The 60948-nt window shown below is 34.4% G+C and overlaps 2 protein-coding genes across 2 annotated transcripts; one reads left to right on the top strand and one right to left on the bottom strand.

Moving 5' to 3' along the window:
- Nucleotides 1–8490: 8490 nt before the first annotated feature.
- LOC107821627 (uncharacterized) lies at nt 8491–11187 on the bottom strand. Its single transcript, XM_016648063.2, has 4 exons — nt 10931–11187; nt 10655–10834; nt 9585–9770; nt 8491–8883 (listed from the first exon to the last, which is right to left on the bottom strand). Exons 1-4 carry the CDS (start codon nt 10952–10954, stop codon nt 8722–8724), a joined length of 552 nt encoding a protein of 183 aa, XP_016503549.1. The 5' UTR covers nt 10955–11187; the 3' UTR covers nt 8491–8721.
- Nucleotides 11188–16839: 5652 nt separating this feature from the next.
- Nucleotides 16840–23886, top strand: LOC107821626 (uncharacterized). The gene is made up of 9 exons (XM_016648062.2): nt 16840–17404; nt 20183–20334; nt 20937–21032; nt 21121–21183; nt 21967–22035; nt 22129–22231; nt 22321–22392; nt 23296–23384; nt 23487–23886. The coding sequence occupies exons 1-9, from the start codon at nt 17086–17088 to the stop codon at nt 23637–23639; spliced, it is 1116 nt and encodes a 371-aa protein (XP_016503548.2). The 5' UTR covers nt 16840–17085; the 3' UTR covers nt 23640–23886.
- The last annotated feature ends 37062 nt before the right edge of the window (nt 23887–60948 follow it).

The raw sequence follows: 60948 nt of genomic DNA, 5'->3' as shown, positions 1-60948 counted from the left end.
ACATAGAGGTGGGTCTAGCTCTTCCAATCCCCAGCCTCTTATAAATCGCCAGGGGCATATGATTAATGCTAGCCCCTAGATCACAAAGTGCCTTAGCAAAAGCAAAATTATCAATAGTGCAGGGAATTGTAAAGCTCCCTAGGTCAGATAGCTTCTCCGCAATTGGTCTAGTCACCATTGCACTGCAAGTCTGAGTAAGAGTCACCATGGCCAAGTCTTGGAAATCGAATTTTCGGGACATTAAATCCTTCATCATTTTTGCATACCCAGACATCTCTTTCAAAGCATATATCAAGGGAATACTTACCTGGATTTGTTTCAGCATCTCCAAGAACTTTTTATATTGCTCCTCTTTTTGGTACTTAGCCAGCCTCTGAGGGAATGGTGTAGGAGGTCTCTTCTTCCCAATGATTTGGGATTGCTCTTTATTATCTTCCACTTCAACTACTGGTTCCTGGGTTGTCTCAGTTTTTTTCTCAGTCTCAATCTGAATATTATTTTCTTCCTAGGTAGGCTGGACTATCACCTCTGTCAGTTTTGTTGACTCATCTAGCTCAATGGGCGCTGGTATGAGTGTCTCAGCTTGTCTGGTTTCTCGAGCTCTCTTTTGCTCTACATCCAAATCTCTGCCATTACGTAGACTCACTGCCATCAGCTGCTTCGAGCCTTGATCTTTTGGATTTATCTGGGTGTCTGCAGGTAATGTCCCATGAGGGCGATTGTTCAGAGACATCGAAATTTGGCCCATCTGCACTTCAATATTCTTGATAGCTGAATCATGTGCATCTACTCTCTCACTAATTTTTGCATTAGACCCAATAACCTGCTGCATCATTGCCTCAAGTCTAGCAAACCCATCTTTCTGTCGTCCACTATTCTGCTACTAAGGAGGGTGATACCCCTGCTGCTGATTCTGATTGTTATATCCTTGTGGCCTTGGGTAAGGTGCCATATTGTTAGGATGTCCCATACCTCCCATGTTCCCATTGTTGAACTATGGCTGGATTGTCCTGTATGGCTGATTTTACTGGGCCCAATTCTGACCACCATGTCTCTGGCCTCCATAATTAGACACATAGTTCATATCTTCAGGGTAGTGATGATGATCATGTTCTGCATTCCATTGGTTACCAGTTGGCTGACTAATGCAAGATGTGCACAAGCCCCCATTTGTAGTATCTACGATGTGTACCTGCTGTTTTTGCCCTGACTCTTCCACCTTTTTAGTGAGTATACTCATCTGTGTCAATAAGGTGGCGATATTTTCAGCCATAGAGTTGGATGGATCTAAGGGCACTGAGTGAACCACTGGAGTGATAGGTGCATTCCTGGTTGTCCATCCCGAATTCTGCCCCATCTTATCAAGCAGACTTTGGCCTTCTCTCCATGTTTTGCTCAAAAATGCTCCACCAGCTGAAGCATCAACAATGTTCTTCACGCTATCTGACAATTCTATATAAAACCGCTACCCCAACATCAGATCTGGAATACCTTGATGCAGACATATAACCAGCATCCCTTTGAAATGTTCCCATGTTTCATGCAGTGTCTCCATTGGTCTCTGTTTAAAACTCAAAATTTCATCAATTTGTTGAGCAGTCTTGTTGGGTGGGTGGAACTTATTATGGAATTGCTTGAGTAACTCTTCCCAAGTTGTTATGGAATTTATGGGGAATGAGTTTGGCCAGGTTTGGGTAACTTCTATCACTGAGAATAGAAACAATAACAGCTTGATTGCTTCCGGAGTTACGTTGGGCTGCCTTTGGGTTTTGCAGATTGACAGAAAAATTTTCAAGTGCTGTTGAGGATCTTCGATTTGTGACCCCGAAATAGTCCCTTGTTTTGCAACAAGTGTAGCATGTTATTCGTGATTTGAAACGATTCAGCCTGTATCTGCAGGACTACAATCGTTGTGGCCAGATTTTCAGTTGTGAGTTGTGCCCATTCATAGAGAGCAGCCTCTGGCGCTATTGGTATAGCTAGGTCTACTTCGTGATCCCCCATGGCTGGTTCGAATTGTTCAGTTGTTTGTTTTTCCGGTTGGCCCGATTCAAGGCCTTGAAAACTCTCTCGGGATCTGATAATGCTTTAAATACTTCACCAGTTCTCGATGAGTTTCTAGGCATGCACCTGTACACCCAAGTCAACAAATATTAAAATTTCAATGTATAGATTGGGTGTAGAGAAAACTGACTACACTAAAAAAATTTGTATTTCTTTCAATTATAATTGATAATACTGTTAATTCCCCAGCAACAGCGCCAAAATTTGATCACGCCCAACTATGCCTTATAAAAAGGACACGCGGACGTTGCAAATATAATTTGAGTATTTAGCCCAGAGTCTAACCCACAAGGAATTAACCTATCAGTTACTTCTCGTTAGACTTACTATATTCTATGAAATCAACTTCCCAAACGTTGTAAATAACAATTGAGGGTATTTCTACTAACTACAAATGAATGTAACTAAGCAACTGAAAACTAACTATGATTGAGTTGTAAACAATTAAGAGAAGGTTCTAAGATTATAATTTCCCCCTATTGATGGAATCCCTTCCGGTTATGCTTCACATAGAATCACCAAATCATCTCTATCAATCATGAGCACTCCTATTACCGTAAATCTCTCCCGAGTAATCACGATAATTTACTAGATGCACTCTCCCGAGATACGCTAGCTGGCTTTGTTTATTACAGCTCACTTTAGATTGCACCTAAGGCTTTGTTATCCCTAATCCCGCCTTTAAACCCGCAGTTATTGATCCCTCATATACTTTGGGAGTGGTGTTGTTCAACAATTACCTAAATATGCACTCTCCCCTAAGTTATGCACACTAAATAGGCATAGCTAATTGAGGATCCTGTCAATTAACTACAACAAACACATAGTTGAACAAATAGAGATTAAATCAGGCAAACTATATTAACACAACAAGAAGTTCATCCTTCAATAGGTTCCATTAAAACATTAGACTAAATATTTAGCTACACATACTATGGTTCATCATAACAATATTCAAATTCATCACAAATCATAAAAACAAAAGGAGGAAAGGAAGAAGTCGATGTTGAATTATCCTCCTTGCCTCTTGCCTTTCCTTTTCTTGATCTAAGCTATGAAAACCTTTATAATGATCTCTTGGACGAGCTATACCTTCTATAGGTTAAGTGGATTTGCCCCGGAATGAACAATTTTACCCTTGAAAATTACTTTTCCGGAACTGGTCTAGCGCGGTCGCGCTAATGGACGCGCTAGTGACCGCGGATATGCCCTATCATTCTACCTCGACCATCTGGGCTAGCGCGGTCGCGCTAGTGGACGCGCTAGTCCAGGTCTTCATTTCATCACTTCTTTCTCTCGACTTCCCACGTACTCATCTCCAAGGGGCTTTTCTTGCTTCAATTTAGCTCCAATCATAGTTTTAAGTCCTTATACATGCTATGCACTCATGCAACGTGTGAAATTCACAGTTAGATCCAATTTAACATCATTTAACTATATTATAGCAGTGAAACATAATCAAGCTGGGGCATAAATAATCGCCAAATTACATAAATCTAGCCTATTATCATCTTCCATGTGAGAATGACTCTATTTGGTACGTGAGTTGTCAGTATGATTATGTGGTGTGATGAGGGCAAAGGATGCCAAGTGTTAGGGTTCAGGTATTGAGACCCGCATTGTATGACTATAAGATGAGGTGTCACAAGGTGACTTATATTCGAAGGTTATTTATTTGAGAAGATCATGCTCGAAAAGTATTTATTTTGAAAGAACTATTATTTTTGAAAAGAACATTTATTTGAACGAAGTATATTTCGAAATATTTTTATCACTTGAAGGATGTGTCACTACCCGGGTTTCCCACCCTCGGGAGTCGTGATGGCGCCTACTAGTAAAAGTTAGGCAAGCCAACTCTTTGAACAATTTACTTTTTTCCCATTTTTAATCCTTTAACAATTATGAACCAACAGTTTATAAACAACAGAATTTAAACAAGCGGAAGAAACAAATAAAATCGTATAAATATTTCTAATACAATTTCTTAAGCAAAGACTACCCAGAACTGGTATCACAACTTCACAGACGGTCTAGGAATACTTCAAATAAGATCCAAAAAATAAATACTACACTGTTTCTGAAATACATAAATGAAACATGATGAAAGGATAGAGGGAGACGCCAGGGCCTGCGGACGCCTGCAGGACTACCTTGGATCTCTGAATGGACTGAAGATAGCAACCCAAAGCTACGGTCTATATGCTCCAGTACCGAGATCTACACACAGTGTAGAGTGTAGTATCAACACAACCGACCCCATGTGCTGGTAAATGCCTAGTCTAACCTCGGCGAAGTAGTGACGAGGCTAGGACCAGACTACCAAATAACCTGTACAGTTAAATCATATACAGCGGAAAATAAAAGCATGAATGTATAGTTAAGAATGGGAGGGGGAAACATGCTGCGGGGAAACATCAAATGTTAACAGAAGGACAACAGGTAAATATAAGGAACACCATAGCTCAACTATCAACAAGAATCAGAAATCAAACAAGTGCACGGTATCACCCCTCGTGCTTTTACTCTCGTCCTCACCATATGAATCAATATAATCTGCACGGCATCACCTTTCGTGCTTTTACTCTCGTCCTCACCATAAAAATCAATATAATCGGCACAGAATTGTACATCATGCGGCACGACATCACCCTTCATGCTTTACACTCTTCCTCACAAAATCATACACGGCATCACCCTTCGTACTTTAACAATCTCTCACTAAAATAATACACGACATCACCCTTCGTGCTTTAACGCTCTTCCTTACCCAAACAACAATCACAAACAATAAGGGTAAGGAAGTAAATAAAGTCATAATAAAATCCCAACAATGGAAAAATAGTTCAACAATCAAATCCCGGCAAGGGAAAAATATCAAAAACATCAACATCCCAGCAAGGGAGATAGCATTAAAAGCAACAACATCCCGGCAAGGGAGACAATATAATAATCCTCTTCTCTTTTTCACATTTACTTCACAACTCATTTCACAACTTGAGCCAATGCTCTATAAGGTTCAATTGCCAATTATACTTCCATAATTCATTATACAACTTGAGCCAACGCTCTTCAACATTCAAATACCACTATTACTTCCACAAGCTTTACTCAACAATAGAAATTATAACATAAGGCATGAACAATACAAACGAAGACACATTAATCATGGTATAAGACTCACAGGCATGCTTGACACCAACGTATAGATACTCGTCACCATGCCTATACGTCGTACTCAACAACTAACACATAGCAAATAGGACACAACTCCTAATCCCTCAAGCTAAGGTTAGACCAAACACTTACCTCGATGCCACGAACACAATTCAAGTCTCAACTATCACTTTACCTCTTGATTCCACCACCAATTCGCTCATATCTAGCCACAAGTTACTTAACTATATCAATAAATGCTAAATGAATCAATTCCAATGTATGAAAATAGGTTTTCTAAAGTTTTTTTCCCAAAAAGTCAAAAATTGTCCCCGGTCCCACATGGTCAAAACCCGAGGTTCGAATCAAAACCCAATTACCCATTCCACCACAAACCCAAATATATAATTTGTTTTGAAATCGGACCTCAAATCGAGGTCCAAATCCTCAAGATTTGAAAAACTTAGGTTCTACCCAAAACACCCAATTTCCTCTATGAAAACCTTTGATTTTAAGTTGAATCACGAGAAAAGATGTTAAAGATTAATAAAAACGAGTTAGAAATGACTTACAATTGATTTGAAAGAGTACTTGTCCTTGAAAAATTGCCCAAGAGTGTTTAGATTTTGAAAGCGTTTGAAAAATGGTTGAAATGCGTCTAAGTTATGATTTTGTAGGTTGCAGATGTCGCAATTGCGACCAGGGTTCACAATTGAGAACCCCTCAGACTGCTAACTTCGCAAATGTGAAGCTTTTGTCGCATTTGTGACCCAGCTTATTTCTGGTCACCTTCGCATTTGCGAGGGAGCATTCGCAAATGTAATGTCGCGTTTGCGATAAAGAAGTCGCATTTGCGACCAAGGCAGCCCAGGTCAGATATCTCATTTGCGAGCTCGCATCCAGTCTTCGAAACCTGCAACATACCAGCTAAAAACCTGCAACTTCCTAAGTTCAATTCCACTCCGTGGCCTATCCAAAACTCACTCGAGCCCTCGGGGCTCCAAACCAAACATGTACACCAACCTAAAAATATCATACGGACTTGCTCGTGCAATCAAATTACCAAAATAACATCAATAACTATGAATTGAAACCAACCTAAAAATATCATACAGACTTGCTCGTACAATCAAATTACCAAAATAATAACAATAACTATGAATTGAACCCCAAACTCATGAAATCATCCAAGAACACCCAAAATTCCAATTTCTTAACTTTAAGTCCGTTTTATACCAAACCAATCCCGATCTTTACCAAATTTTACAGATTCAACCAAATTATTATTTCAAACTTGTACCGGGCTCCGGAACTAAAATACGGGCCCGATGCTATCAAATTCAAACATATTTCATTTTCAAAAACTCATATATATTCCAGAAAATAATTTTCTTTAAAAATTTATTTTTCGGGCTTGGGAACTCGGAATTCGATTCCGGGCATACGCCCAAATCCTATATTTTCCTACGGACCCCCCGGGATCGTCAAATCATGAGTCCGGGTCTGTTTACCCAAAATATTGACCGAAGTCAACTTAAAATTCATTTTAAAGGCAAAATTTATCATTTTCATAGATTTTCACATAATGGCTTTCCGGCTTTGCGCTCGGACTACGCATGCAAATCGAGGTGAGGCAGAAAGAGGTTTTTAAGGCCTCGGAACACAGAATTTATTTCTAAAATAAGTGATGACGATTTGACTAATCGATTGAAGTTTGCTAGCTAAAACCAAATGTGAAAAATTGTCGTAATTGCTAAGTTATGACTTGTTTTTGCTGTACTTGTGATTTCGGATTTGGGTTGTATTTTCGTTAACGTTTCTGTGTTCTTATCATAGTGTTTCACTGTTACTTGTTGTTTTTCCTTCCTTATTGCAATTATTGTGTTGTTAGCTATATCGAGTTGTCTTTATATAGATAATATGTTCTGTTGTTCCTATACTTATATTTGTTCTGCTTATTAGACCAGTAGGTGTCTTGACTGTTCCTTGTCAGTACTCCACCGAGGTTAGTCTTGATACTCACTGGGCATCGCTGTGATGTGCTCATACTACACTTATGCATATTTTTGCATGCAAATCCAGGTATTGATCGTTAGTAGCTGAGTGGATTCTTGCCGAGGAGACTCAAGGTAAACATGTTGTTGCATTCGCAGGTTTCGGAGTCACCTTCCTATTTTTATATTCACATTATTGTACTTATTTCCATACGGTTGTGTTTAGAAGTTGTAGCGAAACTTTGTAGAGCTTATGACTTGTACTACCAGGTTTTGGGAATTATAAATTTTGTAGAAATTTCTGCTTCAAAATTGTTAAATTTCATTTATTATTGTGGTATTTCAGTGTGAGTTAGGCTTACCTAGTCCCTAAGACTAGGTGTCATCACGATACTCAAACAGAGGAAAAGTTGGGTCGTGACATTAGCCTTAAGTTGAAGATGGGTACTATTATTTCTCTCCTTTGTCAATTAATATTTGTTGCATTAATTTGTGGATCGCGATCTCACACTAATCCTTACATGTTCCCGTAGTAGGCCGGCCAGCGGCCCTACCTAAACCAATTATCAAATATCAGTACCTAGGCCCCATTACAAGAAAGGTTCGACTTCCAAGCCGTACATGGAGCTTCTGCCTCATACAGCTCCTCTAGGGACAGAGATAAGTTCAGTCCAGACTTGTGCAGTTAATTTATTTTTTATTTTTCTCCTCTCTAGCCGTACTTTTTAGTACGCATTTGGACATATATTGGTAAATGTTTGGAAAAAAATATAATATTTAAATTGAAAATGAAAATGAGTATTTAAAAGTTGTAGTTGTGTTTGAACACAAAAATATAACTGAGTTTTGTGAGTGAAAACTTAAAAAGGTACAAGTTTGATATATGCAAATGTCTACAATGCATGATATACTTCCATTATCTAGTAGCATGTCATGTGTGTACGTTAGGAGCGAAGCTTTGCAACTCTCACTATCAATTGACCGATTTACCAGCTCATTTATTATTATTATTAATTATTATTATTATTATTATTACTATTATTGTCTATAATAATTTTATTATCTATTAACTTATTCATCGTTCTTTTTAAACACATCATAAGTGGGGTTTGGGGAATATAGTATGTACGCAAATCTTACCCCTACTCTAGGGGATAGAGACGTTGTTTCCGAAAGACCCTCGGCTCAAAATGACGAAAAGAAACATTATATATATTGTCTCTTATATATACTTGAAAAAGAATAACTAAAATGAAGCCAAATAAAAAATGCAGTAAAATCTTTGAAAACGATTAAAAGTTATAGTAAAAAAGATAAGAGAAATAAAAGGAGCAATTAGAAAAACACTAGGTGATTTTCATCTGTCCAAATCTTAACGAGTAGAAATACCTAATATTTATGCTAGTGGAACATAGTAAGTATCTGATGGAATTTAAGGTACGCACAAACTAATCCAAACAACACCGTTTTAAAGAAAAAAAAACAAAGAGCAGCTAGCAATATATAAGTATTAGCAACCTAAGATCCTCAAATGTGGCCAACTTGCTTTTAAGTTTTTCTTCCCATTTTTACTTGTTTTTCCATCCTTAGTACTTTTGCTTCTCTCAAAATGCAACTCCTTCTTCATGTTAGATGATTGCTCCAAATCTTGTGCCACCTTATGAGATTTGTTCTGCAAAAAAAAAAAAAAAAAAAAAGAATTAAAAAAAACAAAATTAAAATGAAAGGAAATAAAATAGTTCTTATTTTTTTAAAGCATATATTTATGGGTTAGATTTCTATACTGGCAGTGCAAATTTTTTTACCATATAACCGAAAAGATTCCTATAGGTAATCGTCCATTAAAAAAATGAGATTAGTAACATATACAGGTACACATGTACAACAAGTTAAAATAATGATAGCGTAGATTAATTAGAGGACGGATTATATTTTACAAGTGGATTTTAGATTATCATATTAAGTCGATCTATCATAGTCAATAAAATTATATAATAATTAGTTAAATTGCATTGGTAATATAAAAGTTTGTTTATAAGCTACAAACTTTATCGCCAATTTGTCGGTAAATCGCTCGTAGCTAATAGAATTTCTTGATAATTTTTTACTATTCTGAGCTAAATAGGATTAGCGACGAATTTTTCTATTTAGCTATAACATTTGCATCGCTATAAATTGGGGTTAATAGTTACAAATTTGATAAAACCTAATAGCTTTAGCTAAAACTTTATATTTATGTTAAAAATTCATTTAAATATATAAATAATCTATCCAAAATCTAGTAAGTGAAAATAATTGTGATCCAAAACGCATAAACTAAAAATCCCGACTGCGCCTCTGAACTAAATTAAAATGAATTTGACAAAACATTACCTGTGAGGATTCACACTCGTTGAGGGAGAGTTGAGATTGTGATTTGCAGGGAGGTTTTGGATAATCAAAAGTTGGATAAGAATTCCAATCTGTTTGTTTCTTGGTATCATTTCTGGAGCTTTCTGTAAATGGAGTCTGTATATTGGAAGAGCATGATGTTTTTGCAGCTTCAATTTCCAGGCATAGCTGCATTAATAAATGAATAATTAATTTAAATACTTGTTTATTCAATTATTCAAATTAAAAATGGTTAGTGGATATGTAATATACGTATAATCAATGTTGAATATGTATATAATCATTTATAATTTTGTTTGTAATCTGTGTATACCGGATACAACAACAACAACAATAATAACAAAAACAATATATTCCCACAAATAGGGAACACATCAAATCGTGAATCAGGCCGACAATTTGTTTAAAGATCCCTTAATAAATAGTCATCACATGAACATTTAATTTATATATACACTGTAAAAGATTTTTACATTATCGTTATATTTAACCTGTCGTAACATGTTACTTACCTTGTATTTTAGGTTACTAATACTACTAATTACCATAAATGGTAATTAACCTATAATTATCTCCAAGTGATTTTGAAGTCTAATTCTTTTAAACCGTCATAACATAGGCGCACCTATGTTATAGAATGAGAGGTTACCGACACCCGTAAAGTTCGCAAAAATTAAATTTTATGTATATATGTATATGTTTCTAAAAAATAGTGATATATTAATAGTGACACCATATATACAGAGCGAATTTTGGTTGAATGCAAATGTGCACCCGCTACTTCTAAATTCTAGGTCCGCCTCTGAATTCGTCAATATATCTATATACAATCTATATGAGTTTTCCCGGAATCAGCCTCTTTGCCCTTCCGGAATAGGGGTAAGGTCTGCATACATTCCACCATTTTCAGATCCCACTAGTGGAATTTTACTGGGTATATTATTGTTGTTGTTGTACAATCTATATGAGTTTTACGTTCTACGCATTGACAGAGAAAAAAAAAATATTACATAATTGTTACTCCTTTAAATAATTTGGAGAAAGAATTTAACCTGAAATAGCCGAGTCTCGAGAGAAGTTAGACGATCCAAGAGTGAATTTTTGGATGAAGTTTCTTGAATTTCCACTTTCATTGGCACAAATTGCCCCTTTCCTTTACAGCATATTGATACTGTTTTTTGTCTAATTATATTCTTCTTTTTCACCTTCTCTTTTTCTTCAATACGTTTCACCTTTTAATAACCAAAAATAAAAAAAACATTAGAATGGAAAAAATGGAACATAAATATATAACAAAATATCAGTTTCAAGAAATTAAATGAACTTACAACAATAGAATCTAAGGGATTCATTCTTTAGACAAGCTGAAAGCCTAGTATGATGAAATGGTTTTTCTTACTTATGTTTATTAATTGGTTGTGAACTGATTTATTGGGATATTAGTTAAGATCTAAAAATAAATCTAAATTATTGGTAGACTATTTCCAAAACTGTTAAGATCTAATTCCCATAAATCTCTCCTCTTTCTTGACCATGTTGAGCCTTAGATGGCCAATATGTGGAGGAGCACTTTATGGTCAATATTTACATCCAGTGTAAATATCGAGTGCGGGTAAATTTTTACCAGCTTAATCATACGTTATCTAGTAAGTAATATTTATATGCAGTGTAAACACAAAGTGCGAGTTAGTTTTTACCAGCATAATTATATCTTATTTAATAAGATTTGCATGCAATGTAATTACTGAGTACGGGTAAGTTTTTACCAGTATAATTATATGTTATCTAGTAATATTTACATGCAGTGTAAATATCGAGTGCGAGTAAATTTTTACCAGCATGATTATACGTTATCTAGTCGTTACGAGAATTCATCATGGATTGATTAGTTATATGTTGGTTGCCAACCTACAATAATCCTCTTCCTTTATTCAGTTTTGTGACCAGCAATATGAATAAGCTCACACAGGCAGAGTTAAATAACTAATCTCCAGTTAGAATCGGGGACCTTTAGTTTGTGAGATTACCGTGTTAATCAATTATAATACTAATTATTTTAATTTTGTATAATGTTAACCGGGACGAATATAAAGGGATAAACATGGTTAGTGCATGAGAGTCTATACAAATAAACTCAATTTGTTTGGGATTGAGGCGTGACTATCATTGTTTTATATTATTAATAATTATCTAGGCACATAAAAGGTAATTAAATATTACAGTTCTATTTATAATAACGACAGTTAGTAACCTGAAAAATAATACAAATAGCGTTTGTACACCATATTAATTTAATTGCACTTATTTTTTTTTAAATGCATTTCTTTTTTCTTAACTACAGCAAATAGCATGGAGGAACATAAGGGCCAAAAAGGAAAGAAAAAAAAAGTTGGCATCCACATCAATCTGACCAATGGTGTACTTTTGTGTAGGGCTGTTCATTCGGATTGGATATCCGAAATTCGAACTGATCCATTCAATTTCGGATTTTGGATTTAGGATTGGATCGGATCGGATTTCGGATTGTGTTTATTAAAATTTCGGATTTCGGATCGGATTCGGATTGGTATATTTTAATCCGATCAGATCCGAAATTCGAAATTATTAGGGCATATACAAATACTACACTTTAATTTCGGATACTCAGTACTTCCTTTACATCAACCTCCAAGTTATTACCTTTACAATTGCTAGATTTAGCTATATTGGCACCATAGTACGCTCATAATTGCATAAACATGAATTTTTCTTAATGTATTGCCTCTTTTACAAAGAAAATATACATATTAGTTTAACTTTGAGGCATAATAATACGATCCGAAATTCGATCCGATCCAAACTTTAAAATCCGATCCAATCCGATATAATTCGGATCGGATTCGGATTGCATTTTTTAGAATCCAAAATCCGAAATTCGAATCCGAAATGTGCTAAATCCGATCCGATCCGATCGGTGCACAACCCTACTTTTGTGGTGGGATTATAGTAAATCTTGAACGAATGTCAATTTTTCAACTATTTGAAGTGGCAAATGGCAATAATTGAGATTTTTCATCATGCAAAACAACTTCAGAAAGTTAATGGCTTTGTTTCTTATTTATTTATTATTTTTATTTGATATTCAATATCCTTTTTGGAGTCCTAATTAATATAAATTCATGTTATATAACGCTCATTAAATGCGTTTTCGTCAGAATTTCTTTTATGTTTAGGACTCTATTTGGCTAAAACGACTGATAGATACTCTTAATATAATTTGGTATTATCTGTTTTAGGTTATATATGCAGTTTTTCTCAAAAGGCCTCATACCATTAACCCCTCACCATTATGGGCAAATTTAGAGATTAACTATGTGCTATTCACATGATTCAAGTTATAAACTGGGTCATAGATGGGCAAAGGCAGTAAGTCAGGCCCCATGCCACATTCCGCCATCTCCACACTCGTCCAACCAACCAGAAGCAGAGCTAGAGCATATGTTATAGGTTCGGCCGAACTCAGTAGTTTTAATCCAAACCTTATTTTGGATCCGCCTCTGCAGCCAACCATTGGCTCTTATATGTATTGTTGGATTAAAACGGTCCACACGTACTCTTAACATGGTGTGATATTGTCCGCTTTGATCTTTCCAAAATGCTTTATACCATTAAGAATATCTAACTCCTTATAAGTAACTTTTTTTTTCTTTTTACTTTTCATGTTGTACTTTATTCACACATATCCAACAAACTCGAATCCGAGACATCTGATTATCGAGAGTTTCTTCGACAATATCCGGCTACAATTGGACTTCCATTGGAACAACATATCTTCATAGCCATTTCGAAACATATTCAGAAACATGCTAGCTAGTTTCAGCTGACCAAAGTTCATTGAATCCAATCGAAGCTCAAATCAAAAGTGTTACGCAAGAAAATTGTCACTAAAAAAAGGTGCAGAAAACTTAAAAAGACGATAATATGAAAGTGTACTATTCAAAATATATTGCTACGAGTTTATTTTGTCGTCCATTTATTCCTTTATTCTTGACCAGAGCTTTCAGGTACCCTCGTTATGGAGTCGCTTTTGTTAGAGAACATTTTATCCCAATGTGGGACTTTCCGATTGGAATCCGAGTTTTGTCGGACCCAAATATAAATATTACAGTTCTATTTATAATAACGGTAGTTAGTAACCTGAAAAATAATACAAATAGCCTTTGTACACCATATTAATTTAATTGCACTGATTTTTTTTAAAATGCATTTCTTTTTTCATAACTACAGCAAATAGCATAGAGGAACATAAGGGCCAAAAAAGGAAAAAAAAAACTGGGATCCACATCAATCTGACAACAATGGTGTACTTTTGTGGTGGGATTATATTAAATCTTGACCGAATTTCAATGTTTCAACTATTTGAAGTGGCAAACGGCAATGACAGAGATTTTTCATCACGCAAAACAACTTTAGAAACTTAATGGCTTTGTTTCTTATTTATTTATTTCTTTATTATTTTCACTAGATATTCGATATCTTTTTGGAGTCTTAATTAATATAAATTCGTGTTATATAAGGCTCATTAATTGCGTTTCCGTCAGAATTTCTTTTATGTTTAGGGCTCTATTGAGTTTAAACAATCCATAAATCCGTCAGAATTCATTTTAGGCCAAACCCATATAGTTTTTTCTAAAAGGCCTCGTACTATTAACCCATCATCATTCTGGGTAAATTTAGAGATTAACTGTGTTTCATTCACATGATTCCAGTTATAACCCATAGATGGGCAAAGGGACTAAGTTGGGCCCCAACGCCACATTATGCCATTTCCACACTCATCCAACCAACCATTGGCTCTTATACCCGTTTTAGTCCCGCTGGACTAAATGGACTAAAGATACTCTTAATATGGTGTGATATTGTCCGCTTCGAGCCAAGTCGTATGATTTTTTTCAAAAAACTCATACTATTAAGAGTAACTAACTCTTTATAAGTAGCATTTTTTTTCATTTCTACGATACTTTGTTCACATATACTTAACAAAGCTCGAACTCGAAACATCTGATTATCGAGAGTTCCTTCGACAATGATGCAAGCACATATGCTAGCTAGGTTCAGCTACCTCTAAGCTAAGTTCATTGAACCCCATCGAAGCTCAAACCAAAAGTGTTACGCAAGAAAATTGTCAGGAAAAAAAGGTGCAGAAAACTTAAAAAGAAGGATACTATGAATATGAAAGTGTACAATTTAAAATATATTGCTACGAGTTCCTTTTGCTGTCCATTTATTCCTTCGTCCTTTACTAGAGGTTTCAGATTCGAGCTTGAATATGGAGTCGCCTTTGTTAGGGAGTGCTTAATCCCCAATGTTAGATTTTCCAGTGCGAATCCAGATTGAGTCCGGCCTCAATATAAGTACCGAACACCAGATGAGAAACCAAAAAGAAAAAGAAGGTTCTAATAATTGATTGGAATCATTTTCCTAATTTTAGCTTTACATGTTTTATTTTAATTCGGTTACCTGCTTCTCTATGTTTTCTTGATTTTTGTCACATTAAGTGCACGTTTGGACATGAAATTTGATGGAAATTAAATTATTATTTTTTTTTTCGAAATCAGCATTTATTCAAAAATTTCCAATTTTCACAAGATGCATTTTAAAATTTTTTGAAAATTTGAAAAACTGCAAAAAACTATTTTTCAAAATTTTCACTCAAATCACTCACAAAACTGCAAAAACAACCCAAACTGAAATTTATGTCCAAACACAACTTTAAATTTCAAATACCATTTTCAGTTGAAAAAAAATTTCACAATTTTTTTGAATTTTACAATTCTTATGTCCAAACGCCTACAGCCTACTAATAATGGTAGGGATATATTAAAGATTAATTTATTGAACAACTACGTTCAAAGTTCGTAATTCAATATCATGGTGAAAATGCCGTGATTTAGTTTTGTTCGTCACATCAAAAAAATTAGAGTCGAAAATTTTGGTAATACAACCTAGCTATGATAGAGACAGTTCCACTAATTAACAACATCGTAATTACTTAAAACAGGAGATCTTAATTACAATCCATAATCCATTTTGACTAATAAAAAAAGGTCAGCTTTAAGATAGACAACTCTTTCTAGGAGGAAAACACAAAAGGTAAAGACTTTCTAATGTGTATAATCCGATATTAAACAATTAAACAGATTTTTAATGTGTATAATCCGATATTAAACAATTAAACAGATTTTTATTACTCTCACCCACTGTTCACACTAAATTAACTTATTTATTTATAATTATGAGCACAATTATCCTTTCACATAATCATACTACTCTTATCTGTATCGTTCCAAATTACCTAATATCACGGAACACACAATTTATTTTTTCCTAAACCCTCCTTAGTTACATAGACAGGGTCAGAAATTGAAGTCTATGGGTTCGAAATTCTATTCTTTTAAGCATTGTCGGCTCGATGGAGTACGGGGCCTAAAGTTAAACCGTTATTAGAGGACTTTGGAGACAAATATTGTTAATGCCATTTCTCCCTGAAAAATATCATAATGTTTGAAACTATGCTATAATGATTATTGAAATGGTTGATTACAGGATTTTCTTATTAATATAAAAGTAATTATTTAAAATATACTTATTATATAATATGGCCTAAAGCCTTGGCTTTAGTTGCCCTGGGGTTGAGCCATCTCAGCTCCCGAATCGTACGTGAGCTGTCTCGTACGGCAATTCTTAAGAACTTGAAGTCCCCTTTCTCTAAATAGAAAAAAATGCATTTACACGACAAAAAAGACTTTTATTAGATTCTAACCAAATAACTTGTATATATTCAGTAGGTTTCTTAAGATAATTTATTATTAGAATTACAATTATTGAGTTCTACTGAATCAGTAGACTATATTCACACTACCCACCCTAAATTCCACTTGTGAGATTTCAATAAATTTATTATTTTTGTTGTCGACCGAAACCGTAACCTATATTCTAGCTCCGCCCCGCCTTAACAATATTAAGAAAGATAAAAAGAGGGTACTAAGTACTAACTACTGGTAATAATTGATTGGAATCATTTTCCTAATTGTCTCCTTGTAGATGTTTTATCCTTGCAAATCTCCAACTATCCTATTATCTCCACATGTCACATTTCCATTGGCCACCTAGATATCCTCAACTACAGACAAACACACATCTTAACTTGGACCCCACTTTTACACCCTCTAATCAAATCTCCACCGTCCATCACACAATCATGTCCTATCAAAAATCACCGTTGACTTAACAACGAAAAACAAAAACCAACGGTTGTTATTAATTCAATCTTCTTCTTCCTCTCTGCTCCAAAAACTCTACCACAATATGCACAACGACGCCGGAGAAGAAGAAGCTGAAGAATCTAAAACAACTTAAACGACATCGTTTTGTTAGTTTCTCGGTTCATTATTAGCTCCCGCTAATACACGCTTCCGGTTTAAACCGGAGACTTTGTGTAAATATGGAGGTACCGGTGCTAGCTCGGTGTACGAATACTCCGACGACGTCGTTTATGGGATGTAAAGTGAGTCAATTTGATTTTCCGATTAGGAGAAAGCTAAATAAGAGGAATTATAAGGCGAAGTTTTCAGTGTTAAGAGTTAAAGCTATGGCGGAGAGGTCGAGTAGTGGTGAGGCATCAGTGGATGCTAGAGAGAGAGAAAGTGGAGGTTACACGGGAACTACTATGGAGGTAACAACATTTAATCAGAGCTTTAGTGATACGCAATTGCCTGTTTGGGAGAAGATTGGTGCTGTCGTCAGACTCAGTTATGGAATCGGTGAGTTCTCAACTCGTTTTGCATTTTCTTAATTTTTTTTTTTTTTTTTTCTGTTTGAGTTCTGGTTTCCTTTTTGAAGACTATTTTTGGGAAAAAAGCCAAGGAATATTCATATAAGTTGAATAGATTCAATGAATTCAGAATTTTATTTTATGGCTTTTGGTTTCCTATTCTTTGGTCAAACATTTGGTATATGAACCCACTAACCCGACTAATTTTGATTCGCGTCTTAAAATCTTACTGTGGAAGATTTAAGTGTTCTTTACAAAGAGGACTTCATTGTCATAATTCGAACTTGAAACTTTTGATTACGATGTAAAAGAATTTTTATCATTCCAACTAGGGCGGTTCGGTTTGGATCGATTTTTCCTTAAAAAGAAACCAAATCAAGTAAGTTGGTTTTTCAAATATTAGAACCAAACCAAACCAATTAAGTCGGTTTTTTCTCGATTCGGTTTATGTCGGATTTTATCGGTTTTTCATGTTTTTTTTGGTTATTTGTCGGTTTTTTCTTAAATATAAGACATACACTACCAAACATATATTCCGGCGACCACATTTTCAACGTAACACTATCAAATCAATTGCCCTTTGAGAAATTTATTATTTACTAAAATATATTGATGATAATTGAATCAAATAGTGATGAGTAATTTAACGACTCAATTTAAAAAATATTTTTTTTAACATAAAATGGATTCTTACACTTAACAAAAGAAAACTACCAATCAAACTAGAATATAAAGGTAAAGAACTGTACTAAAAGTGCAAACAATTAACATTTACCATAAATTTTTGAAATTTTCTATAAAAATATACATATATATAGGTGTAATAATAAATTTGAAATAGCTACTCCTATAGTCGGTTTGGTTCGGTTTTTTTCGGTTATTTTTTTATTAAAATCAAAACCAAACCAAATTTGATCGGTTTTTAAAATTCAAAACCAAAATCAAACCAAACCAAACCAAAAAGTATCGATTTTTTTGATCGGTTTGGTTCTGATTTTTCGGGTTTATGAGATAGTGAATTTACAAGTGATTCTTGGAATTGCAAGTAAAGGGAAAGGGTTTTTGTCCTTGTCAAAAGGGAAAGGGTTGTTGCATATCTTCTTTTTGCTTTCTGTATATGTCATTAAAGTGCTTCTAAAAGTGGAAAAGCTAAGGTTTTTCTTCTTCCTAACTTTTAGGTTTTATTGTTGGTTGGACAACAAATGCCAAAAATAAATACACTGCAATAATTTTGCAGTCAATTTAATCATTTTTCCAATCACATGTTAAGTGGTACTTTGTTTCCTAAGTAAGAAATATAAGCAATTGTCAGGAATAGGATTGTATTTATATCCTATAACAACAATAAAATTTCTCCAGTGGGGTCTGGGGAGGGAGGCTGTGTCCGAGAGACCCTCAGCTCAAGAAGACGAAAATAGACAATAAAATGTATTTATATCCTACTATAAATAAAATTATTAATGAAACAATTTTAGATAAAATTGAATACTTTCGTTGTTTTTGCTCATACTTGGCTATTGAGGAAAACAGAATTGTCGTTAGGCAATTGTTAGTATGCATTAGAACAAGTGTAGATGTATTTTAGAATGATAGAACATACAAATTTATTTACTTTTTTAAGAACAGTATAAATAAATGAAGTGATTTTAAAATTATTAAGAACATGATAATAGAAGAAAAATAGGCGAAAATTAAAAAAAGAATAAAAGTGGAGCCGAAATTGATCATTCTAATGCATGTGGGCTAACTTTGAATAGCTTTAAACTTAGCAACTTATTGGTAATTTTTATTTTATAGAAATCTTTTGTTCTTTCTTTTTCCTTTTTTTAATAAACCAATTTTATTTGTTAACTCAACTACATGCTTCTGTAGAATTACATTTAGAAAAGCTTTTTAGTCCAAACACTACCAAAAAGAGTTAAATGCTAAATACAAAATAAACAAATAATAACTCCATCCCGTGCCACTTAATTAGAAGTAGAATTGTACTTACAGGAGTAATTTGAACTTTGGCAATAGTTGTTAAAATATGTTCTAGCCTAACTAGCAGTACTAAGGTCTCAAAATCTTTGATATCTTGATTCTAATCTTCCTCTAAAAAAAAAAAAAAAGAAAGTAGTCCCTATGCGCGGGTCCGAAAAGGGCTATTTTATGCAACCTTACCCTGTATATCTGCAAGAGGCTGTTTCTACGGTTTGAACCCGTAGCCTCGTGGTAACAAGACAACAATCTTCCTCAAAGAAGAATAGAATTTAATCATTATACTTGAGTAAATTGAACATTGCAATTATTATCATAGTACATATCCCCAAAATGTAGGATGTTGATTGTAATACTACATATTCATTTTTTTCTTCCAATGTATTTATTTTTTATCCTTACTTTTTTAATACGGTGTTATCTTCCACTAATATATATCGGATAACTGTGACACCACAGATAAATATCACCTAGTGTTTTTAATCCTGTGTATTTGTTTGTTTGTTACATTGTTTATTGCATGTATTTCTTCCAGCCTTGTATGAGTCCCATCCCATTAAATTTTTTGGATATCTTTAGAGAAGAAAAAGAAAGACCTTCAATCATTCTCTGATGTTCAGTTTGTTTTTGGGATTTTTACACAAATAGCCGCTCGGTTTTACGTTTACTTTTTCTAGCCGGTATACATAAATTATACACTGATTTAACATTATTTTATATATATAATTTAAGTAACTGAGTGGGCTGCTATTTAGGTTATTTCTTCTATGTTTTTTTTTGAACTCAGGCATATACGGAGCAATGGCTTTAGCAGGAAAGTTTATATGCTCAATGACAGGAATTGACTGCACAGGAGGGTTCAGTCCATCATTAGATGCCATTGTTGAAGGACTAGGATATGCAGCTCCCCCGATTATGGCTCTTCTATTTATACTAGATGTATGTTCAACTATTCCCATTTCTTTCCTGCCACAAACTGTAACAGTCCAGCCATTGGTGATGTTATCTGCTTGTGTGGCTTTAAAACACATTACTAGGGTCGTCTGGAACTTGCTTTCTTATATGTCAAGCATCCCTCTCGTGTTTTGTCGATGTGAAATTTGCCTAAGAGTGTTACAAAAATATATTTAACAGCATTCTTGGTTTACTTAACTTGCATTATTTTCTTTCATCCACATATGGCTTCACTAACTCTTAGAAAAGATGCAACAATGTTAACCTTATACTCCCTCCGTTCCAGTTTATGTGAACCTATTTCCTTTTTGGTCCGTTCCAAAGAGAATGGTCCTTTCTAATTTAGCTTAAATTTTCAATTCTACCATTAATGAGAAGCTTTTATAACCACACAAATATTCTGGACCCCATTCTGACATGTTTAAGACCACAAATTCCAAAAGTTTTTATTTTTTCTTAAATTTCGTGCTCAGTCAAACAGGTTCACATAAATTGACACGGGGAGTATTGCAGCCATTCTAGCTTTGTCCATCTGACATTCTTGGATTATATAACCGATGTTTTATAATAAATTGCGGTGTTTATAGGATGAAGTTGTGAAGCTATCACCTCATGCTCGAGCTATTAGGGATGTTGAGGATGAAGAGCTGCGGAATTTCTTTTATGGAATGTCACCTTGGCAGGTAAAAGATTTCTCAATTTCAGCATCAATAGTTATGTCACAATACAGTGAAAGGTTGATACTTAATGGATTTTGATGCAAATTTGTAGTTCATTCTGATTGTGGCTGCTAGCTCTGTTGGAGAGGAACTTTTCTACCGTGCTGCTGTCCAGGTAAGATATATATCATCCATATATAGCCTGCAATTATGAATTCGTTAGTCCAGTTGCAGCCTTATTTTTTGGATCAATAATACTCCATTTCACTACTTTCCTTCACGTGACTTAAACTCCCACCCGGTGTCAATATTGGTACCGTGCTTACCCTTTCATGTGAATCAGACATCTAACCTAGTGGTTGGAGGTGAAGGCAGCTCACCAACTAATCAAGCTTCTCTCTTCAGCCATCTATGTTAAATTGTACAAACCTTGCATTTCCTACAGTTTTAACTAATAATACATACTCTGAAAACCATTTGGTGAAATTTTCTGCACTTCAGTTTTCCAATGTATACATTTATTTTGTTAAAAGAAATAATAGAGAAAGAAAGAAGAATATAGAAAAACGTAGAAACCAGAAAAAGGCTTGAGGTGTGTAGAACACTTTATCAAAAGATTGGTTATCTGGCTCGAGGGATAGTGATCTTCGGGAATACAAACCACACTTATTTGAATGTGATGATTGTTGTCTTTTGCCTGATCTAATTCACTTTCGGAAGAGCCAACTACTTTCTTATTTATTGGAAATAATCTCAAAAAGGTTGAAATCTTTTCAGAATAGACATATCTTTTGTTAATAACCACTTTCATATTACAATCTGTCCAACAATATTATCAACAGACTAATTATTTTTAACCTGTCAAACTTAATGGAAATGCATGGCAAAAAAGTTATGTTTCTCATAAGTTATGTGATTCTTTCCTCCTTGCTCCTCTCTGATTATCTTTTAATTACAGGGAGCTTTAGCTGACATTTTCTTAAGGGGCAGTGATTTTGTGACTGATGCTAGAGGAATGGCGTCATTGGTACGTCGGATTCTATTTCTAGACATCCTTCTCCAAGTTAAATATCCAAAAAAATTCCATTGCTCTGACACATTCTGTTTCCTCAAAATGTAGACTGGTGTTTTGCCACCTTATGTCCCGTTTGCTCAAGCATTTGCAGCTGTAATTACAGCAGCTCTCACTGGTTCTTTATATTATATGGCAGCCTCTCCAAAAGGTCAGTTTCATAGGGTGCAGTTTCAAATCCTTCGTTGTACTCTGCTCGAACATGCTTAATCAGTTGGCTATTTGCTGTTTCACTTTCAGATCCTACCTATGTTGTTGCACCCGTGTTGAAGTCGCATTCAGGCCGTGAAGATCTAAAAAAACTCTTTGCAGGTTTGACCTCTCTCTTTGCTCATGACAAAAGCAAGACAGCTACCACTTGTGATGATTTGAGTCCAAGCCTTGTTAACATAATGTAATAAATCTGGGGATTCAGGATCAAGGCAAATAGATATATTTCTACAGCTGACTGACTAAAATAAGAGATAAAGTCTGTCCCTTAGTCTAGTTTATATCCACAGCTGACTAAATAAAATACAACTGTTGTGACCTGCTTTGTATCAAAAGAAAAGCAAAGGGTTTACGGCTTTACACAACAAGCAAAACGGCTTTCTATCATAGTTGCAAGGGCCAAACACACTCCTGATCATCGTTCTACTGCATCTGGCCTGTCCTCTAGGCACCTTTTATAGAAGGCAGGGAGCGTGATAATATACCCGCTTCTTTTGCTCCATTAGACCTTCTCAAGCTTTTTCATGTAAGAATAGCTTTCTAAACTATTTTAAATAATATGAGACCACCAAGCCTATAGGCTAGACTCTCCTGTCAAAAACAACGTACCTACTTCTCATTCTAGGTGTTAGCATGTAGTGAAGACTGAAGAGTCCCCTTTTCTGTATATTGAACTATGTTGCCCGAACTCTCAAAAAATGTAGCTAGGTGTGCATCGGATCATCCGTACAGGTGCGGCAGCATTTTGGAGAGTCCATGCGACATAGAATATTGAAGGGGGTTGCTTCACAAGTGTCACCGGAGAGACGGAGGAGAGATTGGATCAAAGAAAAATTAGTTTGAGTTGAGCTTATTGAGGCAGAATTGATTGATACGAGTTTTTTTTTTTTTTTTGGGGGGGGGGGGGGGGGGAGGGTAACGTTTGGAGAATAGTTAGTAGTGGAAACGTCCAGCTCATATTTTTCATGTGTGTTAATTTTATCATCTACCTGAAATGTTTTGCAGCTTGGTACGAGAGGCGACAGATAAAGAAGATATACTCTCCGTTACTAGAAGCCATGTTAGCGCTTTACCTTGGGTTTGAATGGATACAGGTAACATAGATTTTCGTTTTATTTATTGGTACTAGTCATCAAAGGTTGTGTCGACATGAATTTTATGTCAGTATAGCTTATTTGTTCTTACAAATGCAACAGACAAACAATATTCTTGCACCTATAATCACACATGGGATATACTCTGCTGTTATTCTGGGACATGGACTTTGGAAAATCCACGATCATCGGAGAAGACTACATCAGAGAATCCAAACACTTAAACAAGAAGGTAATAATTCAAGAAACTTGTAAAGTGCCTACAATAGTGAGAATCGAATAATTAGCTTGCTTGCAGGAACCTTTTGAACTGTAATTTGGAGAGGTCGTAGTATTGTATAAATCTACGTAGCATATACGAATAATATAGGTGTATGGCTCAAGTCAGTTGTATACACTAGGCTAGCAAATATACACTAATACACACATCCACGTTATATTGTACCTCATGTAAATTCTGACCTTATATATGAGAAAGTCACTTCTTTCTTGGCTTCAGTAATTATAGAACTATTATAAGCCTCAGATTGTATTAAGACAAATAAATTCTGTAGTATGATAATACTTTTTCTTTTTTTGGTTTAACAATCTGTTATTCGTCACTGGCCGAGTGCCATATGGTATACAAATTCACTACTCATTTAGTGATGGTTTTGCCCTTTTAATCCAAATTTACTTGATTAACTTCTTTGTTTATCTAATTTGCTAATGTCAAAAGTTGAGTAGGATTGTTGTCTTCTTTTAACAAAGGAGTGAAAGGGAAAACACTGATGTACAAGATTATTCAGGAAAAAATAGAAATGGTCAATTTCTGTTAGTTTTGCATTTTCCTTCTCAATGAATAAGTTGAGAATATATTTTAGACGTTAGTACTTTTACTGTAGGTCCTATATTTCTAGGAGTGGATTAGCCTTCAAAAATTTATAAGTTTAGAAAATATGCTGAACGCCTGATAAGTTTTTGTTGTATTTTGCATAATATTGGCATGAAATGAGTTTAATTGAGCGATATAGTCAGCGAGATTTATAAAACCGATTCCAACTTGTTTCAGATTGAAAAGTAGAAATTGTTCTTATTCTTCTCAATGAATAAGTGAAATTACATATGCTTAAGAACATGAATTTCAGGTTTGCTAATGAACCAAAACAATTGTAAATCATGAAAATAGCACGTGCTAGCTAGTTTTCGGGCTGGTAATTGAAAAATAGTCAGTATTTGCAAAGTCATTGAAAAATAGCCATTATTTTGCTGAAACACGGAAAGTTCCAGCATAATATGCTGGATTATGGAGCTCCTGCGTATAAACTATCACCATATTATGTTGGAACTCTAGCACACGGAAAGTTCTAGTATAATATGTTAGATTATGGAGCTTTTGCGTATAAACTTCTAGCATATTATGTTGGAACTCTAGCACATGGAAAGTTCTATCATAATATATTAGATTATGGAGCTTCTGCGTATAAACTTCCAGCATATTATGTTGGAACTCTAGCACACAGAAAGTTCTAGCATAATATGCTAGATTATGGAGCTTCTGCGTATAAACTTCCAACATATTATGTTGGAACTACAACACATTATGCTGGAATCTCATATGTAAAAAAATCGAACTCCATCATATTATGCTGGAATTTTTCCTGATTTTTAAGGGTATTTTTGTTCAGATTTTCTTTATATTTATCATCTGTTATACATTGAGTTCAATTATATTCTTAAAGTTAGCGAATTTTCACATATTTTTTCTTGTCATTAGCTGAGCTCTAGTGTAAACTCAGTAAAATTCACATGTCAAAATACGTCGAAAAGATCCAAATATAATTATCTATTTTGACTATGTATTAAAAAATTAAAATGAGATTGGAGCTCCATTAGTGTCAAAAGCAAATACGAGACTTTTTCTAAACGATATGGGGTAAAATTAGACCCCAAAGTATAATAAAGGATAAAGTTACTCAATTTCAAGCAGTATTGAATAAAAATAAATATTTTCCCTTTAGAAAATGTGTACCCTTGTGGTTAATTTTGAACGGATTTCTTTTATCCATATTCGATATTTTGAATTCTGTAAACAAAAAAAATGAAAAAGTTGTATTGATACCTCTATGTAATGTGTCAATTATTGTATTTCGGGATAAGCGGCTAATACTAAAAAAGAATAAGCGAAGCATCAGACAGCCTCTGTGCTCTGCCCGCTCATTTTCGTCATTTTGAATAAAAAAACATTCGGAATAATATATATATCATAATTTTTTGTTACAACCATGTGGTATTCAAAGTAAAAATTGCACGGGGCATCCTATTTGGTCGCCCTCATTTAATCTATACCCATTTTTTTCAAAAGTTTTAACTTGTCACCACTTTTTAAACAACTTCAGTCTCTTTCTCCTCCTCCTTCTCCTCCTCAAAGTTATATCCGCCCTCAACCGCTTTCTTTTATGGAAGCGCCGATCCCAATTAGTTTACTAAGAGGTCGTTTGGTAGAGTGTGTTAGAGAAAATAATGCATTTGTGTATTAGTAATGCTTTGTTTGGTACACTTTTTCAACATATGTATAACTAATACAAGCATTAGTTATACACTCTATTTGATATTATCCTATGTATAGCTAATACATAGAAAACCATGGCATTAGCTATACAAAGTCTATTAATGCATGCATTAACATGGTTAAAGACAAAATTATCCTTAAAGTCCCTTAAGTTAAAGAATATATAGGACATTTTTGTAAACAATTAAATTTCTTAAAAATTATGCAATGTATTTTAATTTTTAATACACCACACCAAACAATGCATAAGAAATAATCTCTGTATAACTAATGCTTGCATTACTAACCCATACATTACTAACCTCTGCATTACTAATGCACCTTATTTAACATTATTTTTATACGCCCTGCCAAACGACCCCTAAGTACATTAAAAGAAAAATAAGCAACTGATTTGCAAGGATTGAGTTGGAACATCAATTCAAAACTTCAGCAGGAAAATTTATATTGAAGTACCAAACACCACTGAGAAAGAATTTTACAATAATTGGTGAATTGGAAATTATGATAATTATTGCAGAATTTTCATACAATACGTCTCATTCCACTTATTTATTAACTTGATTAAGACTCGATCTTGGTCCAATGATTGCACCACCAGTGTTCATTATTCACTTGATTAAGACTCGATTATACTTCTGGCGAAAGATGGCAAAATGAATGTTGCTTTGTGAATCTGAAAAAAAAAAAAGACAAACGAAAACTTCAGCTCTAGAGCTCTAGAACTTCAGCTCGACAGTTACAAAACAAAAACTTTAGCTCTAGAGCTGAAGTTCGCCAGTTACAAACAAAAACTTTAGCTCTAGTGCTGAAGTTCGCCAGCTACAAAACAAAAACTTCAGCTCTAGAGCTGAAGTTTGCCAGTTACAAAACAAAAACTCGCCAGTTACAAAAACAAAAATTTCAGCAATTACAAACAAAAACTTCAGCACACTTGCTACTTTAGTCACGTCTACTAGAATGCTGAAGTTTTGCGTGATTGTCTTTGCTATTTTAACCCCGTATGCTGAAGTTACGCGAAAAAATGGGTACACTTATAAAATTTTTTTAAAGCAGGCACAAGTTAAAACGTGACTGAAAAAACGAATATAAATGCAAATGACCCGTATTCAAACGCGACTTCAACTTTCGTAAAAAAATTTCTCTAACTTCAAATACATATATTTTTTTCAATTTCAAGTTAAATATAGTGAAAACATTATTAAACTTTTTGTGTAAGTACAAAAAGTTTTCACGTGGGAGCGTGAAAGGAGATGAGAAAGGATAAAACTTTTTTGTTTTTTTATGAAAGTACAAAAAATTGAGGCCTTTTATGACAACTGAGCCATATGATCTCCATTGATTTATGTGCCACGTGAATTGCACGTGAGCATGTGTGCAGTCTGTCCCTTTGTACTTATGAGTTCGATTTAACTTTTTACCTAAACCCCACAAGAAAATAAACTAATATATTCGATTCAATTCAATTTTTTTTATTATTTTTGTGAAATTTGTGAGTGTGTTATGACTTGTCAATGATTTATTAGTTCAAACAAAGTTTTTAAGAAGTTCCAAATTCTTCAAAAATTCTAATTTATATGACACTATTTGATTGGATATACTGTAAAATAAATTATTAAAAAAATACTCCATCCGTTTCAATTTATGTGAACCTATTTGACTGAGCACGGAGTTTAAGGAAAGAAAGAAGACTTTTGAGTTTGTGGTGTAAAATGAAGCACATATATTTTGTGTGGCTATAAATTATTGCATAAAGGTAAATTGTTTCCAAATAGGGAAAGAGGTCATTCTTTTTGGCACGAATTAAAAAGAAAATAAGTTCACATAAATTGAAACGGAGGGAGTATTAAAAAAGATAGTTTTTCAGAGAAACTTAACATGTAAAAGTATAAATTTGAACATTAAAATAATATGATTTGTTTTGAAGTTGAAAGGTGAAAGCCATGGAGAAATGGTATTCAACATCTTGAGACAATTGAAAATAAAAATAGATTGTAGTCTATATTATATTAGAAGGAGGGTAGTTTGCAATATAGTTATGCTAAGTGGCGTCTTAAGAATAACACACATAGTAAAGCAAGACAAAATAAATAAGAATTTAGGAAAGACTTAGGATAAAGTTAAAAGGATAGGAAGAAAATATAATGCATTAATTTTGTATCACATTCGAAGATTTGGAAAATCTTCATTTTTAATTGGACTAATAAATGCCTAAAGTTATGGAAAATCCTATTTAAAACTACTTTGCCGCTTTAATTTTAGGCATTTAAAAGGGTTATTTGCAAAAAATATATATTTGAAAGGGTAACATTGAAAGAATTTTATTTGAAGCCTACGTGTTTTTTCTAATTTGACATTGAGTTTTTGTAATATTGTTAACTTCTCGGAAAATCGAAAAATTTATAAACCAATTTCTAAGAGAATATGTGTGTGTGCATATATATATATATATATGTGTGTGTGTGTGTGTGTGTAAAAATTATTACAACAAAAAAATACATTAATAAATAATATATTATAATAAAAGTAGCAGACGAAGATACAAATAATTTTAAGTTATGGGTAATGCAATACAGACAGGAAATTAAAAGAAAAAGAGAAAAAAATATGTATAAATAAATAATTTCAATGTAGAAATATATGGAAGGATAAGACTTATTTGATTTTTGAGAAGAGAGTGTGTATATATATATATATATATATATATATATATATATATATATATATATATATATATATATATATATATATATAGAGAGAGAAAATTTGCATTGTGATTAAGCCAAGTGACAACCTACGTTTATAAAGCCACTTGGCAATTTAGGAGAATATTAATACTAATACTTAATTTAAATTAATTTATTTTTGAATCTGAAGGAAAAGAAAGTGAATATTTTTGTAAAAATATTGTCTACCCTATCTTAGTTAATAAGATTTTAAAAATTTAAATTGAAAGATAAAAACAACGCCTATATATTAATTAATTATAAAGATAAAAATATAAGTATTATAAAAAATATGATAAATTTAAACATTAATATGAACAATAGAATTAAAAAAATTAAAAGAAAAAAAAAGAGAGAATAAAATATACAAATAAATAATTTCAACGTACAAATATTTGGAAGGATAAGACTTGAGTATTTGATTTTTGAGAAGAGAAAGTATTTTAAATAATAATGAATAAAATTTACATTGTGGTTAAGCCAAATGACAAACTACTATAAAATTACTTGGCAATTTAGGATAATATTAATACTAATACTAATTTAAATTAAAAAAACTATTTTTTTGAATCTAAATGAAAAGAAAGTGAATATTTTTGTAAAGATATTGTCTACCCTATCTTAATTAATAAAATTTTAAAAAAAATTAAATTGAAAGATAAAAACAACGCCTCTATCTTAATTAATCATAAAGATAAGAACAATAGAATAAAAGTAAATATTTTCTTTTTACTAAGTTAGACAAATCTATAAAGGAAAAAGACGGATTAGATTCGATCAAATTTAATTTATAGTAAAAATAAATGACAATATAATAATATTATTTAATAAATAATGTTGTAACCATAAGCAAAGCAAAAATGAAAAAAAAATGTGTAACAAATATATGAGAATAAGAGTTATTTGAATTTAAGATGAAAAACAAAGTATTTTTTAAAAATTTTGTTAAAATAATATGATTTAATGTGGTCAAAGAAGACACATCACAACATGACATATTCAGTATTATTTAATATTGATACCGAAACATAATGCAAGTACTAAAATCTAGGAGTTCGGTTGTTTAATATATATATATAATAAGATTTGAGAAATTTCTGCTTTTTTATTAATATTTATTTAATGATTATATATAACTTTTATCTAAAAGATTAATATTTTAAAGTTATTTGCACATAAATCAAATAACTCAAATCATAAGTTTGTGTCCGCGCTAATACTAGTATAAATTAAGACGAATTGAATAAAAATAGTAACTGTATTTGGTAAAATTTATAAATAGCCAGTTTTTAACCCCTATAATAAAAAAGCAATTATTTCACTGGAATTTTAATTTCTACAGGTGAAACTCCACATGTGAAAGTTGACACAACAAGATAGTGGTTATTTTTCAAATGCATGGACTAAAAAGTGGCTATTCATGCTATTTCTACAAGTATGTTAGTGAATGGAATTGGGCTTATTGAAAATTTTGTGGGGAGAAATTCAAAAATAGTCAGATTTACAAGTGATCATTCAAAAAAAGCCCAAGTTTCAAAAGTCATCGAAATTTAACCATTTTTCATGTAAAGATAAATCTGAACGAAAATATTATTCAAAATCCGAAAAATACTCCGGCATAATATACTGGGATTCCAGTATAATATACTAGAGTTCCAGTATACTGTTGGAACTCCAGTATATTCCAGTATACTTTGCTGGAACTCCAGTATAATATATTGGAGTTCCAGCAAAGGTCCAGCATAATATGCTGGAAGTTCATGCACAGGTGTACCGAACTTCAGTATATTATGCTGGACCGATCTCTGTTACAGCAAAATAGTGACTATTTTTCAATGACTTGACAAACGCTAATTTTTTTGAATGAACAATCCAAAAACTGGCTACCATGCTATTTAAGCAATTTTGTGCTGTTCGGGCCCAAAAGAGATTGATTGCGGGCCTGAATTGACTTTGTTTATAGGGATTTTTTCCTAACTATACCATATATGAAACCTTATTACCCTAAATGTGCATAGTTTGTTAATTACCCGCCCAGTCCACACTTTAACTACAATTTATATACCATTCGACTATTAAGCATTAAAAGGGCAGAATATTCCCTAAAAACGCGCTAAAATTAAGGAGAGAATCTTGGTGTTAATTGATTCTACATTAAATTCAATTTTTAAAAGGGATAGGAGATTTCTCATCTGCGTATTTTTCTCCAGAACTACAATTCAAATTCTCGAAAAAAAAAGAACGAACAATTTAAATTTTCGAGTTTCAACAACTCAAAGTTGAAAAAATCTGTTCTTCCATATATTTTCCACCATTGATAGCCATTAAAAAGCTTGAAAGCTTTGAATTCAAATTTGAGTTTTCAAAAATCATTATTTGTTTGGATTGGGTGTTGTTGTAAATAATTCGGAATATGTTTAGGAGTTTATATCTCAATTTTGAGGGGTTTTGGTGAATATTAGACTTGGTTTTGACTGAATTTCAGATTGAAACTCGAAGAAGAAGAAGAAGACATATTTCCAGAAATTGTAGATAAATTGTAGAATTGTAGATAAATTGTAGATTGGGAAGATTAAAACTTCTACAAATCTTCTACAATTATGTCGAAAATGCCAATTATGCTACAATTGAAATGAGAATTGGGATATTAAAATTCAATGTATCCAGTTTGTAGATATATACAAATTTGCTACAAAAAATCTACAAAGAAACTACAAATCAGTTTACGTATGTATAAAGCAGTATTGTTTTGAAGGGTATCTACAAAATTACTACATTTATAGTACAATTACAATACAATCTATGTTGAAAAAAAAATGTTGACTACAAAATTTTCTCTTTATCTACAAAATTTCTACAAATAAACTACAAATCAATTTTTTCAGGATTGATGAAGAACAAAACAGCAGAAGATGGGCCACCAGAGTTGCTCTTTATTCATGGTGACCATACAAGTAAAATTTCTGACTTCTCATGGAACTCATGTGAAGATTGGGTCGTCGCTAGTGTTGCTGAAGACAATATACTACAAATCTGGCAGATGGCGGAAAACATCTACCACGATGAAGATGATATACTCAATGAGTCTCATCTCTGTATTTTTGAGAAGAAGAAGGAATGGAGAAGAGAAATAAATGGGAGGGGGAAAACGAATATGGTCAGATCTTAAGAATTAAGGGGAGAGAGAAACGTGGGATATATGGATACCTTTAATTAAGGAGTAAAAACTGCCCATTAATTAGACCCTTAATTAAGTATGGTATAAGATTGGTAATTTGGTATACGGGTTTGTAATTAAATCAAACCTTAAACATTGAGGGTAATAAGGTTTCATATATGATATAGATAGGTAAAAATCCCTTGTTTATAAGGATTAGACTTTCAATTATCTCGTCAATTATAAAAGTAGAATTGGCTCTAAAAAGAAATTTTCGACAAAAATAACATTGTAAAGATAATTAATAGACAAACTGTATATTTTTTTTACACTATTAGTATAGTTTAATTTAATCTAAGATAGCAAGTTAGTTTATATTATTTTTACCAACTATCAGTTAGCTGATATTTATATGTCATTAGCTAATAAGTGATTTGATTATATAAATATTTTTTAATCATAGAACTTAAGCACTTTTTTGACAAGGAGAAAAAAGAAAAGAAAAAATGAAAAGATATTATTTATCTAAGCTCATTAATCATCATAATAAAACGACAATGTGTTCCTAATCAACAACATGTGCCGTTCATTTTCATTGTCTTAAGTAATATATTTTTAATTAAACCCTGTCTTTTTAGACCCTTTTAAGATTCCACGCACCATGAAATATATAATTATGCTATAAAACAAGGTTGTATTTATTTGATTATATTTTAATTAGTAGGGCCCTTTCTTAATGGAATACACAATAGTGAATAATTAATTGGAGTTCATCACTTTGGCTTTGGTAAAAGCAATTTCTAAAGCTGATTTGATGTATAATGTGTGTTTTCCTATTCTATGCATTATGAATTTTAGTTTTTTTTTTCTTTTTTTTTTGGGGGGGGGGGGGGGTGGTGAAGAAGATTTGGCAAAGTGATGCACTAAGATTTCTAACCAGTCATTTTTAGCCTTTTACTCATGGCACTAGGGTTTCTTTCTTACTCACTTTTCTTAATGTTGATAATGTTTCGTCCAGCTAGCGCACACTTCAGCTATTCTAATAGGTATATACTATCTCCTAATATATAGATAACACATAACTTCATCCATCAAGGTTTAGATATGTGACAGTTCGGTGCATAAGACATTCGGCGTTCACGTAGCATCCGAGAAAGAGTTACTTTGCAAGAAGTATGATATAGACAACCTACCCTAATGCAAGTATTAGTGGCTGCTTCCACGGCTGGAAAGTGTGATCCATAAGTCACGCGGAGATAATATTACCGTTTGTCGAAGGCTCCCCTTCAAAGTTTAAACATATAAGAAGAAATTAGGTAGATACATGACTCTCGTAGTTTATATATATTTTATTGACTGTTAGATCACACCCTTAAATGCACAACACCGGAGTTTTTACGGGGCATCTTTAGCCTTTTGCTAAACCTAGCTAATTTGCAAGCTCATCCTATGCATAATTTTCTCTATGCTTTTTGTGGGATTGATTCTGTTCAACTTAACTAGTTTTCTTGCCAATTTTTTTTAAAAAAAAGGTCTACAGTCTTAAGTGCCAAGTTTTTGTAGTAGAATTTCAAGTTAGAAACTGCTGATATTTTAAGAAGGCGACTTCATGCCTTGAGCTCGAATCCGAGGCGAATTAAATACTAATAAAATTCGTTATATTGTGATACAAAATGACCAACATGAAGACCTAAACTACTGCACTAAGTAGTTTTTTCCCCTTTTGGAACTCTAAGTAGATAATTTATTCATCTTAAACCTGAACTTAGGTTTTATTGTTAAAAATAAAATAAAAAATGGTTGAAAATATTAGCTTATTAATTAGCATATGGGCATTAAATATGATCTTATCCTTTTACAATGTTTCTTAACCATATTTGCTAATCCAGCTATTTTTCTTTAGGTACTGAAACTTGTACTTGAGATTCAATTTTAAAAAGAGCTGTCATAGTTACAGAGGGAACTTTATTTTAATATATTATAACAAAACTATTTTCCAACTTTCATAAAATACACTTATTTTTTAATATTTGACCGTAATATTTTTAATCTTACATTTGTTTCAGTGTTTGTTATGATTAACTAATTAACAATATAAACCTTTTGTCAAGATGTTTTATTATAAAAAAATAAAGATTTCACAACTATTTAAATCATGAAATCCACAAAAACAGTAATCATAATGTTTATAATATACCATACTATTGGATAATTAATTCAAGAAAAGAGAAAGGGTAGATACTTTAACTAATAACGGTAAGATCTAGTTTTCCATTGGCTAATGGTAAATATAATACTAATTTAATTAATTAATTAATTAATTATGTTTCAAAGTCTAATAATAAGTACTTATAATTAAATGATTTGTTATCATCCGAGGTTCAATCCAGATAGAAAAGACATTTTTAATTGAAAAAAATAATCATTTAGTTATTGAATACTCTACTTAATACTAGTACTAAATATTTATTCTTTAATTGTAGTTCACTTATTTGTTTAAGGAAAATATGTGGTTAACAAATACCAAGCTTTCTGCTTGTTTAAAATATTATTTTGAAAGTTACACTTGACACTAAAAGGATCTTTTCTCCATATTATGCTTTTTAATTAACACGGTTAATCAGTTAACTAACATAGGGTTTAAGTAAATACACTATCAATAATATTTTTACACTATCAAGTCATTTTAGCTATTGTAGTCAGAGGCGGATCCAGAATTTAAATCTTATGGGTTCAATTTTTAAGGTTTTAAGCCTTGAATCCATTATATTTTTAAAGTTATGTGTTCATATCTACTATTTTTGCAATTTTAATAAAATTTTACATATAAATTTTTTACTCCGCGTCGAAAGTTATAAGTCCAGTTGAATCCGTCGGTATAACACTACAACCACCTTTGATTGTAGTAGGTATTCTACAGTATTTTCAACATTATTTTAAGGAAGCTTACTGATAGATATTATATGAATGACCTGGTAGTTGTGAAAATTATTTATATTGACCGTATATATAAATTAAACTCATTAAACTAATATTTTTTAAAAGCTAGTTTGTGGGAAGAGGCGGGGTCAGGATTTTGGAGTCACGATTTCAAGTATTAATAATTGAGTTTTAATATTTATACATATTTTATGAATTCAACATAACAAATATACTATTTGAGTAAAAGTTACCGGGTCGGCCGAACTCGTAGGCCGGCTTGTGCCTCCGCCCCTGTTTGTGGGCCCCTTAAATTTAAGCATAATTAGAGGTAATCAGCCAACGACAAGAACAAAGCTAGTGGTTGAAACATGATTATAATGTCATCGAGATTAACAAGAAATTTATCGTTAATACATATAATTATTCGCTAAGCGACAAGTAATATAATATAAGTTCATTTACTTGGACTTAGTTCCATGTGATGTGAGCACTTGGAAGAATCAAAAAGAGCCTCAATTTTCTCAATTATTTGATTTAGTCAATTAAGATGGATGGATAACATTTCAATTATTTCCTTGGATTCTCTTTTCTAATCTAAATCTAATCTTATTTCAAAACCCTAACACCATAGTAATCAAAGTTTGACTAACATAATAGTGCACCACTAAGGGTCGTGAACTTGTACGGGGATGAATAAGATCTCTCGACTATTAACTATAGGTTTCGGGTTCCGACATATGAAAATAGAAAAAATCTTGGGAGGGAATAGTCAGCAGCGTACGCATAAATTTTTATAAGCGATGCTAATATTTGAAGAAATGAATAAATTATTGTAACGGCAAGTGGTGTCATATTTTTATCTAATATTTTAATTTTACTTATTATTTATACATACAGATTACGAAAAAAATCTGACGAAACAGTATTATGTGACACCACTTCAAACAAGGTGCCTACGACCCTGGGAGCAGTTCCCATTTTTATTGATCTTATGCGATGTAAATCCGAATTAGTCGAGTTCCAATGCAAATACGAGACAACGAATGAAAAGTCAAAAAAAAGTTAACATAATTGTGCACTTCTACACATATTACTAGATAATGCTCGAGGATTAAAATATTAATACATGATAATGACCCTTAAGCGTATCATTTTTTTCGATCTTTCTAGTTCATAATTGTCGGCTTCCTATTTGTGGGTTAAATAGAATTATAATTTGATTATTCAAGATTAGAGGACATGTTCCTATTGATTTTTTGACAATATTAAAACTCTTGCTAATAATCATGACATTGTACTTTTAGTACGTTAAAGTAAATATATTTATACAATATCCAATACAAATATTAAGAATGTGGAGAACTACTTAAAAAGTAGTATGATTTTAATAGAATATAAGTTCTTGACAGAAATAAAAAATCCTTATAAAACACAAATATTATAAGTTAAATCACTAATATATGAAGACAATGGATGATAGCTGCAGAATATTAAAAATGATAGATCACTTAATAATACATTTGACCTAAAGTAATTTATTCATGTCAAATAGGAAGTAAAAGAATAATTGCACTATGAGAATAATGAATAAATTACTACGTAAAAAGCTACTAGTTAATTTAGTAGAGATTCACTAAAAAAGTTGTTTAACGAAATAGACATTTTATAATATTATTCAATTGTTTAGAACTTATTGCAAGTCCATTGACATAAAAATAAATAAATAAACAACGCCTTCTGCATTTTCATGATGTATTAAGTTGAGAGTTCCAAAAGATGCAACTTAATCTATTAATACTTTAGATGAAACAGTTACACGATTCAATATATTGTACTAGATGTATTGAATTAAAGTTTCACCATCATTTATTATATCAAAATAAAATTTTACGTGTTTGACTCATATAAATTAAAAGAATCAAGGTTGGAATGTGAGAGGCCATAAATAGATAAAAGTGTCATTTAAATGAGCTGATCACATGCTAACTTCAATTATGCGAAATAATAAAAATGCTCATGTGGCAAAAAATATTCCAACAAAAGTTTAGATAGATGAAAAAGAATTACTAGACGTAATAAAAGTATAGACAAATGAAAAAAGAATAGGTAATCTCGATCAATTATTAATTACTGTGTAGGTTGTTGTAATTGATCATAGTTATACTTGAACTTATGGTATTACGTCCATTTCACCATTTTTCTACTCCATTTGACCATATCTTCTATAGAAATAGGATGAATAAAATAGAATCCCTTCACCATTAATCAGATATTATTTCAATATTTTGTGCTTTAAAATGATAAAAGTTTGGTAGAAAATGTAATTCCTTAATGACCTTTATATGTCAGGAAACTAGATTAGTCGCGGCAACAATGTAAATACCAAACACAGTTGAAAACCCAAACAAAAAGAAACCTTATTTAGAAAAAACAAAAATAAATATAATACTATGGCCCCAATTGTCCATAAAAAAAAATTCATTTTTTTTTTCAAAAATATGTTTGTCCATAAATTTTTCAAGTTTTTGAAAAAATTTCGAAAATGAATTTTTCAGAAAACCAAAAAGTGGTTTTGACGACTTTTTAAAAAATTTCAGATTTTTTTTCCCACTCACAAAACCGTAACTTTTTTCAAGTGAAATGCATGTCCAAACATAATTTTAAATTTCAAATACCAATTTTTAATTTAAACTCCAAATACTACTTTTTTGCAAAAATTATACTCCCCCCTGTTTCAATTTACGTGAACTAATTTGACTGAACACGAGATTTAAGGAAATAGAGAATATTTTTGAACTTATGTTGTAAAATGAGACACATATATTTTATGTAGCTATAAATCATTGCATGAAGGTAAATTATTTTCAAATAAAAAAATGGATCATTCTTTTTGGTACGGATTAAAAAAGAAATAGATTCACGTAAATTAAGACAAAAAGAGTAATTTTTATGTCCAAAAAATTACTACGTGCCCAAAAAAGAAGAAAGAAAGAAAAAAAAAAGCAGAAAAATCAGTAAATGTCATGGAAACGTGAAGGAAGGGAGGAAGTTGGTGAAGGATCTTTCGAATGACAAAATCAATCACTATAGAGAGTAAGAGGAAGTCAAGAGCTACAACAACTGCTGTACTTACTACTAAAGAGGTGGCATATTTGATTTTTGTTAACCGATAAAGTTGTTGTCATATGATGGGAGGTCACGAGTTCAAGTAGTAAAAAACAGTCTCTTGCAGAAATGCAGGGTAAGACTGCGTACAATAATAAACCCTTGTGGTCTAACCCTTTCTCGACCCCCGTACATAACGGAAGCTTAGTGCATCAGATTGCTTTTTTTTTAAAAAAAATATTAAACTAGTTGCAGCGATATACCTAGGCGGTCTTATAGTTGTTATTGCTTGTTGGCACTCTATTTTTTCATCTTTACTTGAGATCTATCGGCCGAAACAATCTTTCTACCCTCCCAGGACAAGGGTAAGGTCTGCGTATACACTACCTTCCCCATACCTGACTTGTGAAATTTTATCGTTGATGTTGAAATACATAAGTGGACTCAATAAATGAGGTTTTTGAGTTTCTATAGCGATCTCAACTTAATATACGATAATAGTTAGATTATCAGTTAAACAATTGTAGATACTATTTAGTAATTTTTAATACATATGCAAGTTTTGATCAAAAGCTAATGAGTTCAAGTGAACTTATAGCTTACATAGTAGATCCACCCCTAATGGTACCTTCCACGTCTAGCAATTGTGTTCTATCATATTGTAACAGTTTACATATTTTATTATTTAATTATCGATTTTATTTATTTTAATTATCCGTAATTATATTTTAGATGATCCGATAGAGTATTTATATGAGGCAATCTATTGAATATACAAGGAAAAAGACACCAACAAGAGTTATAGTTCAGTAGTATAAGTACTTCTTTATCCTCAATTAAAAATCTCGATTTCGAACATTGATATATAGTCGCTTTAATTAAGGAACTTGTACCTCCCAATATGAAATTTTCTGGCATAAATCCAAATTTAATCGAGCCTCAATGGAAACAAGGAAAAAGACAAAATATATCAATGCTAGATTATTTAGAGGGTGGGGTTTACTCTCACAAGAGTAGGTGAGTAAAGTTCCCCCCACAAATAAAGGTGAATCCCCCGAGTTTTAAGGGCTCAAGAAAAATACAATAAAATAGACCAATTCCCAATATTTTTTAACAGAGAAAAGAGCCAATTATTAATTAAACTAAAATAAATGCCTCGTGGCCGACAACTACACGGTGGTTTCCATTTTCTCTTCCTTTGTGTTTCGACTTCAATCCTATCCCCACGTGCCCACCTGCTTCCTTTTACATTTTTTCATTTTGGTTTGCTGTTATTTCTCGCTACTTGATAATTGACATGGACTTTAAAAAAAAAAAAATTAATGTACAACGCATCTCGCATTTACGCAAGATCCAGAGAAGGTCGGACTCCAAAAAATTTAATGTATTCAATTTTTCTTAATGCAAACTTTAGTGACCGGTTTAAATTAGTGGCAAAGTTAGGAATTTTCTTAAGGGTATTCAAATGTGAAAGAAGTGAAAAGAAATTCTCGATAAAGGGTGTTCAATATGTGTTATATACCTCTAAAATATAATATTTTACCTATATACATAGTGTAATTTTTCAACGAAGGGTGATCAACTGACCACCCTTGTGACCATGTGGCTTTGCCACTGGTTTAAACAATTGGAATATTAAATATGTTATAAGTAGAATTTATGTGATTATAAGATTTTTAAAATTTATAGTCTTAATTATGTCATAAATTTGTGTAATTATAAAAATATTTCATTAGAGATAAAATTAAAGTTTAAAATTAAATTATTTTTGAATATAAAGATGTGTCATTCTTGTCGGAACAGACTAAAAGAGAGTAACATCACTTAATTGTAAGTGAGAGAATATTCTTAATTAGATCATAAAACAATTTAGCAGAATGATAAAGGTTCCTCGATTTTTTATTAAGGGTTTCAAATAAGGGGCGAATTCAGTGCAATAGTTACGGGTTCCGATGAATTCAATAGCTTTTATCTAGAATATGTATTTATATTAAAATATCCATTAAATATAGAAGAATATTTAGCTTAGATCAAGTCCGTTCATTCAGTTAGTATTGTATATTAACTCAAATTTTTTGTAGGAACTCCTAATCTAAAATCTTGGATCCTCCTCTGGTTTCAAATCGAGTTTTAAGAATGAAGTGCCCTATAATTGGATGCGTCAACCTCCCACCTTAAATACTATGGCTTTCACAACTCCAATCTTATTTAATCGTGCCAATTTTGATTGAATGAAAAAATGCATCTGCAACCTTTAAATCTCGAGTCCACCTCTGAACCTATACCTGATGAGATAGCGGGGGACTAGGTTTGTAGGTTGAAGTTAAGCTATGGTGGCACGTTGAAGTGTTATATCTTACCAATGTCAATTTGCGTATATATTTGTATAAGGGTAAAATCGGAGGTAATGAGCATCCCGATTTTTCAGTAAGGCGAAAGAAGAGAGGACATAACTGTGTGTAGTCGAGAGCGAAACCAAGAGCAGCCTATATCAAAGCTTGAACAAAACACCTGCCCCAAAGGCATCGAAGTCGATTAACGAAGACCTTAGGAAACATTGCCAAATAACAGCGCCCGATTAACAAAGGGTCGTGATATCCGCGCCTAATCGGATATCACAGTGTCAATTTCGGCTTGTATCAACGGTAGATCAGTAGTTAACGAAAAGAAAGATTTTTACCTTTTTAGAATTATAATTAGGGTAAACTCCCCCTACTATATAAAGAGGAAGTTGATTATACATTGAGGGTACTATAACACACATACCAAGACAATACATAGTTATTTTCTCTAATTTTGCAAGTTATTCAAATTCTTAATTCTGTTCATAAGCGTTGGATCAGAACCGAAGGGAAGCTCCTAATTAAGTTTTTAACCAAGCTCGAATTTACTATCATCACCGTTTTGACAATTTATTCTAAATTTTATCTGCTCATCTACCGTCATTAATCAGTCGTATCAAATTAATTCACATATCCTCAAAACTGCATATAAATTTAATTGTTATCTATTTTTAAGGGTAGCAATATTGAAAATGCCCGTAAACCATACCAGCAAGTAGCAATTTGAATTTCTTATTAGTTTGTCAAACTATATGTCATTAATTTCCATCTAATCTAATGTTTTTTACAAACTTATGAACCCAATACAAGCTACAAGAAAAGTAATATTTTTCATACTCTATCAATTTTTGATTCAACCTATGTGGAGTACTTTGCTAATAGTATTCAAAAAGAAAAAATTGAAGAATCTAATCCAACATTCTGTCACGATCCGAATTTTTCACCGTCGGGACCATAATGGTGACTAACATTGTACTCGCTAGGCAAGCCAACGTTATAGAATATTTTTCCTTTTTTCCTTTATCTTTTGATAATTTAAAACTTAACAAAAGTAAATCAGTGGAAATAAATACGGAAGAACACGGTTTAAAAGATTATCTATATGCTAATAACGAAAACCGAAATAAATTCCGCCCAGAACTGGTGTCACAACTCACGAACACTCTACGAATACTAAAAATAATGGTCTGAACGAAAAGTTTACATCTATCTCGAAAGTAGATAAAATAGAAATAAAGTAGGATAGAAGGGGACGCCAGGGCCTGCGGACGCCTGCAGGAATACCTTGGGTCTGCAGCAACAACAACCAACCTCTCAATCAGCCACTAGCTCGGAAATCTGCACAAGAAGTGCAGAGTGCAGTATTAGTACAATCGATCTCATGTACTGGTAAGTGCCGAGCTTAACCTCAACGAAGTTGTGACGAGGCTACGGCGGGGCATAACAATATATACAACCTGCAATAGTTTATACAAAAATTGAAAGGAAATACGGAATGAAATATAATGGAAAGGAAATACGAAATTAAATGAATACGGACACCAACCGTTCGACCAGTATTCAACTATAACCAATCCTTAGGGAGTTTCAACATCTCAGTAATGAACTTCAACAGAAATGAATGCTAAAACAAAAAATGATGTGGCGTGCATCTCGATCCCACCATATAAATAATAACAGTATCAATATTCACCCTTATTACTCCTTGTTGCGGCGTGCAACCCAATCACACCTGTCCATCCTTATTACTCCTTGTTGTGGCGTGCAACCCGATTCCACCAGACAATCACATCTACCCTTATTCCTCATGTTGCGGCATGCAACCCTATCACGCCCCGAGCCTGGGGGCGAGACCGGCACCCAGTGCCTCACCTATCCTTGAATACCACTTGTGACTAAGAAACTCTAAACATGTAATATCATACTTTGGCCATGGGACACATTGCAAGATAATGACGATGCAAAATATAAAACTGAATAGAGACTAACGCTGACTAAATGTCAACATAAATCTGGGCCGGCAAGGCCGTCATAATTACTACAACTGACAAGCCAACAAAATATACGTGTAGGGCCTACAAGCCCAACATACTGCACTAACTGACAGGATATATCTACAAGACTCTACTGATAGATGTATTATGATCGGAACAGGGCCCCGACCTACCCTTAAACTATCTACATATATGCATAAGATGTATACCAAACTTCTAGACTCGGCAACTCCAAAAGACAGGGAGCTTACCGATAAGGTTGAACTCGGGCAAACACCTACTGAGGAGGTCTACCCGACTGTATGTCCGAACCTACACGTATGAAATGCAGTGCCCCCGGAAAGGGACGTCAGTATGAAATAATGTACCGAGTATGTAAGGCAATATATTGAAAGCTGAAACTGAACTGATAACTTAAACATATGCTTAGCTGTTGATACTGACTCAATTCTCTCAATATAATAAGTAAAATAGTTGTCCGGCCCTATAAGGCTCGGTATTTATATATATATATATATATATATATATATATATGCTCTGCCGTAGTAGGCTCTCTCATAGGCGCACGACCATACTAGGCTCTGTATCTTTGCCAACTAGGCTCGCTCATAAGAGCTCAGCCATAGTAAGCTCGGTGTATAACTTACCATCTGATCAGAGGTTGCCCAATAGGAGCCTGCCCATCGATTATAGCTCGATGGTAATGAAAATACTTTAATATTATATATATGTATATATATAAACTTTCTTCTCTCTTGACTGGAAGAAGAAAATACTCAATTGAATATGAAGTCTCGATAAGGAGAATATAGTAGTTTACAAAACTAGAAAAATATACGTAACTTGCGAGACTAGCAAAATATACGTAAATTTTGGGATATGAGTTTTTTCTTTCTGCTTCATTATCAAACTTGTGTAATGACGCGATCATGCTAAAATTAAGGAAAAGCTTAGCCTTAACATACCTGGAGTAGGAAAAAATCCGTATGATATCCTTGGAAAAAGAATACGTACTCCCTTAGAACCGCAAAGTTTTACGTTGCTAAATCTTGTTGGAACCGTTTAAACTTGTAGGATCTGATTTCAACGTTCTTTGAGAATGAAATTTGAAAGAACTTTTATGAGTTACTAATGATGTCCTCCTCTGTTAGTGCCTTATTAAAAGTCGTTGCATTTTTGGTTTTAAAATCTTAAGGTATTTGAGGTGTCTTGCAATTGAATTGTCAAGATACCACCTATTCTAATGTGACCATGAGTTACTTAATTGCTAGTGGCTTGCTGCCACATGGGGTGGGGTGGGGTGTTTTTAATCTTAATCACTTATTAGGTAATTAGGTAATGTCCCGTTACCCGGTAATTAATCAATTACTCGCATAATTAAAAATTGTCTCGAATTACTTAAAATTCTACTTATTTTTAATATACTTTATACATTATACTACCATGGTCATATGGTACCTTGCATGGTAGTAGTTTATCAGTAAGAGGTATTATCGCTCGACCTGTATTTTATCTCAAATTGACAACCTTCAACGAAACTTATTTTCTTTAATTCGTGTACCCTTTACCCTTCATGACACTTACTTATTGATTGTTAAAAATAGCATAAATATGCTAACCTCGAGATAATCTCATCCCCGAGTCTATGTCAATTAACTGAAGACGAAATTTTAACGTACGAAAAACGTGAGATGTCATATCCTTCCCTCCTTAGAAACATTCGCCCTCGAATGTCTATTCTAATACTTTGGGAAAATTTTTGCCGGAGCCTCTTTCATACATTAGACTAAAACCAACTTGTACGCAGCCAAAAAACTTACTATACATGCCACACATGGCCACTGTCCATAAATAGCAACACTTGGCTCCACATAATTGTCCATTATAAATTCTGAGAGCTAAAAAATGAGAGTTTACCTGATGACCTACTGGCCTGAGAGTTTATACCCTTGAGTCATATCTTCAGTTTGAAATAGGTGGGGGTATTTAGACTTTATTTCTTCCTCTGCTTCCCACGTCATCTCTTCTACCTTCTTACTTCTCCATAAAACCTTCACGAAAGCTATCTCCTTATTTCGTAGCTTGCGGATTTGTCGGTCTAGGATGGTAACCGGAATTTCCTCGTATAACAAGTCCTCTGTAATTTGTACATCATCTGGGGGCACCACTTGGGTAGGATCGCCAATGCTATTTCGTAACATAGATACGTGAAAAACTAGATGAATAGACTCCAATTACGAGGGCAATTCTAACTCATAAGCTACTTGGCCCACTCTCCGAATGATCCTATAAGGCCCAATATACCGTGGGCTAAGCTAGACTTTCTTGCCAAACCTCATCACACATTTCATAGGTGACACCTTTAAGAATACCCAGTCATTAACCCCGAATTCTATGTCTCGTCACCGCACGTCAGAATATGACTTCTGATGACTCTGAGTTGTCCACAGTCGCTCCCGAATAAGCTTTACTTTTTCTATGGCCTACTGAGCCAGGCCTGGCCCATGTAACCCAGATTCTCCACATCAAACCACCCTATGGGAGATCTGCACCTGCGCCCATACAAAGCCTCGTATAGAGCCATCTGGATACTGGAGTGGTAACTGTTATTATATGAAAACTCGATAAGAGGTAAATGTTCATCCCAACTTCTTTTAAAAGCTAGCACACATGCTCGCAACATATTCTCGAGCGTCTGAATCGTGCGCTCGGCTTGTCCATCCATTTGTGGATGAAAAGCTGTGCTGAGATTCACCTGAGTTCCTAGACCTTTTTTAAATTACCTAAAAAATATGCTATAAACTGGGACCCACGGTCAGATATAATAGATATTGGCACTCCGTATAGTCGCACTATCACTTTGGTATATAATTTTGCATAATCTTCTGCTATATATGTAGATATGACCGAAAGAAAATGAGTTGATTTCATGAGCCTATCGACTATCACCCATATGGAATCAAACTTACGATGGGAAAGAGGTAAACTTGCGATAAAGTCCATGTTTATCGCCTCCCATTTCCATGTCGGGATCTCTATAGTCTGCATTAGCGCTCAGGGCTTCTGGTGCTCTATTTTCACCTACTGGCAACTAGGGCATGGAGCGACATACTCAGCAATGTTCTTCTTCATATCGTTCCACCAATACACATCCTTAATGTCATGATACATCTTTGTCGACCCAGGGTAAATGGAATACCATGAATAATGTGCCTATAACATAATCTTGTCTCGTAGCCCTGCTATATCTAGAACACACAAACAACCCCTGTATCTGAGAACCCCATCTCCTTTAAGTTCTAACAACGACTTCTTCTGTTATGGAACCCACTCTCTCAACTTGATTAACTCTGGATCCTCGTACTGCCTATCTTTTACTTCAGCTATGAGAGATGATTTTGCAGCATTTTGGAGTACAACTCCTCTATTGCCAGAGTCTACTAACCGAACCCCCAAACAAGTCAATTGATGAATCTCTCTTGTTAATTGTCTTTTCTTGGCCTCTACATATGTTACGCTACCCATAGATCGACGACTTAAGGCATCTGCTACAACATTAGCTTTCCCTGGATGGTAGAGAATGTTAACATCGTAATCTTTCAATAACTCAAGCCATCGCCTCTATCGCAAATTCAACTCTTTTTGCTTGAAGATATATTACAAGCTTTTATGATCTGTGAACACATCAACATGAACACCATATAAATAATGCTGCTATATCTTAAGTGCATGGACAATCGCAGCTAATTCGAGGTCGTGGGTCGGATAATTCCTCTTATGCTTCTTTAACTGTCGTGAAGCATACGCAATTACTTTCCCATATTGCATCAGGACACATCCTAACCCGACACCTGAGGTATCACAATACATGGCATAACAATCTGGACCTTCTGGAAGTGCTAGAACTGGCGTTGTGGTCAACCTATTCTTGAGCTCTTGGAAACTCTGCTCACATGCCTCTGTCCACTGAAACTTAGCCGCTTTCTGCGTTAGCTTTGTTAATGGTGCTGATGTTGATACCCAATTTTCCCTATATATTTTAAATATACAAAATAACTTCAAAATGGCATATGTATGCATATGTAGGCATATTCAAGTATTTTATTATTTTTCCATAATTTTTAAAGATTTTTAAATTAATTTATTTCCCTTTTTCATACATAAAGTCCCAATAATTATGTCCAAAATTATTATTTTGATGATTCATTTATTGAATCTTTATATTTATGCCAAAATATGGCTAATATAATTTTTACATATTTTTACAATCTTATTTAGTATTTTATAAAGCTAATTGTATATAATTACAATATTAGCCCTTTTAAGATTTAATTGTGTTTTATATTCATAAAAATTAAGCCCTGCATTTTTAAATTGTTAATTTTATATTATAAATTATTTTAGTGCTTTCAATTTATTTTCAGAATTTAATTACTATTTTTTATAAATTTCAAAGGGGAAAATTGGCTATTTAAATAATAGCCCAATTGTATTTAAATTGTAGCCTAAATCTGACCCCAAATCAGACCCAATTTCCCCGGTCCAATTTCATTTAAACTCGAACCCTAACCTAGTTTAACCGGCCCAACCCGGATCCCCTACCTACCCTCTTTAATCCAGGCCGTTGATCCTTCAGATCAACGACCATCATTCACTCTTACCATTTTTAACCCTGAACGACCCCTAAACCTAATTCATTTTCCACCACCCGCGACCTCTGAATCCCTTCCCTCTCAATTCTCTCTACAACCCCACATGAACCCTAGCCGCTGCCATCAATTTCACCCTAATCCGCCTTAACCCCTACCTAATCCATGGCCTCTCATGGCCATTTAAGATGTGTATCGACCTCCTATGGCTCCTGGGTGTTTGTTTCTATGGTTTCATGGCCAGAACTCGAAGGAATCTGGTCCAGTCCTTGCCCGACTTCTGTTCATGGCCTTTCTCCGGCCATTCATGGCCTTTCAAGGCAGATCCTTGACTTTCCTGGTTAGATCAGTTACTTTCAAGGTCTTTCTCACTTTTTTTTGGGTTTTTCAAAACCCTAATCTTTAAATCTTTCAATTTTCATTAGATCTATCTTAGATCTGTGTATACTACGAGCTTCTTAAGTGTTTTCTCGAAGGTTCTTCAACATTTCTTTCAAAACGACTCTTCATTTTTCGACGATTAGGGTTTTCCTTTAAGTTTTTCAAAAGATCTCTTCTCTAATTTTAGTGTAGTTTGTGATTTTGCTATGTTTAAAATGATTTGCTCATGTTGTTCTATCTATTTCAGCATGTTAAAAACCCTAGTTCCTTTTTTGGTCTTATCCGAGTTCTGAAACTGTTTGTTTAAAGGTGTACCTGTTCAATTAAGTTCTTTGTTTCTGACTCTCTTTTCCTTGTTTGACTCATCTGATTTTGAGTTCTTATCATCTCTTAAATTCGGCTACTGTTCAAGACCTAACTTCTTAAAAGTTTTGCCTCACTTGTTACTATGAGACCTTTACTTGTTTCTGACTCTCTTTACCTGTTACTATGTTCTTCTTCACTGTTGATTCTATGTGACTACTTGACCTACTTGACTACTGTGCTTCAAATATTTTCTTGTTACTGAACCCTAGCTTACCCCTACTGCTACTGTATGTTTGTGTTGCTTCTTTTGTCAACGTGTTTAACTCTGCATGCTTGTTCATCTCTTGCTATTTATATGTCGAAGTGCATAATCATGTTCCTTTCTTGATTGATCTTGATTCCCTCGATCTTTCGACTAATTGTAAAAGGTTTTCTTACGAGCCCTAGTTTTTACTCATCTGTTTAAAATTAATTGATTCCTTCCTTTTACTGTGATGTTTTACCTTGCTGAATCCCTTCCCAAAACTAAGCACTTTTTACTTAGACTTGGTTATTTACTTCATGCTTTTACTGCCCCCTTATATGGAAATAATCAATCAATCCCCAAACTGATTTCTTTCCTTAATTAAACCTGTTACTACCCGTTAAAAAGTGAAGTCTTAATTAAAGGAAATCACTTGTGTTAATTGATTTTGATTGTGATTATTTCCATGTTTGTCTTTAAGACTTTACCATTTCTTCACTCGTTTTCAAAACTATAAATACCCACCCCCTCTTCTTTTAAAGACATGAACAATTTGAGTTCAATAACACACACTAACACTCAAAACTTTCTCTCTTTTCTCTACTACTACTTGTGCTACTGCTTTGTCTAGCCGGCTGAAAGCCAAGGCTAGACTATGGAATTTTGCTTACTTTTTGCACTTTGCTTCTCTACTGGTATGTCCTAGTTAATTTTCAAGCATCAACAATAACATGTTTCTTTAATTGTTCTAACTTCTCTCATTCTTTTCTACTTCTGCTTATGTTTCTGCAGTCAAGTTACATTACTAGCATGCTGAAATATGTTCCCTTCCCCTTTTAAATTAATGCTCTCCTATGTGTATGAATCCCAAACCCCATATCCCCTCTATGTGTTTGTGTTCCTTTGGTTGGTTTGTGGCCATGCCAACATCACCTATTGCTGTGCATGACCAAACCAGACCCCTGCTAGGTCGTGTGCTTACAAAAGATGTATTCCCAAAACCCCTTGACCCCTTTTATGACTATTAATTCTGTGTTTTGATCACTACCCCAAATGATTTTAAACACTTCTGCTACTGATTACCTTCAAAAAATGGATTTACCAGTCCAGTTTTAAACAAACATTTTTTTTAAATTATGTATTCTGCACTTCCACTATATTCTTAGAACCTAGGTTCTGCCCCTCTTGTGTGAGCCTTACCTTGGGACCCTTGAGCTCCCTCTGAACTTGGACACATAAGGGCTGGCCCTTCCACACTGCATTCATTTCTGTTTGCTTATGCAAACCTGGGTGTAACCACTGCCCGGGGTCCCTTGAGGCCCTTAAGGAACTTTAACACACCCAGGTCTGAGAAAGGCTTTGAAACAATATTGGTATTTGAGGTAGTTTATTCCATAACTCAGAGAGGAAGTCAAGAATCAGGCCTCATATGGTTGTAACTTCTTATTTTTGCATTTTTCTGATGTAATTCAGTCATTTTTGGTCTGTAATAATTTGTAACAAATATTGGGGTTGGCTATTGAAAGGGATGGGGTGATTATGCATGCTTTAGCTATTAGAAGGGTAGATAACATGCCTATAGGATCTGTTTAATAAATTTTGCATGTTTTACTTCCACACTTAGACACCATGCCTATAGGGTTTGAATGACTATAATCAGACATCACGCCTACAAGGTTAAAATCAGCTTTGAAATTAGATGTCATGCCTATGAGATCCAAATCAATTTTTTATAGAAATCATGCCTATAGGAATTTCGCTGTGATCAAATGAATCATGTCTGCTTCACTTCATGCCGAATTAAATACCATGCCTATAGGACTAAAATCAACCTTTAATACTAAGATACCATGTTTGTAGGAATTAAAATCAGCTATAATAGAGATCATGTCTATAGGATCTAAAACCACTTTAGTTAAAAATCAGTTTGACTCGTACAATTCTGAATCAATTTAAATAACCTACTCTTTTAAATTAATACGGTTAGAAAGCATGCCTATAGGATCCAAATCGCTCGTTTCGTATTGTTTAATATTTTACTACATTCCTAATTAGTAATAGACATCATGCTCATTACTGCGCCTACGCAAGCCTTAGGTAATAATGATAAATCTGAACTCGCCTTTGTTTAATTAGCACTTCTACAACCAGCAGGTAGGCCTGATTCGGACTTCTTATCTGAGTTTTGTAATAAATTGGTCTGCTTCAATAATTAAAACACCCTGCCTTAGTACTTTAAATTCTGACCCTAACTGTGTTTAAGTCATGCTATTTATATGCATTGTCTGCGGAGGTATATATGAGCCTCTTAATCGTTTATGTGTTTCCCCGTTAAAAGCAGTCCTGCATGTTTTTTTCTGTCGCCTTAACCTTTTATATTTAAAACCTAATAGTCAGCCTAAAATCCTCCCTCTTATAGGAATAGTAGTCCTAAATTCCTCCGGGACTGATAGGAATGGGACGGGTAATAGTATGCAATAGAGGTCGAGACCAATCAACGCTTTAATACCTTAGCGGGGTGGGAAGAGTAGATATGGATATGATGACCGGTGCGCTAGTATCGCGTGTATCCCCTCTTCTGAGGAGTGTCATACCGGGTATCGCATTGATGTGATCCATATTATAAACAAAACTAGTACCCCCTCCTTTTTATATCTCAAATATTTGTAAAACTGTAACTCTTTTTTAAAATTCGCCTTTTAATGATTGTTTTCAAACTCTTATGTGCTTAAACTTAAATCCCCTACTATTGAGCATATACTTGTCTATTTTCTAACTGTACAAATTCACAAAACTGTCTGGCCGGGAATCACACTAGTGGATCCTGAGGGGTGCCTAACACCTTCCCCTAAGGATAATTTCAAGCCCTTACCCTATCTCTGGTTATCAAACAAACTTAGAAATGAACCCTATAGGTGTCCTAATGCACCTTAAATCATTAGGTAGCGACTCTTTAAAATGCAAACCCCGTTCCCAAAAGGAATGAGTTGTCCCATACCCAAAAATGTCATAAACTCGATTTTTCGATGTGAAGAGGGAAAAAGGGGGCGCGATGGCGACTCTGCTAGGGATACTTAGTCTTTTACCACTTTAGATTGTTCTTCAGAATTTGTACTTTCTCTTATGTGAAATTGTTTGTTTAAATTTCTTTAAGCATTTAATTTCCTTTTCAACTGCAAAACTGACATGTCTTCCCTGTTTCTTTCCTTTATTGCCGCTTTAAATTATGAACTGCTGTATTTATTGCTTTCTTAACGTGCAAATAAATGTCAACATGTTTTTAATTATTGCATCATTATGCTCAACATCATACTCCATTCGTGCCAAACAAATACTATAGCAACGCTTATAATGAGTGGTTGCGCTTTTCCTTTATCATTACCCCCTAAATTCGGAAAGGCATATTTGTGGTAAAAACTACTCGATCAATGGTGCAGTCGATAGTTTTGTGCCTTCCCCCTTGAGTTGTTCGCTCAAGGGTACCAGTCTAAAACCTCATAGAAACCTTACTCTGTTCAAATTGTGCATGCATCATGGTAAAACTTAGTCGGGTCAATTATGTTGTCCACATAATGATCCTTTAAGATAGCCTTGTCCAAAGTCCACCGGGTTTCCCTGAACCCAAACGGACATCACCACGTTCTGTGCATTTATTTGGAGAACTAAATGCTTCATGCTAATTGTTGGTATTAAATAGTCGAGTCTAGTGGGGGTAAGGGCCTAACCTTATTTGTCTTGCAGAAATATAAGGCACGAAGTCCGTAGATTCGGCATGGTCACCAACATCCACCCAAGACTGCTAAGCTGGTGGAGAGATTTATCCTCCAATGACCAAAATCTCATCCGAAAATATCTGGGAAATTTACCATCTCTCATAGAGATCTAACCTAACAACAAGATCATAGAAGCTGCCACACTTTTTTGGGATTGTGAAAGGACTGTGTTCCACTTTGGGGACATTGAAATGACGCCCTTTCTAGAGGAGATAAGAGGATTGGCTGGTCTAGTGTGGGAAACTCCGGGTTTGTTAATGCCCGAGAACCACAAGGGCAAAGGTTTCCTCAAAATGATGAGTTTGAAGAAGAACACATAATTGACATGTCTGAAGGAATCATACATCCCTTCTGACTACTTGTATGAAAGGTACGGGCACAACAAATCCTACCGTACCTACCCTGATGAGTTTGCCATCACATCCTTGGGGAAAATCCTTGATATGTCTGAAGGAATCATAATCCCTTTCGTCTTCATGTTTTGTTTCCCGGGGCTGATCATATTTCTGATGAAGAAAGCAAGAATCTATACCAGGCTGACTATGGTAACTAAGACCCTAATGGAAGGGATTGGTGGGCAGCCATTCATCATCGTGCCCATGATCATTGCAGACATATACCGAGCCTTGGAGAAGTGTCAACGAGGAGCAAAACACTTCGAATGCTGCAATTTATTACTCCAACTCTGGCTCATAGAATATCTCCAAAAGGGCGAATATAGGCAAGAGATTCAGTGAAAGGACTGGGATAATCAAATTGTATGAATTACATCCCCGATATGTTCGCTCAGCCTGAGAATGTCAAAGGATAGGTTGAACTATTCGATAATCTGACTGAAGAACAGGTTCAATGGATGTTCGAGTGGTTTCCGACCGAGGAATTCATCGCTCGATCCAGAGATGCACCTTTCCTGATACTAATTGGTCTGAGAGGAACATACCCATATGTCTCTCTCCGAGCTATGAGGCAAGCTGGTAGAAATCAAGTTATACCCAGGGTCGACAAGGTGAGTCATTTCCGAGCCGACTTCCAGAATGATGATAGTCCCTACAAGTGCCAAACTCAGCATATGTGGCACTATAAGATCATAATGGGGAGAGATACCATCGAACCAGACAGGTATCATGCTGGTTGTGCTCATTTGTACCCAGGTTGGTTGAAAGAGAATCATGATGGTCTAGGCCAGCCGGGGTTTGCTCGAAGTCACAAGATTATAGATGAAAGGGCCGAGATGCATATCAAGTACAACCAGCTGCGCAAAAGGATCCGTGAGTACGAAAGCAAACATCGCAAAATACAAGAGTCCAACCATATTGAGGAATGGAAGGACATGGCTGTCAGTGCCAACAAGTGGCTGGGATACTTGGAGTGAGGCATAGTGGAATTGGAGAGAAAATTTCTCAAGAGGGTCGAAGATTGTCAAAATACTGAAGGGATCGAAGGCGGATATCTAGCTAGAGCGTACCTGCTGCTGGTACTCCGCGAGTTGGGGAAGCTGTTCGACGGAGCCAAGGATGCCGAATCTAGGGAAGGTCGTTCAGGGACCAAGTAGATAGGATTTTATATTTTCGCTTGTCACACCTCCTTTTTCCGCCCCCGCGAAGGGCGTAGGGAGTTTTTTCCAATTAAAGGACAATCGAAACGGGATTTGTTTATTTATTTCAGAGTCGCCACTTGGGAGATTTAGGGTGTCCCAAGTCACCAATTTTAATCCCGAATCGAGGAAAAGAATGACTCTGTATTACAGTCTGCGTACCAGAAATCCGGATAAGGAATTCTGTTAACCCGGGAGAAGGTGTTAGGCATTCCCGAGTTCTGTGGTTCTAGCACGGTCGCTCAACTGTTATATTCTGCCTGATTATCTGATATAATACATATTCTAAACTTATGTGCAAATTTTATCCCTTAGCCGCTTTTATTATTATATTTCAAAAGAATGTGAACATCGTTTAAAAACATGTCTTTGGATTGCGTCACATGAAATGCACCCGCAATCCGGAAAACATTTTTATTCAATGTTTTGGGATTTGGATTTGGGTCGCATAAAATGCACACCCGAGTTTAAGAAGGTAAGATTATAAAAATGCGCGCCTAAAGCAATTAGCGTATTTATTATTTTGGATAAGGCCGTGGAGTTTGCTAAGCGGCCGATCCCGAATTCTAAGTAATTTTATTTAAACATTTATCGAGGGCCCCGCAATTTGTGCGTTTTATTGGGCAGGGCTCATCTCATTTATTTTAAAAGGATAATCCTAAAGTACCTACATTTTTTCTATTAAAATTTGTCTTTACAAAATAAAAGAGAAAATGTCTTAATTTATTTACATGCTTGAGTTGTCATAGATGGGTTTCGAATATGATTCAAAAAATCTGAAAATGATGCAAACAGGACAGTCCGTTACCACTGCGGGCCCAGGCCCAATGTATATGACATAAAACTAGACCTGGGCCGTCTTATTCACATGTTACTACCTAGTTACATTATACTAGACATGTTCTCAGTTTGTCAAATTAAAAAAAAACTTAGCAATCTAATTTTAATCCTAGACCATTTACATGCTGAAATTAATCAATATTATTTAACTAAACAATATTCCTACCAAGTTCCTAAATGGCCTATTCATTTGTTTTTTTTTTGACTAGACAGAGTTACTACACCATTTATTTATTCGGATTAGAGCAAACGGAATTGGAAAATTGCAATCAGACTTGCGAAGAAAAAATGAGATTATTTCATGATTTATTCTATAAGTCGAATATTATTGAAACTGAAAATACGGAACTGATAAATGATACATATATTCAAAAGAGAACTAATTATCCTATAACTTAATTTAAACCCACATTGTTAGATTAAGTGGACTGTTGGAACTAATTGTTTTCAATTACTTGAAACTAAACCCATCTTAATTGCTAATGGTTACGAAAGTTTGCTCAAGCTGCCTTAATTACATGCATAAGAAAGTTATGGCCCCAGTTTTAAATCGTACAATCAGACTTACATACTATTAGGTGCGTTGTGCTATCGTCAAAAATTTAAGGTATCACTATGCTCACTTAAAATTCAATTGTTAACAAAATCTATTATTTGCTATCGTCATTGTGAATATAAATAACAAGAATGCTGGAAGTAAATTACTAACCCAAGTTCAGTCCATATCTGTTACTAATCTAAATGGTTCAAAATGGTAAAGGCAACTTTAATTGACCAATTCTTGACTCCATATAATTCAGACAAACTAAAAATGCTAACATAAGATGGATTATCACTACAAATGTTCACATGAACATATGCTGAAAAATACTACTTAATTCCATTCCAAATCAAGGTTACACCAATGAGTTCGAGCGTGTACCTGGTATTGAAAATACAAGAATAGGAATATGGAGTGAGTAGCAGCAACGGTGATAACAAAGCAACAACAAACCAGAGACAGATTGAAACAAGCAGAAATCCAGCACACAACCAATAGAACAGTTTGGTTTATATCACAACAAACTCAGGACCCAATCATGTTGCAATTTTAGAAGTACCAAACAATAATACAGATATCCCAGAATCAACAACAAAGGACCAGTACAGACCAGCTATAACAAACTCGGAAAGCTACTTGAAACCTTTTAACTCTCCAAGAAAGAAACACTTTGAAATTTTTTATTAAACCCTTAACTAAACTGATACTTATTTTCAGAAGTGAAAGAAAACCAACTCTCCAACTTTTCCTTCTAATTCTTACTGCAAAAAGGTTCTAATTTTTCTGAATATTAGAGCTCTTTTTTTTTTCAAGATTCCTTTTCTCCTCCAGGTTTTTTTTCAGTCTGCTCTTCTAAAATCTTTTTTTTTCTTTCAGATAATTTGTCCTCTGTATTCTCTCCCCTTTTTTTTTTCTGTTTTCCAGCTCTTTTTTTCCCTTCCCCCTTTTTCTGTTCTTCTAGGTATATATAATAACCAACAGATCTGCCCTCCTTTGAAAAGCTTCACTTACCCGACCAAAATCCCCAAAAGTCTGCCTATTTCACCAATATCCCACTAAGGAATGCTTTTCCTTACTTTATTCCCTAAATTAAGGCATGATATAAGGGCTTCTCATCTACTAACATTAAACTAATATAAAAGCCTTTGTCTTATTAGTGCTTGACTAACGGACCATTGATTTAGTCAATTCTGTCCATTTTCCATTCCTAAAATACCCCTGTAATCCTACTGTTATTACTTCCCTAATTCAAAACTTCAGTAACCTATTATTGAATCTCTATATTTTCAAACCTACCAGCTGATGACTGAAGACTAAAATTGAATGACCAAGGCTGAATTCTAATTTAAACAACTGAACTGAATTTAAATTAAAACTAAACTAACACAATCACAGAACTCAATAGAATCATTGAAGCTAAATTTGAAACTTGAATCAATATGCCCATGAATGAAGGTAATGTGAATGCAGGTTCATTGTCAGCTTAATGATAATGTCCTGAAACTGAAACTGAAATATGCACATGAATACAAACGTCAGGAATGCAAGTTCATTTCTGAAATCAAATGGCCCTTGATCAAATAAATACAACAACATTTGATGAACTTGCTGATTTAACAAACAAGAGTGAATTAACTGCCGAAACTAATTAATGTACATGCTTATAACAACGGATACCAAACAATCAGACCCCAGACAATTTAGGCAAATAGGTTGTTTCAATCAACATTAACAGGAACTTAATCGAGTCGATTACACACATTGTAAACAATTACAACAAACAGAAACAATAAACAAAATTTTATCTAATAAACGGGTATAGTGGATATGAGACAGAATTAAAAAAGAATAGGAAAATTATACAGACTACTACAACAGGCAATAATACATACATAGCGTACAAAAGAAAACAGTGAAAATACCTCTAAATCTTCAAACCCAGAATATGTCTCAATCTTGAATTGATTTGAACCTTATTGAGGTCGAACGGACCTGAATCGAAGTATTCTAATTTGAGAATACTTTGATTAAGGTCCATTAGACCCCAAACCTTCTTTTAATCGAACAAATTCCCTGATTTGGAATTTTAGGGTTCCACTTTTTCTCAGATTTAGGGTTTGACCGTTTCTGGGCATATTTGAAGGGGATCATGGGTGGTTTAGGGGTGAAGGAGGCCTGGGGGTCACCTGGTATGAATTTGAAAAGGATCTGGGCAGTTCCTGTTTGGCTCGAATCTTCAAATGAAGATTCGAGCAATTCTAGGAAGATTCGACCTAAACCATTACCGGATCTATGACGAGGGTGGTCAGGAGAAGCTATGGTGTTGATTTGGAAGCCATCGGAGAAAGTTAGGTTTTCAGACCAAACTTTGATTGAAGATTCGAGATGTTGGAGTCTGATTCGATGTAAGCTATGATGATAGTTGGAACGGGGAGGTTGAGAGGAGTTAAGGGTGTTAAAATGGAGTCATTTGGACCACTAGAACCGCCGTGAGGTGATTTTCGGTGGGTGGTTGACGGTGGGGTCCATCTGGTCTCTGAAAGAGACAATGAACAGGACAGGGGGTGTTTGGTTTGGGGGTGGGGTATGGTTTAGGACTTATATACGGGGTGGGGTGGATGGATCCTGGCCGTTGGATCAATTGAGATCAATGGCCTGGATTAATTCACTTAAACAAACGATGTCATTTGGTCTCTTTGAAAGACTGGGTTCACCGGGTAAAAGTGGGTCGGGTTGTGGGATCGGGTTTGGTCCAAGCTCTGGGGGCCATTGGATCAAAGAAGATGGGCGGCTCAAATTGAGCACTTGAAACGGTGTTGTTTTGTTTGCTTTTGAGACCAGCTGGTTTGGATTGGGTCAGGGATGAGTTTTGGACCTGAATTTCTCCTGGCCCAGTCCGAATTTCCTTTACATTTACCCATTTTCCATTTTTCTTTAATTACAAAAATCAAACAAAAATCCTAAATAAATTGTAAAAATCAAAAAATAAAATTACACACATAATAATTAATACTCAAATTAAACATTTAAACAAAATTAACACAATGGCAAGAAACACATATGCATATTTTTTGTGATTTTCTTTCTTTATGGTTTATAATTTCCTAAATATATTATTTTTATATTATCCTTTTATATAAACCCATGATTAATTAATTATGAAAATGCCACATTAATCCCTAAATGCATATGTACCTATATTACTATTTTTCTGTATTTTTCCTTAATTAAAATAAAATGCACATGCACAGACGAAATGTCACGAAAATTCAAAAATTGCATACAGAGAAAAATTATTTGTGATTTCTTTTGGAGTAGTTCTTGCGAGGCAAAAATCACGTGCTCACAGCTGCCCCTCTTTGTCCGAAAATACGAAGGGTTTTCGTACAAAGATAAAGTGAGCGGATACGAGCGATTTTTGCCCGTTTGACTATTCCGTGTGAAGCATTTTTGAAAGATTTGACCGAACCTTGCTTCGAAGGTTTCCTACATATCCCTGGCTAAAAGGGAATCAGGTCAATATAGTTCGGGAAGTTTTGGTAGCTGGGACTACCATGGGACTGATTTTTGTTGTTACTGTTGTTGCTTGCTGTTGCTACTGCCTCCCGATCTCCTTATTACACCGTGCCAAAAGAAAATAAGAAGCTAGACTAAGCTAGGAATTACAAAATCTTATCTGTCTTCCCTTTGCTCTGGTTGCCTCACTCTTGTCGTCTTGTGTTTTCCCTGGTGCCTTTCTTTCGAAAACTGCTGGGGACGACACTGGCCTTTTGCTTTTTTGAGCATAAGCTTTATTATTCCGTTTTGTCTGCTGGGGACAACTGCTTCTTATATTCAAGCTTGTTATGCTGGAAATCTTCGTTGTATTCCTCCTGATTACTGATTTCTGTTTGATCTGGAAATGTGTTCCTCTGTTCTGCAGGCGGGCTCCTGATTTCAACATCTTCCTCAAAATTCTAACACCTTCATTCTCCAAGCGGGCTCCTGATTTCTTCAACTTCCCAAAATAATCCAGCCTCCATTCTCCAGGCGGGCTCCTGACTTCAATACTTCTTAAATTTTCAGCCTCCATTCCCTAGGCGGGCTCCTGACTTCAACAATTTCTTAAATTCTATCACCTCTATTCTCCAGGCGGGTTCCTGACTTCAACGACTTATTCAAAATAATTCAGCCTCTATTCTCCAGGCGGGCTCCTAACTTCTTCAACTTCGAAAAATAAATCAGCCTCCATTCTCCAAGCGGGCTCCTGACTTCAATAATTTCTTAAATTTTGACACCTCCATTCTCCAGGCGGGCTCCCGATTTCTCTAACTTTGAAAAATAAATCAACCTCCATTCTCCAGGCGGGCTTCTGACTTCAATAACTTAAAATATAACAACCTCCGTTCTACAGGCGGGATCCTGACTTCAACGACTATTTAAATTTTATCACCTCTATTCTCCAGGCGGGCTTCTGACTTCAATAATTTCTTAAATTTTAACACCTCCATTCTCCACGCGGGCTCCTGACTCTAATTTTGAAAAATAAATCAGCCTCCATTCTCCAGGCGGGCTCCTGACTTCAACAACTTTCTCAAAATAATTCAGCCTCCATTCTCCAGGCGGGCTCCTGACTTCAATAATTTCTTAAATGTAACACCTCCATTCTCCAGGCGGGCTCCTGACTTCTTCAACTGCTTCCTTCAAAACTGGTGTTTTATTCCTCTGAAAATTCCTGGGGATAACACCTTATTTTATTTCACCAATATGTCATGTTCCTTCCTCAATGACTATTTCCTTTAAAGCTGGTGCTTTCGCTTCCGTGAAACCTGCCGGGAATAATACTGCTGGGGAATTATCTTCCTCCTTTTAATAATGGTGGGGATGATACTGATTATCTTGCTTTTTCCAAGATTTCTTTTCTCTTAAAACTTGTTTATCCCTTTTCGTATTCTGCTGGGGATTTTCCCTTCTTAAACACTGTGTTATCCTCTCTCTTTCCCAAATGACTATCTGGTTTTAAGAAAATTTTCGTAATGAGAGAAAATTTTCTGCCTCAGCTTGATGATCTTCTCTATGACCCTGTCTTCCTGCGGTCAATAATATTTCTTTTCCCTGTTTCAAATCAAAGAAAAATTCATTAGTTTAAAATGGGGCGAGTGGTCGTGCCACTTCTACTGAGGATGGTTTTTCCCTTTTTCTTTCCCTGCATTGCTATAAAACTTGCTGGGGAGAATATTGATTGATAAGGCTGATATTCCTGCTGGGGATGGTTGTCATTTCTCTTCCTTCCCTACTCCGTGTCGTCCAACCATTGCGGAGCTTGGTCGAGAATCTGCCGGAGTTGTTCCTGTATCTCGCAAATCTGCTGAGGATCATCTTGGAATTTGATCCATAACTTCCCTTGGAAATTTGGGCCTCTAAAGATCTAGACTCATTTATCATTTGGTCTTGCGACAAACTTCTTTTCGCTTTGTCGCCTTATCTTTGGCTTGTCCTTTTCGCATTTCGCCTTGCACCATTTTGGCAATTGATAGTAAACTCTGAAAATCCTTTTCAAAAATAAACTACTGGGGAAATAAAATCTTTTAAACTAAGAAATGAAAGAGTGATAATTTTAAAGATAGAAAAGAAGTCTTTTTGAACGAACGCTGGGAAAAAAAGAACTTATCTGAAAGATATAACCAATCCCAACGATCATGTCCTGCATTCCGGATTGATCAACCCAGTCTATTTGTATCAATCAATCTTTTCGGATGGCCTTATCTTGCTGGTGATAAATAATTACTCAACTTTTGCCAAAGGTGGACCTTTTCCGCCAACCTTGCATTGTCGCCTCATAGTGCCCTTCAAGGGGTTTTCACTAATAAGACTCTCTCATTTCTCTCAACTCCCGTCGCCTCATGGTGCCTGTGAAGGTTTTCACCAATAAGACTCTCTCATTTTATTTTATTTTTTAGTTGGGGATCGGAGCGTTTGTCGATTTGACGCTCTTTGTTGGGGATTCTTTCGGCTATCAATTCCTTTCCAGTTTATGATCCTCTTCTCTTGCTCTGCGTGATCAGAGTGTTGTTCCCAACTTCCACGTGCATGAACTTGGCACTTCTCGGATACTGATCGGGAGGTCTTTTTTGGACATCAATAGGGATTTTTGTGTGGAGTTAAAAGAAAAGGCTATAAAAAAGCTCAAAAATAATTTTAACGGGTAAAACATTACAACTGTTGGAATCAAACTTTCTTTCCCAAAATTATAAACACAACTTCTGCCCCAGTTTTTCTTGCTTGGGATTCTTATTTTTTGTTACACTATGACCGAGCCGTGAGGCGTCTACGTATCCTTCTTTGAGGAATCAGGTCAAACGTAGTTCCCACCTCCTTTGTTTTCCTGGTGATTTTCTTTTGTCTTTATTATTTTTTTTTCTTTCTTTTTAACTTTTATTTTAATTACTGACTCCAAAAG

The sequence above is a fragment of the Nicotiana tabacum genome, chromosome 5 (assembly GCF_000715075.1).
Source record: "Nicotiana tabacum cultivar K326 chromosome 5, ASM71507v2, whole genome shotgun sequence".
NCBI classification, from domain to species: Eukaryota; Viridiplantae; Streptophyta; class Magnoliopsida; order Solanales; family Solanaceae; genus Nicotiana; species Nicotiana tabacum.
This window is presented reverse-complemented; position numbering and strand designations above follow the sequence as displayed.

Bases quoted from the DNA above. Each gene is read 5' to 3' on its own strand.
- LOC107821627 (XM_016648063.2), bottom strand. From the start codon at position 10,954: ATGAATCCCTTAGATTCTATTGTT. The intron at 10,835-10,930 runs GTAAGTTCATTT...GGTTATTAAAAG, and splicing joins ATCCCTTAGATTCTATTGTT to GTGAAACGTATTGAAGAAAA. The intron at 9,771-10,654 runs GTTAAATTCTTT...TTATTAATGCAG, and splicing joins TCGAGACTCGGCTATTTCAG to CTATGCCTGGAAATTGAAGC.
- LOC107821626 (XM_016648062.2), top strand. From the start codon at position 17,086: ATGGAGGTACCGGTGCTAGCTCGGTGTACGAATACTCCGACGACGTCG. The intron at 17,405-20,182 runs GTGAGTTCTCAA...TTTTGAACTCAG, and splicing joins CAGACTCAGTTATGGAATCG to GCATATACGGAGCAATGGCT. The intron at 20,335-20,936 runs GTATGTTCAACT...CGGTGTTTATAG, and splicing joins CTCTTCTATTTATACTAGAT to GATGAAGTTGTGAAGCTATC.